Raw genomic sequence first — 72,089 nt, forward strand, 5'->3', positions numbered from 1 at the left:
GAGAAGCAGCATTTAGCTTCTATGCATCACAAATCTAGAACAAACTTCCAGAAAACTGCGAAAGAGTTGAAACACTGAGTTCCTTTAAATAAAGGCTAAAAGCCCACCAGTTTAGAGCTACCTTTCAGTGGTAGGAAATGGAACATGGATCAACATATTTGATTTATATCTGCTCGATCTTGATATGGTTTTTGACAAAATGTACTGTTTATTGCTTGTTTCATAATTGATTACTGTATCTTTGTATGTACTTTCTGAGGCATTGTCTTCATGTTTTCATGCATATTTAATTTAATTTATTTTTGACTCAAAGTCAGTTTACAAATTGTACAATGTAATCAGTTAAGTCAAATTGTCTATTAATAATCTGACAGTCTTGTAAACTCCAGCACATTGTGTCTGCAAGAGTGCCATGGCAGTTACTCAACGCAAGTATCTACACAACGGTTCTGCTCAGAAGACACCAAAAACTCTGAACCTTTCACGCTGCACACCACCCATATCATGAAGCATGGTGGTGCGAGTATCATGCAGTGGAGATGCTCCTACTTTACAGGAAAGCTCTCGCACACCAAAAGACAACAGAACAATAGTATTTTTTTTATTTGCAAGCCCGGCATACTTGTGCTAGAGAAAATGCATGGTACTTTCTGTCTTCTGTATCATTACGTATGTGTGTTTGTGCATGGGCACGCGTGGGTCAACTCGGGTCTTTCTTCACAGTAGACGCTCTTGGTAGGAGAGCTGTCATCTGGTTTACAAGGCGCCCATTAAGGAGCTAGCATGCATAGCGCTGATTGAATGCAGTGCTGCCGGTGTGCGCTTTAGTTAGTCTGTCAGAGAAATGTCTGTATGCGCTTCCCCAGACATCTTTACCTTTGTTTGTGGGCGTGTGCGTGCGTGTGTGTGTGCAAAAATAATCACAGAGAAAGTGAAGAAATTTGCCTGGGAGACTGTGTGTGTGTGTGTGGGTGAGAATTTTAATGCACCGTTGTACAAATGTACATAGTGTGCCACGTGCGTGTCATGGTTAATGTTGATTATGTCGGGGCACAGTGAGGCGCTGACAGTGCCACGTCTGCCGAGTGACGGAGATGATGTTAACAAGCACAGGGAGGCGGTCACCACCCCTCTGTTTACAATATGTGCTAAAGCTGTCGAGACCATAACTACCGCGCACCGATTGTGTGTGCCTGTTTGTGTGCGTGCGTGCGCGCGCGTGTGTGTACTAAAACCTCCTTGTCCTCCACCTCTTTGTTGTCACACTCCTCATCTCCGAGGTGCTGCAGAGCCTGGTACTCTAGCTGAGAGGGACAGAAGCCTTTTTCACTGAAGATGTCTACGAGCCTGCACGCCGGAGCAACAGCCAAACAAGACACGCAACATAATTTAACCTCTAAAAATGTTGATCGCAACCTTATATGGGTATTTTCCACACGTTTTATTTCACCTAGCTTCATTTGGGAAGGCAGGTGAAAGATAAACTCGATATTTGTAAAAATTGATAATAAAAAACCCACATTCAATTCATCACGATAATAGCATAATGGCGGGCAATTCTGGCTTGTCGTCCCTTCTATATTTTGCAATTTGAGTCGTTGTTAATGTGAAACAGCGAGATACGAGGTCTTTAATGGGCCCAAGTTAAAAGCTTGGCTCTTGTAAAGCACCAGAAGTTAAAAGCTTACACAGAGTTATCATAATAGGCCACGCTCAACGTCAGCCAAGTCGTCTTTTTGAAGCAGGCCTAATTTCCCATGATGATGATGATGATCAGCCGGACAACATGCTCAGAAACAATTAACGCTGGTCGCTGAAGTGGACACTTTCCCCAAGTCAGCCATTGAGGGCCAGGGCATAAATAAGTCCCCTTGTCAGCCATTGCCAAGCGACAGCTAATGATTCTCATTAATATGCAAAATAGCAGCCATATTTCTCTGCTGTGTGTGTGTGAGTATGTGTGTGTCCTTTCGCATTTTGCGTGCTTGTTCTGGCCAGTGCAAAGTGACCAGCTCAAGAAAATTTCTAATTGCAAGTCAATTATGTCATTGAGCCCATTTAGATGTTCATTTGTATGCAAATGTGAAGTGAGGAGAGGGACACTAGCATCATACAACATGGAGGGCAGAAATACTGAACACTTACCCTGGCACAGAGCTTTAAGACTCTGTATGGTGTGATTTGTCCCTACTTTAGCAGTAAGGAATCGAGAAACTTCGGGAAAAGTACTATGCATAACGCTAGAGAACTGAAAGTAACATCTTAGTTTCAACAATCTAAAGCAAACCCCAGGATTTTACACCAATCTAATCTAACCAAATAAGTCACTTATTTATAGATTTATTTTAAAGTTACTCAAAAATATTATTACGTTATTGGAGTCTTTGCCGTCAAGCAGATGAACAATAGATGTTTCTGGACAATCGATGTTCTTCCCTCATCACACTGGTGCAGTTTTGATTCTAATCACTAGATGTTGCTAATATGCAGCCAAATACATCTTTGATACATATGGAATATGTGTCAATATCTACCTACTCTGCAATAAGACCAGAAGCAGTTTGAGGCAAATCTGTGACAATAGTCCACCCGGGTGGTCAACCATTTTGCAATGGTGTACTTATGTTGAGGTGCTGTATTAAAAAATGCGTTTCATGTCAACTTCTAAGTAGATAATATTAAAAAGAACTTCTAATTTCATTTTATGATGGAAAAAGTTTTCTTAATACACCAGTATACTGACTTACAGTTGTTTATGCCTGCCGCACTATATTAAAAACGAGCTTCATGGAATGCTTAAAGTAGTTTTATGTCACATGAAACTATGAAAGCTTATTGTTAGATTTATTTTTTTGGAATTTTTTTTAATCAACAGATTTTCTCCAGTTTGGAAAAGGTTTAGGAGGATCAGGAGGCTGAAATTATAGTTCAACATTATTGTAAACCAGAAAAAGTATCGCATCCATTCAAATTAACTTGGATCACAGGGAAAGGATGCGGGTCGGCACTAATGCCATGGATTTTTATCTTGCAATAAAGCAAAATTCAAAAGTTTCTCTGGCTCTTACAGACGCTGTGGGGTCAAGTTGTAAAAACTCAGAGCTCATCATTTCATCAAGCTATCATCCTGAAAATATGTTCCTGTTGTCTGGAGAAGTGGGCCAGGCCCAGTAAATGATTTCCAGATCCATCATCCTGCTGTGATCTCATCCGAGGTGTGAACACATCAATACGAAGAAATGAAAGAGTAAAGGACGACAACAGGAGACATTAGAAGAGTGTTGCGCGGGGGGGGGGAGCAAATAGTTTAACAAAAACAGAACGCAATACATGTCTGCTGCTTTATATTTATTTCTAACTTTGGTAACTTTTTATTTTTTTCTACTATGCTAACATGTCGCGTACAGGCAGCTGCATGTTTGATCCTGTGTGTTCTCGCTGTCGTCAATTCGTCAATGGGAGTAGAGTATCCTGGTGACATTGGGCAGTCATTACCCAAGCCTTCCGCAGTTAATGAACGACTGGTCCGCAGCATTCCAGCTAAATTCATTATCACTGGGTTCGACTTGATGATGCAGATTAATAATCGGTTTGTCACCTAGATATTTTGCATGATTAATGTGTGTATCGATTAAGAAGAGAAGGGCGGCGGTGGTGTGTACCAGCAGCAGAGTACAGGAAGTCAATGATTGGTCCGCGAAAAGACTGATTGGAACAGCAGAGAGAAAATCACTGAGGGCTAACTTAATCAAAGTTGTGGTTTGGGTCTTAGCAAAGATTTCTCTTATGTACTCTCTTTTTTTCCTACATAGATTTTTTAAAAATGTCATCTTCGAAAAGACGTTGATTAATTAAGTCATCTCACAGTGGTTTTATATAAAAAAAAAAGTGTTATCTGCAAAAATGTTGAGATATTCTAATATTAACACTTGTATTGCTAGTTATATACAAATTGGTCCTAATGACGTTGCTCTCAAATCTATTAAAATAAAGCAAAGTGCTTTTAGAGAAGTTTTGTATTTGATTAGGGTCATCAGAAACGTTGTGTCCCTCTCAGCTCAGTGGCAGGTAGCAGCCGTCTCCTCAAAGGAAGGTCTTTCTTGTATAAATATATATCAAGGAAAATCTACTTTCTGTTTCTGTCTCTTTATACACAGAAACAGATGTGTTGTTCTCCATTACCCAAACTTAAGTTCACTGCTAGAAATCAACCATGTACTGCGTTTATAGATAAACCGTTTACAATGGAAGATCTTGCATGTCTATAGACTGACTGAGTGAATGCATAAATTAAGCAGACTTGTTCAGTCCAAAGTGTGGTTTGTGACTAAGTAAGGATTGATGTACTCCCATTTTTCTCCATAGTTACAATAAAGCACAGTACAGTATAGTCTTGTTGAACTTGACCTATGTAGCGGAATTTACTTCAAAGTAGGCGTATTACCTTAGGGTTTAATCACACAAGAAACCACAATATCATTTGCAAAAAGGCTGATCCTTTAAGGGATTAATCACAGCCCTTGTTTTTAATCAATATATTATTTACAGATTGGCCTTAATATTGTGCTAATTTCAAAAGCATTGAGAAGTATTTGTTTAGCTTTGCATCGTCCTATCATGATTTTAAGCCACTCATTTAAAAGAAAAAAAAAAAATCATAGCAGATCAAATTAATAAACTGATATGCAAATGAGAGAAAATCCACTAAAGACATCACTTTTTAAACTGTCTCCTTGTTTTCCTGTTTGGTATTCTGAGCCCTTACAGCTGACTCTTGGTAGACACATGCTGATGCCCATCTACTGAGCTCAGATTCAGTGCTATTGATCAGCCATGTACTGGATATATAGATCCACCAAGTTTATAGACAACTCATTTATTATGGTAGATCTTTATCCATGTCTATAGATTTACTGTGTGAAGGTATAGATTGAGCAAGGACTAGTTTATGGCACATTATCTTTATTTTTTTTTTTTTACCAAGATATAAATAAGCTGCCTAAACAGCAGCTCTGTTTATCTAGTTAGGCCCGAGCAGCAAAGCGCTGCGAAGGCCTATTGTTTCTGTACTGTTTCTTATTATTAGGCCCGAGCAGCAAAGCGCTGCGAAGGCCTATTGTTTTCATACTGTTTATTATTCTTATTATTCTTCCACCCAAATGAATTGCCTTTTTGGGGGCTTTATCATATTCAAAAACTCACCAAACTTGGCGGTCGCATAAAACGAGTTTTAAATTTAAGTACTGTAAGGTCGTCGCAAAAATCGCAAAAAAAATTGCTCAACGGCAGCAACTAGCAATTTTCAAAAGACCCATTGCTATTCACTTACTTCATCGTAGAGACTTGAAATTCGGTACAGTTGTAGGGCTCACTAAGACGCTCAGAATTTACAAGTAATGTCATAGTGCAACTATCACAGAAAGTCGGCCATGTTGGATTGAAGGTCCATTTCGGACCCTATTTTGGCCGTTTACAGCCTTCGTATTTGATCGAACTCCTCCTAGGGATTTCGATTGATCGGCTTCAAACTCGGTCAGTCTGATCATAAGGCATGTCTGATTTAAAGTTATCAAATTGGTGAGTTTTGGAGCATGTTGAAGGGGGGTTAGCAGGGGTCAAAGTTCACCTACACGCCAGGAAACAAAAACCTCTTATATTTCCTATACAAAAACACATAGAGGGACCAAACTTTCAGTGATTGATCGTCATCGGGTGTCCTATAATACCCTGCAGTGAAATTTTTTTTTTACGTAGGCCACGCCCCCTGAGAGCAGGAAGTGTAATGTTTTACTGTGAACGGTCGCTATCTTAGCCCTTTGACCTAATCAACATGAAACTGTGTCCAGAGACAGAAGACATGTTGGTGTGTTGTGGATTCCAACCCCGACCGGCTGCGATGAAGCAGGTGGGCGTGGCGGCGTTGCGAACGCCATCGAATTTCGTTTGGCTCTGAATTCCACAGTTTCGGGGTGAGCTGCTCCAAACTCACTAGGATGGATCCTTATACACCCGCCAACAGGAATCCATAGCGAAATTTGGTGGGCGTGGCCTAATTTCTCTACATCTCCCCCTAGAATATTTAGAAAAATCAGCCCCAAGCCATGCTTAATCCTAGAATTACGAAACTTGGTACACATGTGTATCTTGTCAGGACGTACAAAAAAGTCTCTTGGAGCCATGCTCTAAACCCAACAGGAAGTCGGCCATTTTGGATTGAAGGTCCATTTTGGACCTCGAGTTTGACATTTACAGCCTTTGCATTTGATCGAACTCCTCCTAGGGATTTCGATTGATCGGCTTCAAACTCGGTCAGTCTGATCATAAGGCATGTCTGATTTAAAGTTATCAAATTGGTGACTGTATGAGCTTGCTGAAGGGGGGTTACCAGGGGTCAAAGTTCAGCTACTCGCCATGAAACACGAAACTCTTATATTTCCTATACAAAAACACAGAGAGGGACCAAACTTTCATTGATTGATCGTCATCGGGTGTCCTAAAATACCCTGTGGTGAAATTATTTTTTTAAGTAGGCCACGCCCCCTGAGAACAGGAAGTGTCATGTTTTACTGTGAACGGTCGCTATCTTAGCCCTTTGACCTAATCAACATGAAACTGTGTCCAGAGACAGAAGACATGTTGGTGTGTTGTGGATTAAAGCCTTGACCAGCTGCGATGAAGCAGCTGGGTGTGGCGGCGTGGCGAAGTGACCTGTAACGCCGATGCCATACGTTTGCTTCTAGATTCCACATGTTTCGACCGAGCTGCACCAAACTTGGCCTGACTCATCCTGGTGTGATACCTGACAATGCTATGTCATCATATTATGACGTCATCTAAGCCCCGCCCCCTCAGAATGAATTAGAGAGATCTTCTGTGTAATTACATAATAAACAGTCCATGTTCGTTGTTTGTAGGGCAATGCTGCCCTCTGCTGCCCACTGAAATAGTTTCATTATTTCAGTAATTCGACACCAGAGGGCAGCATTGCCCTACGGAATGACAGTTCACTGTTGTAATGGAGGAAAAAATTAAATAATTTGTAATTCTAACACAAAAACTCACAGAGACACCAAACGTTCAGTGATTGATCATAATCGAGTGTCCAATAATATCCAATGGTCAAATGATGACATCACTTAGGCCACGCCCCCTGAGAACAGGAAGTGTCATGTTTTACTGTGAACGGTCGCTATCTTAGCCCTTTGACATAATCAATATTAAACTGTGTCCAGAGACAGAAGACATGTTGGTGTGTTGAGGATTCAAGCCCTGACTGGCTGCGATGAAGGAGCTGGCTGTGGCGGCGTGGCGAAGTGACCTGTAAGGCCGATGCCATACGTTTGCTTCTAGATTCCACATATTTCGACCGAGCTGCACCAAACTTGGCCTGACTCATCCTGGTGTGATGCCTGACAATGCTATGTCATCATATTATGACGTCATCTAAGCCCCGCCCCCTCAGAATGAATTAGAGAGATCTTCTGTGTAATTACATAATAAACAGTCCATGTTCGTTGTTTGTAGGGCAATGCTGCCCTCTGCTGCCCACTGAAATAGTTTCATTATTTCAGTAATTCGACACCAGAGGGCAGCATTGCCCTACGGAATGAAAGTTCAATGTTGTAATGGAGGAAAAAATTAAATAATTAGTAATTCTAACACAAAAACTCACAGAGACACCAAACGTTCAGTGATTGATCATAATCGAGTGTCCAATAATATCCAATGGTCAAATGATGACATCACTTAGGCCCCGCCCCCTCGGAACAGGAAGTGCTATTTTTTTACTTGGAAAGCTCTGTTTATGGCTCTCTTGACCTAATCAAGATGATTCGGATGATAAACTCTGTCAATGCTCGCTGCTGGCTGAACCGTGTGGGCGTGGCCAAATGGCGAATATCAGTCCCTCGCCATATACATACGTTTGGCTCTTATTCAGGCATAGATCATCCGATTGGCGCCAAACTGGATATGTATGACCTTTGTTCACCTCTAAAGAGCCCGACGGGTTTGAAATGTAATTTGGCTCCACTGCGCCCCCTAAGTTAATACATGGGCTGTATCTCCTCGACGCATCGACCGATCTGCACCAGATTTTTTGACAGTCGTCGGGGAGCGCTGCCGAACGCATTCACGCGTGTCGCCTGGTGGATGGGTGTGGAAAATGCGCGACAGCTTCTGCGGTGGCTAGCGGGCGGCGGTGCTGGAAACTGCGGCGGAGCTTCTGCGGTGGGGAGTTGGCTGCGGCTCTGGAAATCGTGCGAGAGCTTCTGCGGTGGCTGGAACCCCCGCGGTGGCCAATAGGCCGGAGCGGCGCTTGCTGCGAGGGCCGCCCGAGGCTGCTTGCAGCTTTAATTATTATTACGATTCTGCCCCCCCAAAGAGGCGCCTTTTTGGGGGCTTTATCATATTCAAAAACTCACCAAATTTGGCGGTGGCGACTAGAAAATTTAAAAATTTTGAATTTTAAGGTTGTCGCAAAAATCGCAAAAAAAATTGCTGAACGGCGGCAACTAGCAATTTTCTGTTGACACAATGGTATGAACGTACTTCATCGTAGAGACATGAAATTTGGTACACATGTAGAGCTCCCCAAAAGACTCAGAACTTACATTTAATGTTATAAGCCAACTATCACAGGAAGTCGGCCATTTTGTATTGAACGTCCATTTTTTACCTCGATTTTGACGTTTACAGCCTTCGTATTTGATCGAACTCCTCCTAGGGATTTCGATTGATCGACTTCAAACTCGGTCAGTCTGATCATAAGGCATGTTTGATTTAAAGTTATCAAATTGGTGAGTTTTGGAGCATGTTGAAGGGGGGTTAGCAGGGGTCAAAGTTCACCTACTCGCCATGAAACACGAAACTCTTATATTTCCTATACAAAAACACATAGAGGGACCAAACTTTCAGTGATTGATCGTCATCGGGTGCCCTACAATACCCTATGGTCAAATGATGACATCACTTAGGCCACGCCCCCTGAGAACAGGAAGTGTCATGTTTTACTGTGAACGGTCGCTATCTTAGCCCTTTGACCTCATCAATATGAAACTGTGTCCAGAGACAGAAGACATGTTGGTGTGTTGAGGATTCCAACCCTGACCGGCTTTGACATAGCAGCTGGGCGTGGCGGCGTGGCGAAGTGACCTGTAACGCCGTTGCCATACGTTTGGCTCTGAATTCCACAATTTCGGGCCCAGCTGCTCCAAACTCACTAGGTTGGATCCTTATCCACTCACCGACAGGAATTCATAACAAAATTTGGTGGGCGTGGCCTAATTTCTCTATAGCGACCCCTAGAGTATTTTAAATGAACAGCCCCAAGCCATGCTTAAACCTAGAATTACGAAACTTGGTACACATGTGTATCTTGTCGGGACGTACAAAAAAGTCTCTTAGAGCCATGCTCTAAACCCAACAGGAAGTCGGCCATTTTAGATTGAATTTCATTTGACCTCGATTTTGACGTTTACAGCATTCGTATTTGATCGAACTCCTCCTAGGGATTTCGATTGATCGGCTTCAAACTCGGTCAGTCTGATCATAAGGCATGTCTGATTTAAAGTTATCAAATTGGTGACTGTATGAGCTTGCTGAAGGGGGGTTACCAGGGGTCAAAGTTCACCTACTCGCCATGAAACACGAAACTCTTATATATCCTGCACAGAAACTCACAGAGACACCAAATTTTCAGTTATTGATCAACAATAGGTGTCCTAAAATACCCTGTGGTGAAATTATGACATCGCTTAGGCCACGCCCCCTGAGAACAGGAAGTGTCATGTTTTACTGTGAACGGTCGCTATCTTAGCCCTTTGACCTAATCAACATGAAACTGTGTCCAGAGACAGAAGACATGTTGGTGTGTTGTGGATTCAAGCCCTGACCGGCTGCGATGAAGCAGCTGGGTGTGGCGGCGTGGCGAAGTGACCTGTAACGCCGATGCCATACGTTTGCTTCTAGATTCCACATGTTTCGACCGAGCTGCACCAAACTTGGCCTCAGTGATGCTGTTGTGATGCCTGACAATGCTATGTCATCATATTATGACGTCATCTAAGCCCCGCCCCCTCAGAATGAATTAGAGAAATCTTCTGTGTAATTACATAATAAACAGTACATGTTCGTCGTTTGTAGGGCAATGCTGCCCTCTGCTGGCCACTGAAATAGTTTCATTATTTCAGTAATTCGACACCAGAGGGCAGCATTGCCCTGCAGATGAAATTCTTCGATTTTGTAATACACAGGAAAAAATGAAAAATTGGTATTTCTAACACAAAAACTCACAGAGACTCCAAACTTTCAGTGATTGATCGTCATCAGGTGGCCTACAATACCATATGGTCAAATGATGACATCACGTAGGCCACGCCCCCTGAGAACAGGAAGTGTCATGTTTTACTGTGAACGGTCGCTCTCTTAGCCCTTTGACCTAATCAACATGAACCTGTGTCCAGAGACAGAAGACATGTTGGTGTGTTGAGGTTTCCAACCCTGACCGGCTTTGAGATAGCAGCTGGGCGTGGCGGCGTGGCGAAGTGACCTGTAACGCCGATGCCATACTTTTGCTTCTAGATTCCACATGTTTCGACCGAGCTGCACCAAACTTGGCTTGAGTGATGCTGGTGTGATGTCTGAAAATTCTATGTCATCAGATTATGACGTCATCTAAGCCCCGCCCCCTCAGAACAGGAAGTGCTATTTTTTTCCTTGGAAACTTTCATCTATGGCTCTCTTGACCTAATCAAGGTGATTCTGTGTTGGATGACAGATAGGAAGTTGGTCTCGCTTGCTTTAAAGTGCCAAGAGTTTTCAATGGCGGCAACGCCGTTCGTATACGTTTGCCTCTACATTCCACATATTTTGACCGAGCTGCATCAAACTTGGCCTGAGTGATCCTGGAGGCTTGCCCGTCAATCCTACGTCATCACATTATGACGTCATCTAAGCCCCGCCCCCTCGGAACAGGAAGTGCCATTTTTTTCCTTGGAAAGCTCTGTTTATGGCTCTCTTGACCTAATCAAGATGATTCGGATGATAAACTCTGTCAATGCTCGCTGCTGGCTGAACCGTGTGGGCGTGGCCAAATGGCGAACATCAGTCCCTCGCCATATGCATACGTTTGGCTCTGTTATGGATTCCACAATTTCAGGCCGAGCTACTCCAAACTCACTAAGATGGATCCTTATCAACCTTCCGATAGGAATCCATAACAAAATTTGGTGTGTATGTCCTAATTTCTCTACAGCACCCCCTAGAATATTTTAAATGATCAGCCCCAAGCCATGCTTTAACCTAGAATTACCAAACTTAGTACACATGTGTACCTTGTCAGAACGTACAAAAAAGTCTCTTACAGCCATGGTCTAAACCCAACAGGAAGTCGGCCATTTTGGAGGAAATCTGTCATTTTTCTTATAGACATCGCATCTGATCGAACTACTGCTAGAGTTTTGCAAATACAGACTTGAGAATCACTGAGCACAGCCTTGAGGCATAAAAGGTGAAAGGTTATCAAAGGATTTCTTGTACATCAAAACATGTGGGCATGGCTAAGTGTCAAAATTGACTATTTGCCATGAAACGTCAATGTTCAATAGCTAAGTGTCTGTTTACAAAATATTTCATTATTCTGACACCAGAAGGCATCATTGCCCTATAAATGACAGAGATCAATGCTATGCTCCCCTCTGGTGTCGAATTACAGAAATAAAGAAAATATTTCAGTAATTCGACACCAGAGGGCAGCATTGCCTTACGAATGACAGAGATCAATGCAATGCTGCCCTCTGGTGCCGAATTACTGAAATAGTTTCATTATTTCTGTAATGCAATCATGACTGCCGCTTTTCTGCATGTTTCAGGCTTCTACAACAAGAAAACCCACGTCATACAAACTATTGTTTTATTTATGATGATTTATACTTCACCCATTTCATAAGTGATTACAACACTACTACTACTAATACTACTACTACTAATAATAATAATAATGTTAATAGCAAGTTAAACATGACAGAATAAATCCAGAATTGGACACTACATTGCAACTTTGTATGATTTTACATAAAAATCTTGCTCAAATGTTTTTTCAATTAATTCATGTTAAAACTACTAAATTTCTGTGAGAAATATAAATGCTATATCACAGCACTTTCAGTCTGTTATGACTGGCTAAAAGTCATAAGAAAACAGGAGACCATGCAGTGGTAAAAGTACATAAAAAGGAATATTTATTAACAAAAACAACAATGGATTGTGGATGTCAGTATCAGTGATGTAATGCTAATGCTTGGATGTGTTGTATGAGTGCATATGGAACAGTTGAAGTGCAAAAACAAAGACAAACTCAAATGTGCAAAAGTGGAGGAGCTGAGGCCCGGCAACAAAACCCCACAAGCATCAAGAAGGCAGAGTGGATGCCGAAGGCGACCCAGAAGGTGGAGATAGCCAGGTTCAAATACTCTGTGCTCCAAATCAACGGATCAGCAACACCTGCAAAAGGAGAGGAGCACAAAGAGAGAGAAAAGCAAAATCCGTAGCCCAACCCTTAATGCTGGGCTACGGAGCAATCCACATGCAACACACAAGCTCATGCATGTGTGTTGCATGAGCTTGTGTGAGCTCATGCAACAACAAGAATCATAATACTGCTATGCATAGATTGAGTTCATAATCATAGTAACTTTAAAATGTTACCACTACCGGAGGTTTAATGCTTCTAAGCTTTTACCTTTAATTGCCAGCACAATCGGCAGTCCAAGGACTTGAACCTTGCCCAACATGTGGAGTTCCAAAACGACTGCCTTTGCTTTTTTTGTGCTATGCGACTAGGTAAAGCAAAACCTGCATCAAGAACAGCTTCAAAGTTTTAACAGCATACATTTTAATCATTATTCAAATTCAAAAATACTTTATTGATCCCAAAAGGAAACTAGATAATATGAATGCAAATAAATAATATTCCAATTGCTAAAGTGTTACTTTTACATTATTACTTTTGGGTGTGTATTCACCAATTTAACTATCAAACTTTCATAAAAGCTGTCTTAATGCAAGAAACGAAACCCCTAAATACATAACTAAATATCAATGAACTTTAAACAACTAAAAAGGTTTTGTTAACTTTTCACATAAAGCTGAAATAACAGCTGCTAAGATACTTTTGATTAAATTGGAATACTAATGTTCACACTGTAAAGTGATTTTATTCATATTTTATAAAAAAATTAATTGATGTCTTAAAGATTTCAATTAATTTTGATGAAGAAAGCAAAACCTTTTTTTAATGTTCATAATGTCACATGATTGCAACAGCTTAAAACCACACATTACACCCTCATGATTACTAAAATGATTACAAGGTAAAACCACACATTATACCCTCATGATCACTAAAATATGTAGGCACAACTACTGCCTCCACTTTATACGTCTTTGATTTAACATAAACATGATCTATCAAAGTATCTTTTTCAGTGGTTGCTTCTACAACCATTTGGAGGTATCCTTTATCACAAACAAATTTTGTGATAATTGATGACTTCAAAATATCGTCATTAAAATCTCCAATCAGTGCAATAGTGTCACTTTGTTTCTCAAGCCAATCAAGTAACTGACCTAAATTATTTTTAAATAGTGACAGAGGGTATAGTGGCGGTCGGTAAATTACCCCAAGCACCATGTTAAAACTACAAAACCGATACACTAAACACTCCAAATTCAGCTCTGGTTGCTGTAGGATTTCAAATTCTACATCGTCTGCACAATAGATGCCAACACCACCATGTTGTTGGTCTTGCAACGCAATCAGTTCCGGATGCCTATTAGTATATGACAAACATCGTGGACGGTTAGTGAAGCTGTAACCATCTATCTTTACTGTATCCGTGTGGGTTGAAGACACCCATGTTTCTGTTATGGCAATGCATTTTGGTTTCCAATGTTCTGTATAACAGGATAAATCTTTTACATGCCGATTCAAACTTTGCACATTCATTAGGAATACAGTAAAAACAGATGTGTTAAATCGATCCAATTGAATTGATCCACTTAAAAGAGGTGTCATACTCTGAAGTGCAACCAAAATCTCATCCTTACAATATATCTTTTTTTCATTAAAATCTTGAATCGTCAATCCTAAAACACTTCTTACACGACTTATCGCGACATAAGCTTGTCCCGGTGCAAATATTTTACGAAAAGAAACAACAGCTTCGTCAACAGTTAGTCCTTGAACTTTGTGTACTGTGCATGCCCATGCCAACTTGAGTGGAAATTGTCGCCGCATGCCACCTTTAACAGTGGCTCTCTCCTCCTCAGGTCCAATGGGTGTAGATCCAGCCAAATCTGATGATGCATAGTGGCAGCTCTTCCTCTTCTGCATGCCTACACGTTCATTATCAAATTTAACATATACCACGTTAGGAAACTTGTCCTTTTCTGGTATTAATATTTCTGTAACAGTACCACAAACACCATTAACCAAACCGTCGCTAATGTCCACATTTTTACACAACATAACACGCGCTCCTTTACCCAATAACAAGACTTCCGATAAGCAAGTATTTGAAGCTTTCGCATGATTTCCTTCCAACAACCTCAATTTTCCTGTTTTTTTATCATTGACATAGTCCTGTGCCCCAATGCTAACAAATTCAGGACAAGTCTCATATAATCGATGAATATTGTGCTCATTTACTTGTTTATTGGTTGCGAATATATGCAAGGCTGAGCTAACCTCACCTGTTTCACAACGTTTTAAAATCTGTAAATCATCAGCCAATATTGATGTGCTTTTGGAGCGAGTTCTCATCCTGTTTAGCAGTTGAGAAAACACAGCATCTTTTTGTCTAACTATTTCAGTTAACTCTACAATTTTAAATAAATCTAACCATATATTTGTGGCAACACCATCAGAATAAAGTGGTTTGCCTTTCACAGGTGGAAGCTGGTACATATCACCGACTACAATTACACTAATATTCCCATATGATTTTACGGTTTGTTTTATCTGACGCAATCGACCATGAACATATGATAAGAGATTGTGATCAACCATCGATATTTCATCTATAATAAGAAGCTGGAGATCACAATATTTGACACGCAACGAATTTAATTTCTCTTCACTCAAAGGAGTATACGGTAGGCGTACATCCTTTCCAATAGAAAATGTGGTGTGGATTGTTGTTGCTTCTAAATTATATGCAGCAATGCCGGTGGGAGCTGTCAGTAACACGCATGTGTTGTCAGGAGACTGACACACAGTGGACAATAACCGTTTGGATTCATATTCAATTGCCTTGATTAAATGACTTTTTCCTGTGCCAGCACCACCTGTAATAAAAATATGCAGTGGTTCAGGATTTTTTCCATTAACTTTGGCTAGACACCACTGCCTGATTTGATAAAAAACAGAGAACTGTTTTTCATTCAAAGATCTAATTAATGCAAGGCCTTCAGTTCTAGTAATTTTTCTTTTCTCAAATACTGAAAATTCTTTACACTGTAAACTTAAATCAGGGATTTGTTCCTGGTCACTGTTTTCTATTTGTCTTTCTCTTTGTAATTCCACACACTCCAAGCGTTCCAATTCAACCTCAGGACACAATTCAGCCCATGCATCTTCCAGCATGACATCACCGGTAACATTGTCCACAGCCTCAAAATGATCAGATTCCACCTCAAATTCACTCCTATTTAAATCTACAACAGATTTTACTGAATGCCTTGTTCCATCAACAAAACTAATCACACCAGTTTGATAAAAGTCACCAAAGGTTTCACAATGTGCAGGTTTCAGTTCACTATCAAAGCGATAAGGCAGAAATAGCTGCATTATGCTTTGATAAAACCTTTCTGGCTCTTTTGTTTCAGAGAAACGCGCATAACGAACAACTGCTGGTTTTGTCCGAGTTCTTTTCACAACAAATCCAAAATCCTTATTCAATTTTACTGGATTTCTACATTTCTCATTTTTGGACAAAACGCGATACTCTGAAGCAAACTTAGCCAGGCACATATCAGGAAACACATCATCATTCGGCCTGTTCTTATAGCGGTCAACTATACCAGTCATCCACATGTCTTCTGGAGTAAGATCCTGTAATGTAGCTTTTTGTTTCAAAACAGAAATGGGTAAACTCATTTTCACAATATTATCACCTGTTGGAATAAAAACAACTTTCCGAGAACACTCCTTTAAATGCATGTTGGTAAGTCTATACACTGCTTCCTGAGCAGAAACATCACGATTATGCAAATAGACACTACCAAGTCTCTTTAAAGCCTCTTTAGCACTAACATTACCTTCTTTCGCTGCTTCTCTTTGTGCATTTCCTAGAAGAAGACCAATTTCACGTTCACTTTTTGACATATAAGATACAATATAAACACAACATGCATATGCATCAACACAATACTGGATATCAATATTTGCATCCCAAGCTTTTAACAGCGGTCTACTATATTGATTAATCCAGATTTCATTAATCTGCCTTTTCAACACCACATGTGTATTCCTACTAAATCGTTTATATGCCGTTTCAAATATATCTTGATTCATGCACAAGCCTTCAAACATTTCTTCCACAGTATTATATGGACAGTTGTCACCTGAAATGGCATTCTTTATCTTTGTTAAAATATTGCTTGCTACATCACTGTCCATTTGTTCCGGATGCCTCTTATTCTTATCAAGACATTCACAATCTGCACTACCATCAGTTTTATCCAAATTGCATTTACAAGTCTTGACCGGATCTTGATATTTTTCACCACGACATATAAATGTGCGACATGACACAGGCCTAGGGAAATTAAAACGACACACAGTTTTTTTCTTTTTACAAGTTTTTGAATGTCGTTTTGAATGCTGTTGTACAGATGTAACTACTTCAGACAACGCATCTTCTTCGGGTGGAATTTCACATGTCACATACTTATCAATAAATGTAATAACCTCTTCATCTGTGTTCTTGTCCAAAATTGGAGCACCAGAAATCCAAAAAAGGCAATGGCAATGAGGAGAGCCACGCTGCTGAAATTCTACACGATAATAGTAGTCTTCAATTTTTCCAATCGGATGAGCAGGAGACATGAGGACTTCTCTTACAAAAACATGCCATCTAAAATCAAACATTCTAGCAGCAGTAACAGGGTTTCGACGCAACAATTCACACTTCTCTGCCCATTGCAACTGCTCCAAAGTCTGCGTTCGCCCTTCCTGCTTTAAGATGCTATAAAGCAGATTAGTCCATCTCATATCGGCAGACGAAAAAGAAGCAAACCATGTGGGTTTCCCCAACATTCTAACACAAGCTAGCAAGTCGCGTTGAGCCGTCTGCCAGAAAGCTGGTGTGCCTCGAATAGGTTTCAAGAAACGATAGCCATCATCAAACTCCAACAACTTACTTATGGACTGTTCATCCCTTAAAACCTCACTCATATTTTGAGGTGTACGACTTGTACCTTTACGTAAAGCTATTGAAACTTTAGAGACAACCTGCTCCAGTTCTGACATGTACTGTGCAAAGAAAATATATTCCACATTACGTGCAAATCTGCCATCAGCATGAAGAAGTCTGTTATTAAAATAACGACTCAAAGTCAAACGATACTGCCGCTTTTCATGGTATGTGTTAAAACCCGATGGGAACAATACAGGGAAACATTTTGCTTCGTTAGTACAATCAGAAAGCAGTTTTATAGGGTTATTATTTTCCCCCGGTGCAACATTCAACACATTGTCAACATAAAGATCCAACGCTTCTTGTCCTATATCTACCGGCATAAGACAAGTGTCCTGGAACATGCAGTGTTGCTGTCTGTCATGTAAAAGGTCATCATCATTTTCATCTATGGACAGGTCCTCATTTTCTTCATTAACACTATTATTGTTTAAAACAGAATTATTATCTTCCTGACAAAACTCATTGATCCAAGATTCATTGAACTCTACATTTTTATAATGAAAGTTACAATGTTTCAAGTACCAAAGAGCTTCCTGGACATGCATTGAGTCAACATACTGATAATCATAATGACCTTTGTATGTCAATTTTCGCTTCAACTTAACAGGTAACAAAGACCCTTCCATATTACTACGTGGTAGCATACTGCAGGTTTCAGCAACATTTGCAGGGACGCAAGTAACGGGACCATGCACTCCATTTTGTCCACCTTTGGGCAAAGCCAACATTTTCATAAAGGGTATATGTAAAGCTATTAAATGTTGCTCCAAAGTATTCAAGCATGCCAACTGAGGTGGGATGTCATCAACAGTTAAATTATTGCATGAACTTTCTGGGGGCATTTGACCTTTGCTAATTTTATGATGACAACAGTAACAGATATACAACTTATTTCGACAGGTTTTGAGATTGCATGGTGATATGCACGCATTGTTACATATATGCAGATAAGCATCACTTATACATTTATCTGCGATTAAAGACATTTCTTTCGTTTTCCTGTAGGAATCTTTGCGACAATTCAACACCTGATGTTTGAATAACAACCGAAAGCACACGCAACACACAAAATTGGGCCCCTCTTTTACCTTGTTGAAAAATTGCGCAACAACAAAATCAAACTCCTTTGACTTTATTTTAATCTCCCGTCGTTTTAGCTCTACATTTGATATTTTGTGGATCTTATGTTGTGGATCAAGGTATTTCTTTCTACTTAAGTGTTTAACTTTTTCTCTGTGAAATTTGTTTTCTTGATATTTCGCAATGCTCATGCGCTTAAGGTTTTCTCGGTGTGGTTTGTTTTCTTGATATTTCGCAATGCTCATGCGCTTAAGGTTTTCTCGGTGTGGTTTGTTTTCTTGATATTTCGCAATGCTCATGCGCTTAAGGTTTTCTCGGTGTGATTTTTTTTCTTGATATTTCGCAATGCTCATGTGCTTAAGTTTTTCTCGATGAGATTTATTTTCATTATATTTCGCAATGCTCATTTGCCTAAGGTTTTTTTGGTAAGTCTGATCTTCACGATATTTATTTGTCCTCCAATGTTTTTTTTGTTCCTTGTATAGGAAATTTTGCTCATACGCATTTCTTTTATTAGATTTAAATTTTTGCCTATATTCCATTTGAGTTCTATATTTTATGGTTTTTCTCTGATTCTTTTTTTGTCTTAAATACATAGAAGAACTGTAATTTGCTTTATCGCTTAAAACAGTTTGATCTGCATTTTTCTGAACTTGTGGAGATCTTGTACGAATGTGTTGTTTCTTTAACGAAACATTTTCTTCACAAAGTCCAAAGCAAAAGTCTTTATCACCTTGCTTTGCACAAATAACGACATCAAAATGCTCATCACAGTTCTGCAAATATATTGCTTCATTGGTCAAATGACTATTTGAATTATATTTGGTCCACTGTGTGCCGTTAAATACATATATATCCAGTCCTAACATATTGGCGGCAGATTTAAACTCAATTTCTGTAGCACAGTGACCCAAGTACTTCATCTGTGACTGGTTAACATATTCTGTCACAGAAGTAAAATCTTTTTCCAAAAATGTTCCGCATTCTTTTGTATTTTTAGTCATGTGTGAAATAACAGCGAGTCTAATTTTACGGTGATTTTTCTCAGAACCAGTAAGTGCATAGGCTACAGCTCTGAAAAAACTGTTACCGTCATTTATAATATTTTTAGTCTTACACACATGTCCCAAAGGCCCACGCAATATTACTTTTTGAAAATTATGTTCTTCAAAATCTATTTTTAAATTGTTACACAAAGTTTTAGCAGTAACTTCAGAGATGGGAGTAAATAGTGAAGTATTTTGGTTATCTTGTAAAATACCCACGCACTCGTCTTCAATGGAAGTCTCTGTTTTTACTCTCTTTATACGCGCAATGTTTTGTTCTGTTGTAACTTGCCGAGTTTTATATTCCCCAGAAAGATCGCTATTCATGCAATAACCATAACATGTTTGTGACCGAGGCTGCTTCACACAAGTAACCGTCTCATAATGATTACCGCTAATATTTTGCAAATAAAGAGCATGATTGGACAAACTACTCAAAGAACTGTATTCAAGCCATTTATCGTCACAAAATGTGAAAATGTTAACACCAAAATAATCAGCTGAAGCCTTAATTTCTACTTCAGTTGCCCAACTGCCAACATATTGCATTCTTGAAACAGCAATATATTGTGATATGGAGGAATACTCACTTCTTAAAATACTATCATATGTGTGAGAATTCCTTTGTAACTGTTTAACAACAGCAAGCCTAATTTTGCGATGATTTTTCTGGGTGCCACTGATGGCTTGACTAAGTGCTCTGAAAAAGCAGTTTCCATCTCCAACAATTTTTTCCGTCAGACAAGGCACACCCAGTTCCCCAACCACAGAAGATACAGAATTTGCCCGTTGATACTCCACATTCAACTTTCCACACAGTGACCGTGCAATCTCTTCAGAGACAGGGTTAAAATACAATACCTTACTTTGGACACCAGTAACAACTACATCATCATCCATGTCTGACATGTCAAGTTGGGATGAATGTTCTCCACAAGAATCGTCCTGCATGTCAACACCTGTAAAGGTGTGATCAAAAACACCACTGCTGCTCCCTGGAACAGCAGCTACATGTTCAGATGCAATTTTACTTGAGCCTGTCTGAACAATATCAACTCCACTGATCTCAAATAATTTGGGAGTGACATTCAGTTGACCAGAAAACCTTTCAATGTACACAAAAACATCATCAAGAGTGTTGAAGTAAAGGACAACACTCTTTCCAGTTGCATGTACCATGCCGTCGGTGTTACGTGCATGAGAGTCCACAACAGCATAACGTCCATTAGAACTAATAAGGGCACAAGTACTGCCACTTATTGTAATAAAGCTGGTTTCATATTTTGCACACATCTTACTGAGTCCATCCCAAAGACTAGTATGCACACCTGATTCAAGAAGATCTGGATCCAGTGTATCAATAGCTCCAGCAACATAGTCCCCATAAGCATACTCAAAACTTTGCCCATCAACATGCATCTTTTTAGGCAAGTCTGGAACAGAGAGAAGCTGACTTCCACCACTGATTAAATTGTTGTCACGCAAAAATGTATATAGCTGATCACCCAAAACAACTACATCATCCAATATGTCAGCATTCCACGAAAAAACGCTGTCCAGTGTGTGCTTTGTTAAAGCAACAGCACTTATGGCTGTACACTGAACCCCGGCATATTTAAACTGAACATTACCCTGATGAAACGATCCACTGAGTGATGCGACATGGCTACTTGCACTATGGCATGCATCTGTAGCCTGTCTGTCAGCAGTAACTGCTGCACATGTCTCCACATTACTGTACATCTCTTGTACAGAAATAGCAAAGATTCCGTACTCGGTCGCATTTAATGATTCCCTGAGGTTAAGAAGGTGAATCATTAAATCATTTAAACACGTGTTAAACACGACTACCGACGTACCGAACTGAGATGCCAACCCCTGTGAATTCCGTGTTCCAAAGTCCACGACGACAAAGTAGTCTCCATGCTGGATTATCAAGCTAGTTGCACCATGAAGACTAAAGATACACATTCCATCTCTCAACAAGTACTTATTTAATATTTCATACAGTTCCTCTTCCTGCTCAAAACCAAGTGTCCCAAACACAATGTTTCCAGTTACTACTTTCCACTTTCGACCAAAAATAGTCAGATCTTCAACCAGCTTGCACAACTCCGGCTTTGGACCTCTGTTTGGTCTCTCTCGAGCAACATATTCCGCCAACTTCCGACCTTCTACACCGACTTCATCTACATCTGACGTCTTCCAGGTACAGACGGGAGAAATGTGGTGTTTTATTGCTGCTACAACACTACATGACATTATGGTATCAGAGCTAGAGTGATTAGTACCAAAAAATGTCCCTGCAACAAGAGACGGTGGCAGCCCCGTTGAACACCTGCAAGGAACGGGGTTAACAGCCTGACCTTTGGGTGATGTTTGCGTGCGCTGGAAGTCGGCCACGTCCTCAGTCGTCTAGAGTGAAAATATGAAAACCATGACATTTGTACATCCTCATTTGGTAATGACTTTTCCTTAAATATACTATCATTAGCATAATTGCAACTAACAATTATTTCAATCAAATTAAAAAAAGAAAATATCCACATTGTGCTAATGTTTCATTCCAGTCTGTTTTATACAATATATATGTAAACCAAATAAGAAATTATTTAAGACTATTGTAGTGAAATTCCACAATAATATGGATGGGTTTTAGCGCAGTCTAATGGTTACCTACAAATGTTACAGGAAACGTGAAATTGCCCTCAGTCTAACTCTGCTGTAGTAAATCACACAGTCCCATTCTCTTCCCAAAACGTTATTATAAAGTATATTACAAAGCTTACAGAGAAATTATTATTTTAAATGGAAAAAATGTTTTCAATACAATTTCTCCTAAATTACTCTTTTAAATCTTTTGACTTTATAGCAAATGGCCTTTTTTGACCCAAAATAGTCCAGTTCATGATTACTAAATTAGTTAATTACTTCAGAAATTGATTCATTGTGAGCAATCTAATTAATTGCTTGAGCCTCAATTGTTACTTTTAGTCCAATATGTCCCTGAAAAAGACATCCATCCATCCTCTTCCGCTTATCTGGGGTTGGGCATAGCAGCTTCAGAAGGGAGACCTTGAAAAATATCTACATTTAACGTTTCAATCTCTCCTGACTGCAAATTGATTCCTTTTTATGCACAACAGATTTATTACATAAGCCAATGACAATAATTTGGAAGAGAAAATCTGATTTCTGTTATGAAAATTGTAGAATGAAAGGAACAACACTCAGACAACATTTTTTATTAATACACACTGAAGGAGACATTACCCCCTGGCCAGAAGGAACCTCCAAGCGACAGGCAGGTCCCGAAGCAGGAGAGTCAGACGCCACAGGAGGACAAGCAGGACGAGCATCAGACACCAGCAACCTGGGCAGCTTAAGCACAACCTACAAATAAATGACACAAAAACATAACAATAAGCTGATTTTGCACAAGATCAACAAAGATACAATGTCAAATGTTTTCAATAAAACACTTGACACTGTTCAACATTCATTACACTTTTAACTTTAATGTGCAAAACACTTACAGTGTTAGTAGCAGGAGTTACACAAGATACAGGAGAAACCTAAAGGAGAAACGAAGAAAAGAACAGCTAAATAACATAAAATCATCTGAACTAAAAATAATTAATTAGGTTATGCTTTTACAAACTTTCTGTCTCGTGCGCCTAGACTTTGAGACAGCTGGTTTTTTTTGATGTTCCACAGGCTTTGTCTGTAATATCGCAAACAACATTGCAGATTCATGTTATATATAAAAGCAAATAATGACACTGTTAATAGTTGCAGCATTCTGTTAATTACCTCGGTGCCTGTGCGAACATCTGGAACGGCCGATGGAGAGACTGTTTCCATGGCCACCAAGATAGCGGGTGAGAAACGGACAGGATTGGACGGGATGGCACACTCCGATAAAGCCACAGGAGTGTCGTCCCGCTATAAGACCAACATATTAATTATTAAGATACCAGTGACATTGAAAATTACATCTTATACAGAGCTGCAAGCTTCACGCACCTGGTGATGAACCACTCTTTTCTTGGGTGAATCAGACAAACAGTCGGATTCTCCCGAGAGGTTCCTCTGCAAAGGTAGATGACATATAAGATTTTTGGGATGACTAGCAATAGTTAAACAAACATCTTTCTTCCACTGCAAGCAAAAATAAAAAACTCATACCTTCCTGCCGGATCTCACGAGCGTCCATTCGGTAGGGAGAGGAGAAGAAGGACGAGAACGTTCCTGTCCCTTAACTACCACACGGGGTGCAAACCTCGGTTTGTAAGGAGGAGTTGCCGGACTTTGCACCAGTGGCTTTGGTGCTGACAACTCCAGGAACTGATAGGAAAACATCCAAATCAGTTCTTTGAGGATATGCATCCCGTGGTCATCGCTCAAGTGGATCTGCACATATTAACAGTAATCATTAGAGATAAAATTAATATTTCATATAAATTCAAAATTTTTCCTCACTGTGTTTAAAATTAACATTTACTCACGCCATCAGGACACCACAGATGGCGACGGCCCAGAGGAAAGTTGTCAGCGATTGGATAGTACCGAATCCCTAAAAACATCATGATAAAATGAAAAGAAATTTTCAAACATTCACCAAAAAAAGAACATAATGAGAAATATTTTAATACGTACCTAGCTTTGCCGACCTGCGGTGGAATTCCTGCTGGAACCACTCCTGCTTCTCTCTGGACTCAGTCAGGCGGGGGACGAAGCCGGTACAAAAAACCTACAAAAATAACATATTTAGACATTTATATTGCCCATGAACCTATTAAGAAATTGATATTTATGTGTTTCTCCATCCCAGTCCTCAGTGACCATTGCTCTGCATGCTTTAGATGTGTCTCTGAAGGCAAATACCTAAAACATGCAGGGCAGCACTCTGTGAACCAGCATGAAGAACCACTTTAAATCAACCATTGTTATTACCTTAGGCCAACGAGAACAGACAGCCAATAGGTACCGCTCAAATTCCTGTCCGGCTTCTTCTGGGTGACGACTGGCCGTAAGGTTGTTTGATGGAGCCATGACGCAGACAGCGTCAGGCTCTCGAGGTACGACGGCATTCAACACCTCGAGACGCAGGTCGGCTGCGTGAGCACCAGGAGTTGAAATAAATCCAAACTGCAAGCAGCCGCCTGCCATCTCAACAATGCCGTCCACAAAAGAGCGCAAGTGGGACGCACCAATCAGAAGAACAAACTAAAATAGAAAAAACACAGCAAGATAAGATTTATGCCTACATATTCTATTTGAAATCATTGCTCATTTTACTTACTTTCTTATTGGGCAATCCCTCTGGAACGACCAGCTTGTGACAGTGATTAGTCACTTCACTAACTGGCCATTTTCGCACAGCGTGCCGCACGCCTGTGCCACGCTCTAAAAAATAACAAAAATCCAAAAAGAAATACAAATTATTTAAAGAAATATGCACTATGCACTCTGGATATTTCATTTGACATAGAAATATGACATAAAATTTAAAGAAATGTAATTAAATTTAACACTGACGTGGTTCAAAGTCGCTGGAGGCCTTGGGTATCCCAACTCGTTCGAGCCGGACTGCCTCTACTCTCCTTTTTGCAGCTTCCGATCGACGATGGGACTTTCCTCGAGGCATCTACATTTTGACATGAAATAATTCAGTACTATGAATATTGATAATTACAACAATATAAATATTAAACAGTTATATATATACATACATACAATCAAGACTCAATGCACAGCTTCAGTAATTATAACTAAAACCTGCGACCAGGCTTAATCATAAAATATTAATCAGTAATCTGATGTGCAAAATGTAATGTGTTGACTGTGTGTACTATTACATTGCAATTTTGTGTTTTAATGATGCAAAACACTTTCAAATGCCTTGTTGCTAAAAGGCACTTTACAAATAAAATGTGTTATATATATATATATATATATATAATATACAGTGAACCATCGTTTTTCACAGTTGTTGCATTGTGAAAAGAACCCATGATATGCGAAATCCGTGGAGTAGTTACCTTTATTTATTTTAAATTATTATGTAGCATAATTAAAGACCCTACATTGAAACCAACAAACAAAACCTGTTTTCAGGCCCATTTTACAACAAATATAACGCTTTCTTAAAAATAACTACAGTAAAATAATAATTTTAATCATCAATACAAAGTACAGTAATACAAATTGTGACTCGTGTATTTCACTGTGCCTCTGACTGTGACGCTGCGACCTGAATCCGCTCTCTAGTGTCTTTTTCTTCTGAAGTCTGTGGTGCAGGTGTGTTTTTTCGATAGAAGAACATACTTATCAATAGTTGTCGCTCTTTTTTTTCTTCTGGGCAAAAACATTCATAATAATTTGCCAAGCTGTATTACGTATATTTAAATACTGTAACGTTATTGGCGCGCAGGTAGAGAAGAAGCGCGGAGATTGTTTAGCAAATCAGGACACAGTACACAATGAACTGTTAAAAAAAAACTGCTAAAAAAAAACCGCTAAGCAGACACAGCGAGGCACGGCAGGACAAAAAAAAAACACAAAGACGGGGGGAAAAACGATCGGCTCTGGCACTTGCAGAGCACAAGCACAACGACAGGGAGGCGGAGAGACAGCGATATACTGTAGAAAAAAACCCGGCTCCCAAATAGGATCCTAAAACGGCTCCGTTCCAATCGTTCACTTCAAAGAGCCGGCTCTTAGAGCCGGATCGTTCGCGACCGACACATCACTAGCGGGTTCACTGTATAAGCACCAATGAAATCTGTGATTATAAGTGAATAAGCAGCTGTTGTCTTTTAGGTGTGCCTTTTTCTAATTGAGGAAAATAACATTAAACACAACTATATACTCTCCGTCTTCTTTTAATTTAGACATTTTGTAAAAATCAAACAGCCGTAAAACATAGCAGTTAACAGCCTGAACACTGCACGATAGCTACAGCACGAGGTACGAGCACGAGGTACGAGCACGAGGTACGAGCACGAGGTACGAGCACGAGCTACGAGCACGAAGCTAAGTGCTAGGAGCTACGTGCTAACAGCACGAGGACGGAGAGACAGCCTGAATCTCTATGAAGCACTACAGGCCCCACAGAGAGTACAGAAACGATTCAGAATGAGGGAAAAAAGCTATTTATATATATATAAAAAAAACTTAACTCTTGATTAAAATTAGAAACGTGAAATTTTAACGCGCCTCTCTGGCTGCAGCGCGCTGCCGACACAGATCTTGACAAGTAAAAAACTTTGCTCAAGCCCCACGTAACCGACGATTAGCAACGGTTCCAGGCTTATATTTATTAACATCAGTAGCGGATATTACTGAAGTGCATGCAATAGTTTATATTATGGCCGTAGTACAGCGCTGTATTTTAACAAACTGACATTCATAAAATCCTTATTAATATGCAAAATCTTACCTCGACGGAAAAAGCTTCAAAGCAATCAGAAAGACTCCTGGTTGAAACTGGCGAAGATTTTATGAAAATTCTCAAGAGAACTTCATTAAATCGGGGTCTGTAAAAGACTAATTCACATCTCAGCGTGCAGAACGCTAGAGAGGTCAACCAACCAATCAGATTAAAAACAACAAGCCAACCAATAGATTTGCAGCGAATAGTCTTCTTCTACGGGTGAAAATGAAGTGGGCCGCTGCTTGCCTCCGTCTCTTCTTCTACGGGGAAATTGAAGTCGGCGTCTGCTTTCCCCGTCTATTTTTCTTTTTTTCCTTTTATTGAATATACAAAAATAACAATCTCAAACAACACGTCAATAACAGACATTACAAAAAAAACTAATATCACAACTCCTGCTGTTGACAAAACCAATTAGATGCAAGGCTAGAACAAAGTATTAAAATAATGAAAAAAAAGAAAAGAAAATTAGATAAAATAATAATAATAAAAAATAATAATAATAGTAAAAAATAATAATAAAATAAAATAACTTAATCAGAGGGGACTACTAACTGAAATTCTTCCATTAACTCAAACAATTTAATTGCATTTAAATTCTGCATCTTTCTCAGAAATCTTTTAAAAAAGGAAAGATCATTTTTTAGAGCAGAGATTGAGAGGCAGCATTTTGCATAGCGACATTTATGGATATAATATTTGGTTATAATCATTAGAACATTGACTAAAAATTCCAAATTTTTTTCTTTGATAGATAAACCGAATTTAATGTTTTGTAAGGAAATAAAATCCACATTTATTGTTTTAGAAGACAGAAAATTTCGAAGTTGATTCCATAAGTTTAAAACTTCTTTACATTGATAAAGCAAATGTTTAGTTGTTTCCAATTGAGTTTTACAAAAGCCACAATTCTCAACATTAAACATAAATCTCTCTCTTAAGAACTCATTTGAAGGATATCTGTTATTTATTATTTTAAAATGTAATTCTTTATATTTAGGAGGAATTGGGAATTTCAAATGATCATCATTTTGTAAGAAAACTGTCCTATTTGTTCGTCCTCGGTACATAATATTTATAGAATACGGATTGAAAAACTTGTTGCTGCATTTATTATCTCTAATGTCCACATGCTCAATTTGAATCTTATGGAGTCTTGGAATAAAGAAATTAGGTAAATTGTTTTTAACTGACTGAATGAGGACATTAGTGATACTACGTAAAACTTTCTTATAAATTGTTAGTGAACAATCAGCTCCATACTTCCTGTTAAATTCCTCCAAACTTAGAATATCACCATTTCAATCCAGTAAATGAGTAATTGACCAGATTTGTTTATTCCACCAATCTTCTAGAAACATAGATCTTCTACCACATAAAATGGCTCTGTTGTTCCACAGTGGAACATTATGAGGACTGAAGTTATTTAAACATTAAGTTCCTCTGTAACAAAATCGGTGGGTGGAAATTAGAGTTGTAGGGAGTTTAGATAATTCAAAATTACATTTCAATAACAGCTCAATACCTCCAACCTTTTTGAAATAAAAACGACGGTATAACAAACCAAATAAGATCACAGTTTTGTAAAAAGGACTGAAGCCATCTAATTTTGAATGTACCCTTCATAATTTCAAAATCGATTGCCTTGATACCACCTTCCTAAAATTTCTTTTAGGGATCATTTTTGTGATGTAATGGTGCTTCTTTTTCCAAATAAAGTTAAAATTAATTCTGTTAATCTGTTTCAGGATACGTCAGCCTGGTTAAGGATTCAGTTTTTGTTAATAAAGTTCTACCAAACAACGTCAAGTCTCTTTGAAGCCAAATATTTAATGTTTTGCCACATTTATCAATGTTGTCTTGTAAATTTTTTCTAACACTGGTAGCGTTTGCCTCTAGATTCCACATATTTTGACCGAGCTGCATCAAACTTGGCCTGAGTGATCCTGGAGGCTTGCCCGTCAATCCTACGTCATCACATTATGACGTCATCTAAGCCCCGCCCCCTCGGAACCGGAAGTGCCGTTTTTTTCCTTGGAAAGCTCCGTTTATGGCTCTCTTGACCTAATCAAGATGATTCAGATGATAAGCTCTGTCAATGCTCGCTGCTGGCTGAACCGTGTGGGCGTGGCCAAATGGCGAATATCAGTCCCTCGCCATATGCATATGTTTGGCTCTTATTCACGCATAGATCATCCGATTGACGCCAAACTGGATATGTATGACCTTTGTTCACCTCTAAAGAGCCCAACGAGGTTGAGATGTAGTTTGGCTCCACTGCGCCCCCTAAGTTAATACATCGGCCGTATGTCCTCGACGCATCGACCGATCTGCACCAGATTTTTCGACAGTCGTCGGGGAGCGCCGCCGAACGCATTCACGCGTGTCGACCGGTGGACGGGCGGGGAAAATGCGCGACAGCTCCTGCGGCGGCTAGCGGGCGGCGGTGCTGGAAACTGCGGCGGAGCTTCCGCGGTGGGGAGCGGGCTGCGGCTCTGGAAACCGCGCGAGAGCTTCTGCGGTGGCCGGAACCCCCGCGGTGGCCAATAGGCCGGAGCGGCGCTTGCTGCGAGGGCCGCCCGAGGCTGCTTGCAGCTTTAATTTTTTTTGTTTTTGCTCCCAGGTGTTAGACAATGAGAAACATCTGTGGTTTGCCTTGTCCGATAAAGGGAACGAAACGTATGCAATAGCGCAATAAACTACTTTCCTTTTCTAATCTGCCAACAAATAAGCCACGTTGAAAAGAATCAGATCGGTGCCAGATAACATATCAAAGCTGTAATATATTCCTACAATCCCATATGTTTGAATGGATGGATTTACAACTGTAACACCAGAAATGCCTTTATCGTAGACGATCGCTTTCTCACAATTCCGAAATTGTCGGAATTGAATGCATCGGTCACAAATAAATGAGAGCGGAAAGTAATCTTTACATTCCTTTTTTGTTGGGGGTGGGGTGGGGTGACAATGACGTCCGGTGTAAAGTTATCATTACTTTCATAATGCTGTGTGTCCATACTGTTATTTAATCAGCATTTCATCACCCCTTCTTCTTTCTGTTTTTATTTAATTTACGCACCCACACACGCATGCACACACAAAACGGCCTCCATTGATATATCCATCCAGACGTCACCCAGCACCCATCGTCATCGCAGCATCTGTGGAGATGATAAAGTGACGCCGAGCTTCGTTTCAACAGAGGAGACTGAGCTGAGGCCTCCCTCACAGATTAAAGAAAGCCATGGTTTCCGCAGGGACAATGCGGAGGAATTACCATATGAATATGACCAGAGCACCCCGGCCTCTTAAGACCATCAATCTCCCCGCGCGAGTGCCGCGATGCCAGATAACCCCCCGGATATCCCCTCTTAACCTCAATTTCTCAGGATGTATTAAGAGATGGTTGGTGCAGAGCGGCGGGGAGAGGAGAGGGAGTCAGGAGAGGGGCTTTTTTTGTATTGGATCTGTAGACGCTCCCCATTTTCCCTATGCCTCCACCCCGAAACATGTTATAACGCAATTAATCTTGTCCCGGAGGAGAAAATATGGCAGCTAAGTGAATTTTACATGAAGATCCTCCCTCCATTCTTCTTTATAACAACATCCATCAGCGGGAAGATTTGTGCAGCGCAGGAGGAGGGAGATTCATTTGAAAATATGTATTAATGTGTCAAAGTTGTGGTGATCTGTTGAGATGTCAACAATGCTGCTGCAGAGCTTCTGCTACGGGAAAGGGAAATAGTTTCTGAACTTTTGCCCGCCAGTAGAAAGTTCCAGAAGCCCAAATATTACAAACACAGCGAGAGGGAAGGCTTCCAGAAAGTGTCCATGTGCAAGCTAAATAATCTTACTGTGCAATACAGCTTTTAAGAGACCATCAATGAAAATGACAGCATTTTTTAGGGATTTTTGGCATTGTCAGGTGCAGATTTTATACTTAAGATTGTCAAATATCAAAGCTGTATAACTTGGTTACTTAGGTACAACTTGTGTTGTACTCAATTAACTGATTCTTCCTAGTTTCTGCATTTGAACCTGTAGTTGGTCATTACAATTTCTCTGGTTTATTCGGGCTTTTCATGCTCTGTTGTTGCCACCTTTTCTCTGTGGAACAGTGTCCATTGCACCTATGTTTGGGAAAATGCACCACTTTAAATTAGGCGTGTTGGAGCAGAGACACATTGTGCCTGATGGTCCGGTACGCTGGTTCAGTTGCGGGACCAAAATTTCAACAGTTGTTACATTTTCAGCTGGTGTGGTTTGCTTTCACGCTGCACTGTGTGAGACGAACCAAACTCTTTGATAAATCTGTTTACTCCCTCGCCAAGAACCACTGAAGGAAACGACACGAAACTCTCCGAAGAATACGTGACCGCAACTTCCGTCTTCACTAAATGTAAAAAACAAACATGGAGTAGCGTCAGATTTTATAAGTTTGGCAAAAGATTACAAGCCATTTCTCCAGCTAGTGTTAGACTTGAGCATATGTTTTGGTTTTATGTACCCAGAATGCTCTACACTTTAGTTTACTTCCTGATTTTGAAGGGGATCTCTGGTGTGCTTGGCATTCACATACAGTACAGACCAAAAGTTTGGACACACCTTGTAATTCAATGAGTTTCCTTTATTTTCATGACTATTGACATTGTAGATTCACACTGAAGGCATCAAAACTATGAATAACACATGTGGAAATATGCACTAAACAAAAAAGTGTAAAACAACTGAAAATAGCCCTTATATTCTAGTTTCTTCAAAGTAGCAACCTTTTGCTGTGATTACTGCTTTGCACACACTCTGCATTTTCTTGATGAGCTTCAAGAGGTCGTCACCTGAAATGGTTTTCACTTCATAGGTCAACCTGCCCTGTCAGGTTAATAAGTGGGATTTCTTGCCTTATAAATAGTCATGAAAATAAAGAAAACCCATTGAATTAGAAGGTGTGTCCAAACTTTTGGTCTGTACTGTACGCATTCAATCCAACTGAGACCTAAGTTTTTAGGCCTTTGTTTAGGACTCTTTCCCCACTTTCACAACTTTGCAATGAATTGAACTTTCTAGGCAAACAAATGGAAGTGGACCAAAGGTGGCTGATGTGAATAATTGTAATTTTGTGCAGGTATTTCAAAGATGTAAAAAAAAAAAAAAACTGTGCAAAATATGTAAAAATAATCGGACAATTAAAATAGAATTCTCAATTGTTTTTTCAGAGAAAATGTATGTTTGTCCTTGATATCTTGGGGTGTAAATTATTAAAATAGACTAAAATAGTTTAAGATAGTTCAGTACCTTCAGAAGTAAACGCACAAAAGCTGTCTATTTTCCTTCAGAGGGTTGAAATATTACATTTTACAGTCACAGTTGAAAAACACGTTAGGAAAACATTATTTAGTCTGTAAAAAAAAAAAAAAAAGTCTGATGCTGCTGCTGTTTAGTTGCAACAGTCCACTTTTAGTTGCCGCACCGCAGGAAGCCTCACAAATACAACAAAGAGAAAAGGTCAGATAATTATTGAATATGATCGACTTTCCCATTTGTCAAGCAGATGTGCCGGCCGGATAACATAATGTACATGTCAGGGAGAGATAGTGGGAGATCCATGGCCTCTGCAGAGGAGAAGGAGAGTCATGGGGAGAGCAGAGCGGACAGGGATGTAGATGCATCAACCTCTGCGCAAGGAGAGCGACAGAGAGCTGCGGATAACGGGGGGGGATGAAGGGAGAACATAGGTGTAATAGATTTCTGGTGTCTATATTTCATGTTGAAAATTGGCCGGTACATCCAAGTGGTTTGATCTATGAGGGCCGTCGTCTTCAGAAAAAACCTTAGTAAATGTGTAATTTCTCCCTTGATGGAACACAGGCAAAAGGCTATTCTTCTTCTTCCTCCCTCACTCTCTCGCTCTCTTCGCTTTCTTTCTCTTTTTCTGGGTTGTTTCCACACTCCCTCCATCTTCTCCTTTTCATGCCCCTTGATGTCTCCATTTCATTACCTGCCTTCCATCTATCAATTTTTCCTGCTTTTCTTTTTTCTTCTTCCTCTTTGAAGCAGTGAGTTTTCTCACACACACTTTTTGGAGGTGTGGGTACCCGCCCCCCTATGTTCACCGCAATTCCTTACGAACCAGTATAAGCCTTGATATATTTCTACGACTATTCATCCTTTATGCCCCAGCAAATCTATATGTACTCGCTGATATTTGCTTTATCTACAAAGTTTGATTCGCTGTGCGCCGAAACTGAAAGCGTCTGACCTCTGCCGAGGCAGTGGAGAAACCTGGTGGATGTGAACAGCAGTGAATAAAGGAGCGGTATCACAAGTGCAGGTGGAAGACGGAAGAAAGAAAGAAAGAAATTCTGGAAATAAATGAGGCGCGTCAGCCGAACACTGTCGCACTAGTGATGTGTAAAAGATAAAGAAGGTCCCGGCGATGATCTATGAATGTGACAGCTGTTAAAAAAAAAAATTCTCAGAAAAAAACCCCAAAAACGCAGAAAGAAGATCAAAGTCATTTTAAAGCAATATATGCCTAAAAAATAGTTGGAGGGGTTCAACATGTTCAATGTAACATTAATAAATATGATAGAATACTTTCAAATTTCCTTTTAAACGAGAGATTTTTTTTTAAATATTTTTATTTTTGTGACTAAACACATTCTCTCAAAGGGAGAATAGCATGGAAAACAGTACAGAAACGTTTGAGATGGGACATCGTTTCTAGCAGTGAATGATAAATGGAGAAAAGCCATCACTGATAACGGTGAAAGTGCTGCCGCCGCCGCTGGTCGGTGGCCATCGTGCCACTAATAATGTGAGATCAGTTGTCTCTATCAGCGATGGGCAGGGCAGGCCTTTTAATCATGGTCTAAGGGGCGCAGAGCCTCTCTATCATCATTGAACTGTGTCCAGGGCTAATTGTGGCTATATTTCACTGTCCCTGTGGCCTGCACACGGCAATGATCTGCCAGCCTGCAGCACTGCCACACATTACACACACCAGCAACGTGCGCATGTGGACTAGGAGGGGGGTGGGGGAAAGACTTCCATCTGCCTTAGTGGGCTTGTAGACAAAGATTTTGTCGTGAGAAACTGGGTTGTGTTAAGGATGTAGATAGGAAAAAATAAAACACCTGTCCATTTTGAGATGGCTGCAAAGCTTACTTGAGCTTAGCCTTAGCACACACAATCGATGTATGGATATTTCAGATCTTGAACACGAGGCGAGATCTGGTCATGTGTCACATTTCATCCTTTAACGGAAACGATTTCTCTTAAGCAAATCATTTTTGACGAGGTTATTGTGTTGAACACAAGACAATACCTAAAGTCATGTATAAAACTTTAGTCTTTAGTGGCAATGACTTCAGCAAACTCTAGAGTTAACATTTTTAACTTGTTTATTTTGTTGCAGTTTAAGAGGCGCAAAAGTGTGAGATAGTCAAATATAGTTTGTAGTAAAGTACGGACAGGTGTAAGATTCTCACGGTATGATAAAATACCATGGTGTCACTTTATTGTTAAACTTACACAAACATCTAAACACAAAAAAGGTACGACATGACCTAACTGCTTTTCACATATATGTATATATATAAATATTATGTTGTATGCACACCTCATTTGGTAGTACAGACATGGTGCTTGCAGCAGACCAAATTATTTACAGCGTTATCTTACTAAGACAGTCAACAAAACAGAGCAGCTCAAACATTTCCTTTACCTCTAAACTAAAAGTCCCGAACACGTACATGCAGACTGCCAAGCTCAAAGCGCTCACCTTCACACCTTGGACTTGGAACAGCTTAAACTTATTGCACCAGACAAAGTCACCCGCTGACAACTGGATGGTGATGTGTGAGACAGGTTACTCCATAATGGTGAGTATTATCCAGACGTGATGTGGTACTTATCCTGTACAATTCACCTGAAAAACAAGCCAAGGGAAAGGAGGGAATCTGAAAAAGTGGAGTACGCTGGTTGTTTAAGAGTGCACACCCTTAATCTACTGCTTTGTTGTAGCACTTTAGGATTCCGTTTTAACAATCGATAATTTTTTACTAGGAGTTGGCAATATTATACCTTGTGAAAGTTTTCCATAGATACCAGGTTGTATAATATCCTGACTTCTCACAGTTTCCATCAAATGTAGTTTTGGAGGCGGGCTCAGCTATTCCAAAGCTACTCGTCTTCTGGCGATGCCAATCTTTTTTGTCAATTTTTGCTTTTCAAACACTTTTCAGAATGTGATGCTTTGCTTTATTTGGATAAAGCAAAGCATCACATGTCGGAGTGCTTTTTTATTGTTTCCATTCTACAGTACACCTGTGCACTAAACTTGCGGTCTTCATCGTCTAATCAGCCTCTTGATATGCCGGACCTGCGAGGTGGGATGGATTCTCTGCGCTCACTGTCACAGATTGAGTCAGATTTGTGAGCAATGTTTGAGAGAAGTGGTTATTATCTGTGTATGGAAAATGTTTTAGATCTTTGAGTTCTCTCATGAAAAACAGGAGCAAAAACAAAAGTGTTTATATTTTTGTTCAGTGTAGTTTTCGTCATTTATTTGTGTTCATCCTTAAAGTTAGTCTTAAGTTTTGAATTTTATATGAGTTTGTTCTTAGTTATTTTAGTTAGATAATAATTTTTATTACTTATTGTGTTTAGTTAGTCTCTGTCGTGGTCAACAATGTTTTCCCAGCTCTTCTGTCTCTCCCTCAGCCTGCCTTCTTCTCAACTCTCACAGCTGCAGTCAAGTCGGTAATCAGTCCCAGTCCATCGTTCCATTGATCACACTCCCAGTGTTTAACTGGGAGTGTGATCACCTGCTCTGTGTGCCCTGGCTCCCTGTCTTCTCACAGTTTATTCTGTATTTTCTTAGCTAAACTCTTCATCTTTTATCTCCTGGATTCCATGTTATATTTTGGTCCACTTCACATACGCAGCATGACATGAACCTTATTTCTGCTTAACCATATTCAATATGCAGGTCTAGAAAAAAAAAGAAGAGTCCACTGCACTGAACCCCATTGAAAACCTCCTGGTTTTTCCACCAAATATTGATTTCTGAACTCTTCCTGAGTTACAACATTAGTTTTGTTGTCTCTAAATGAATATGAACTTGTTCTCTATTTGAGGTCTGAAAGCGATGCAACCTTCATAGTTTTTTGACCATTTCTCATTTTCTGCAAGTAAATACTAAAGTTTTTCTTGGAATTTTGGAGACGTTGTCAGTAGTTCGTAGAATAAAAGAACAATGTTCATTTTACTCAGACATATGCCTATAAACAGTAAAACCAGAGAAGCTGATCATTTCAAGTGGCGACTTAATTTTTTTCCAGAGCTGTATATAATGGTAGCTGGATGAATAAGACTTAATGCTGAAATTAAATTTCAAGGTGAATCAAACAAAATGTTAAGCCTTAGGGTGTGTACCAATGTTTTACCTGTTTAACTTTTTACAATTCTTTTAGTTAAATTAGAAATACTTTGAATTCTTCTTAGTTTGCATAATGTTTAGACTTTCGAGAGCCACTATATACAGATACATTCTTAATTTGTGCAACTATCCATTTACTTGTTCACCTTCCCTTTCATTTCATGTTCACTCAATCATCCCTCTCTGCCTTTGGCTCACCTCGACACCAACGGGTCACCTCTGCTGCAAAAAGTTTTAATTAAAGTTAGAGCTGTGACAAGTGGACAGCTGAAAGAAGATGGGGGATGGGGAGTGGGAAAGTGGGTTTTGGATGCTACTGTGCATTTACCTCTTGCCCAATCTGTTCCTTTCTCATTCTTTAGTTCCCCACCCTTCAGCTCACTCCCTCCACGGCGGAAGCAATTTCCATGAATTTGACTTAATGGACAAGGTTGTGTCCCTAATATGCAACAATGGATTGACACTCAGCCTAAAAGTGCCTCCTTGTGCCCTGGACCTATTTTATGCATTTTAAGGGAATTTTCACACACACACACACACACCCCACACTCCCCGCCTCCCCCACACAGACACAGAGTCAGGAGTAATATCTCAAAGTCAGGAAAATTTATCTCCAAATGGACAAATAGGGACTTTTGTCGTAGCCACATTTCAGCAAGCGAGATGAGAAATGCTTCTAAGACAAAGAAGACGTCTATGAGACGTCAAAGTGAACAACAAGAAAAAGAAAACATCTTCCAGAAGTGTTTGGGATAACGGCTTTCTATCATCAACGATGCCCCCTTTTTTTTGTGGTTTCCAGAGAAGTTGCGGTTCCTCTGCCTTAGCTGTTATCTCATTTGTGAATGTATGCTTCTGGGCACCCAAAACTCCCTGCTTTGTTTCCCCCGAAGTGGTTCTAGTTTAAAAAGAAAAAAAAAAGGCATCCGCTAACGCATTTAGAAGAACAGCAGCGAAGCCAACGCTTAACACGAGCGACCGATGCCAAAAAACCGGCGAGCCAACATCGGCGGCCAGAGTAAATTACAGGGTTTAAAAAGCAGAGTAACAGTGTTAGCAAATGAGCTGTGCTCTCCTGCCAACATGACATTAGCTTGTTAGAGGAACATATGGGATATACTGTACATGCTCTGCATAGATGTATTATAAACTGTCCATTAGCGTTTTCTATCGCTTTGAAGGAGTTATTGATTGTTAAGCATCACCACTGAGTTCTTGTGTAAAGTGAAAAACACAAGTCGAGCATATGACTTTCCCCGTTTTTATCCAAAACGGGGGACGTAATGCGTCAAATGACGTTAGCACGCTGAGAGTTAAATGAGCAGTTTAATCTTAGTTTAACATGTCGGCATGCTTATGTTTGCTAATTAGCGCCGGGCAGGATTACAGCTGAGCCTGATAGAAATGTTATTAATTTAGCCTGTATTTGCTCATAAATCAGTGTGACAAATTAAAATCTTGACCTGACTCCAGGTTAAAGATTAAGTTGTCATCTAGTCGAGCATGTCTCACATTAAAAGGTGTTTCTCTGACTTGCTACAAGAAAACAAAAGAATTCTGATTGCATTGTTCTTGCAGTTATAATTCCATTCAATCGATTTAATTCAAAAATGTTTCATTGATCCCAAAGGGAAATTAAATTAAGTAACTACTACTTCTCTGATGTTTGTTGGTCATGTTAGCAGTGTTTAATCCAGATGCCATTTGTTGTTGTTTTTTTCATGGAGAACATTTTTCCACCCAAAGACTAATGGAAAACTCAAAAATTTGGAGGATGATTTGAAGAAGAGGCCTACGATTACATCTACTAGCATGTTTAACTGCTTGGTAAACAAAAAACATATTAGTCTAATCTTTTTTTATACTTTCAACTTGCTGAGTGTGTTGTATGTGTTACAGTTTTTAGGTGGTGGTTTTCCTTTGTAGGTTAACAATTAAGTCAAAGAAGAAGAAGAAAAGACTGGGATGTTGTGCAATTATTACTTTATTAGCCGTAAAGCAGAATGGCATGCCATCGTTATCTGTCTTACACTTTAAAATTATACCTGATCTCTAAATAGTGGTGGTGATATTTTTTCAGAAACCAACATTTCTTCTTTGGTGAACGTACACAGACTAATAAAAACAAAAAAACATAATTTCATTTTTAAGCTTAGACATGTGCACTTGAATTCCTTGTCTGCTGTTAACGAGTGGAAAACGATCCTCTTTTTGCATCACTTTGGGTGCATGTTGCACACAGCTACTGAAGCCCCAAGTATGTGAATTGTCTGTGCAATCGTGAACAGTACAACAAGCTACGTTCAGCCCTGTCTGTAGGTCCTGTTTGTTTGTCATTGTGGAAACCCAAAAAGAAAATAAATGGCTAAAATACAAATTTGGTACTTCAAAAATGCAGCTCACTACATGTGACCATCAAGAAAAACAAAGCTTCACTGCAACCTGCACCGTCGTAGCAGAAATTCCACACACGAGCTGTTTCCATTACAAATGCGTGCAATTTTTCTTTGGGATATTCTGCTAATGCTAATGATTAAATTCATAAAATATATGGGCATTTCATTAATATCATAATTTAATGACTGTACGTATGCTCGCATTTCAACTACGATACTAAAGCTAGTCACATCAGCCGTCAGAGGAGACATGAGCGCCTTGTTAAGGTGTCAGAGGGACAAGCGATGTTGGGAGCCGCTCCGTAGGCTGGCGTTTTTGGAAAATTGCTATATGTGATTTTACAGAAGAGCTATGGATTCAACACTTTTCAAATGAAAAAAAAAACAGCTGTACATTGTAAGGATACCAGTTCCTACTAACTGTATGCAAACTAGCATGACTTGTGTGATGCAGTTTTGCAAAATACACCAATTTTTACTATGGGTGACAAACAACCCTATCTTAGAGGAAAAACTTGTCAAAAAATGTGTGTGTGTTTTTTTTTTTTAAACTATTATGTTTCCATTAAGTGAATTTATATTTGCAATTCCAAATGTTTGCTAATCTAAGGCCAATGGAAATATTACAGAACTCCATCCCCCCCCTTTTAAAATAGTAAAAATAGGTGGCTAAAGTAGTCTGGTAATCTTCCATGAAGACTGTGGTCGGTCTTAGTTTGTCTCCAAAATGTATTGAGCGTATTTAGTCTGAAGTAAGCCTGTGTGAAAACCTATAAAATAAGATTCACTAAAACCGCTACAACATTTGTGATTTCTATTATGTCTGTTTCCAGGATATGGTCATTCTGCCTGGACACACATGAGGCATTCTGCCCCCCAAAATGTAAATGCTTCACAACAGCCAATGGCACTGTGTCACGTTGCTGTTGGTTTATTTATTTATTTATTTTTTGTTTAGAGGGGGGGGGGAAAAGATGACAGTTATAGTCCTGTAAAGCATTTACAAAAGGCACTCAGTGGATCAGCCTCTCAATCCCTCACAGGAAGTATTCAGTGGAGAGATAGATGGAGGCAATCCTTCCTTCCCATCAACCACCTCATTAGTCCCCCTCAGCCGTAAAGCTGTCCCATCAGGCCACGCTGTCATAACTCACTTTGGAGCATTGATTTTAATCACGGCAAATGTAAACATATGTATTATCAATATCAATGCACAAAATAACTCTGTAATATGCAATTACCAAATGCCATCGATTTTCTTTTTCTTTTTTTTCCCCCCCCTCCTTCTGCTGTTTTATTTCTCTCCCTTGGTCTTTTCCTCAATTCAATATAATCACGGGATCACTTTGAATTGATTTAATAAGGTCTGTATATATAAATATATGTGACATGCTGGCATTGGGTGAATATTACAGGGGATTATTTTCATAAATTTCAATACAGGGTTTCAGAGTGTTGCCTAGAGGGAGGTGAAACCGGGACACAGCAGGAAGTCATTATGTAGAAGACAGGACACCACTGCCGATGTAAACATTTCGTATTTTCCTGCGGTTTATTGTTTGGGGGAACTTAGAAACATTAGAACTTTTCTGTTTCTTTTTGACTTAACCAAATAAATATAAAAAAAGGGAACAGAAGTACAAGTCCATGTATCAATTACCAAAAAGCTGTTTCTCTAGCATGACCAGAAGTGATTAGCACCCTTTGTTATTTTTCTAAATTTAGTTAAGTTATTGAATTAGACAGGTTTCTTCGGAAGAAATCTTCACAAATCGGCACATGATGACCAAAGTGAAGACATGTTTTTAGAACATTTCCAACTCGCAGACTACTTGCTGATTAATTCAACAAATAATTTTTTCCAACCACCAGCGCTCAGGTTACGTCAACACAGCAGGGAAATATAGGCCATATCCCACGTTTTTTTTTCTTTTTTTGCCAAAGTGTGAGCCTTAATCAGCACAAATATGTTTTTTCTTTCAAGTCGAACTCGCTCCACTTTTATATGTGGTCATAAATCCGACACATGTTTCAACGTAACCTTAATATTGATGAAATCATGTAATATTTCATTTGACTTTTACCTAAAGGAAGTTGCCACTGATTTGCAATTTTTTCCCCCAAGATGATCATATTAAAACAATGCATGAAATAAACATTTTAAATACACCCTTGTTAGAGATAGTCATATTGCTGTCCACCAAACACAGTGACGTGTAGATACTTGTATAGTGCTATTTGTAAAATTTTCTTCTCCACAGGTGGGTCACTTCTGGGCCAAAACCTGGTGTTTATTGTGAGTAAAAAAAAAAAAAGTTTCAACAAACAAAGTTAATTTATAGCAGGGTCATTTTGGATCTGAAAATGAACTCCCCTGCTCCCCAATGAATATATCGCATTAGCTTTCAAATAAATGGCGAGAAAACAATAACTTCACAGCAGAGTAACATACCCGGTTCTGACATGGCAGAACGCTGAGAATTTCACAGCTTTTCTTCAAAAATATACACACAATACAAAAATTGTTGCCTCACGAGCAAAACAAACACTTTAGGTGAGATATTTTTATTTTATTTTATTTTTTCCCCTCCTTGGGGGTCTTTTGTAGGCTCTAGTGTCCCTTATATAAAAGTAGGCTGACAGGAAAAGGGGAAGACATGCGGCAAGGATCGCCGGGTCCGGGAGTCGAACACGTGATGTCCGCGTCGAGGACTCGAGGCCTCCAAATATGGGTCGCGCTCTCCCCTACGCTACCACAACACGCCCCCAGGTGAGATATTTTAAAAGAAATCCATTCATCTACTTCCTGTTTAGACTCGAGAAAAAACAAGTTTAAGATGAACCAAAAGTCACAAGTAAATTTGAGGACCACATTTGTTATACTTAAACACAATACCAGAGTTAGTAGTAACATAAAATATGTTGATCAGCAAATGTTTCCGTATGCCACATGGCAACTATACAGCTTAAAATCCACATAACTTTCATTTCCCTATCCAAAATAGACAGTTTCTATAGAGTTATTTTCCTCTAACAGAGCTGTACAGTAGACGTGCTTTCTGCAAAACAACCCTCGAGCACACGCTTGCTTGCTTCACCTCACGCATAGTTTCAGGTGACACAGCCCGGACCCCGACTGGATCAATCTGTCTCCATTTGTCACTGACCTCTTCCACGTTGCGAGTCTGTCACAGCGAGTGCATGGGCGCATCTTTATCTCCAGAACTGTAAAAATAACCTTTGACAGGTGTATCGAGGATGCGCTCCCCGTTCTTACATGAGTGCTTCCAGTGAAAGCCTGATTGTTACCTGTCTTTACATGAAACAGCTCGGAAAAAATGGAGGCACAAAAGGGACTGACAGCAAAAGCGGCGCGGGGGAGGGCAGAGTGGGGAAGAGAAGCAGAGGGGACAATGGCGGGGCGAAAAACAATTGAGTAAAATCAAATCGAACAACAAAGATGAGAAAACCAAAGTGATAAAGGTGGAAAGGAGATGGGTGGAGGAAAAGAAGAAGGGGGAAAAAAAGAAGATGGTGCACACAGATAGTGAAATGAAATCGGTTTGGAATTATTCTGCCTGGAAAAATATGGTCCTGCATAGGTGCTTGGTGTTAAAGGAATGAGGAAGCTAGCAGAATAAATGATTTACTGCTTCACATAGACTGTTTTAATGTTGCCGATGCATCTCTGCCTTGAACAGAGCAGGATCCCGCACTTATGCCATATGCCTAATCCATAACCATAACGGCAGAGTGGCGGCGTGGACATACATATCAAGACATTTGCTCCGTATGATAATGTTCATCGAGGCGCTCGTATAACCGTGTGTACCGATCCCGTACATATAAACAGATGTGCGTGTCAAACCTTTAGCACTTCAGAAAGTGAAAATGGCACCGAGTAAAGTCGTATGATTCCTTTATTGGCATCCTCTCCCTCTCGTCGTAAATCACAGCCTTGTTTTTCTCTTAGATTCTGCATGTGACGTGCGTATTAAACCCACCAAACAGTGAATATAATTATTCCCTGTCAAAACTTTCCTTTTCTTCTCCCCTAAAACAGCTCCGTCTGAATTTATACCTGCCACCCGTTTGTTCCCTGCGTTCATTTGGAGCGGTTCTAATGAGGACAAACTGCTCCCCGGTTGAGCCGCAATGGCTCTGCTGACTCCAAGAAGAACTAAAATGGCTGAATGGAAATGAGCGGGGGCAGAGGAGGTCAGGCCTCCGCATCAATCCTCATATTGCACGCTGGCGCCGCGCGCGCTTTCACAAACGACCGCTGCGCACTGAGGTGTCTGAGGTGCATAATGGTGACGGCAGCCCCTCTCCAACCGTACCTCTGCTCTAATATCATCATTTGAATCGCCTTTCTCCTCCACCTTTCTTTCCGGCTCTGTCTCTCATCTCTTAATATTGTCATGTGAATAGCCAGCAGGTGATGAGATGTTACACCAGGGTTCAAATAGAGGAAAATGAATTGGGGCGGAATTGTGTCAGAGCCATACTAGTGTACCCATTCGCCCCCTTAAACCCACTTTATTTTATCGCAGAATAAAATAGAAAAGTGTACAATATATTGAATCTCTGTCATAACCAATATCTACAGTATGTGTACAATATCGCAGTAATAAAGTAATACTGTGTTGTTGGGGATTTATGTGTGTGTATATGGGTGGGGCTTTCCCTTTAAGAGGTGCGGCCCAGCTGCATGTCATGTGACTTCGGCCAGGAAGCCAAGCTGCGTTAGATTCATGTCACCCATGTGTTTAATCAATCCAGTTTAATCTGTATCTATCTTTGCCCGGATGAAGCATTGTGGGTAGGTTATGTTTAATATATTATTATATATCATTATTTCTTACATCATTTTTTGGTTGTTGCGGTGGATGTTAAATATTTTTGAATATGTTGTAAGTCTTGTATCCCCTTTTGTGTGTTTCAGTTTCACACTTCCTTGAAATCATTAAACCTGTGGACAAAAGGTCAACTTGCCTCAGAGTCTTTGGATCAGGGAAGAGTTTAGCTGTACTGTCTAGTGCTTTTCATATGGCGAAGGCAGTATAGTGAAACCACACTTCTCAGCGGGCTAGACATCGCAGTTTAAGCTGGAAGACTCAAAATACGCATCAACGTACCCAGCCAGTGAATTATTATTACAACATTCACCTCTCTAAATCACAACAAGAAAACAAGTAATTATGACAGAGGAGGCTGCAACGTGGGAGACACGATCTCAAGCTTCATGTTCTTCTGTACAGTCAAGAGCATCTACTACAGAGTCTGCTGCTGCTAAAGCAAGAGCAAAAGCGGAAGCAGCAAAAGCACGCCTCGCATTTGCTGAAGAGGAGGCTAACTTAAAACTGCAAAAGGCTAAATTGGAAGCATCAATGGACATTCTGAGCATAAAAAAGGAAACGGCTGCAGCTGTCGCTGAAGCTGAAGCACTGGAAGCAGCTGCCGATATGAAAAAAAATCCATCCAATCAGCTTAACTGGGAAATACCTTCCTTAGAAGCCACCAAACGAACTAAAGAGTACGTTCTCAACCACGGTCAACAGTTGGATGTGGATAAACAACTCACGCTTCCTTCAAAGCCGCAGCCAGATGCTGAGGCTTCACCTCTGCATCTTATGCCAGACGTTAAGCCTTTCATTCCAAAGAAAGATGATTCTGGAGCCCAGTTATTTTGCCAGACTCCACAGCAGCAGCTCACTCGTGAGAAAAACACAGTTCGACTCGAACATGATCACTTTACTCCAACACGACCCTTCACGCCACAAGTGAACGTCAGTGATCATCCCCCACATTCATCGTTTTCAAATCCTAAATTTGACGATTTGAACGTGAATGACTTCGTTCGCTATCTGGCTCGACGGGAACTGGTGTCTACGGGTTTACTCAAGTTTAATGATAAACCTCAGAACTACAGGGCTTGGAAACGATCATTTCAGTCTGCCATCCATGGTTTACATTTGACATCCAGTGAGGAGATGGATCTTCTGCTGAAGTGGCTAGGCAAAGATTCAGCCGAACATGTGGAGCAAATTAGAGCGATCCACATAAACCGCCCAGACGCAGGACTGACTATGATTTGGAACCGGCTTGACCAAACATATGGTTCTGCAGAAATTATAGAAGACGCCCTCTTCAAACGAATTGAGACGTTTCCCAAAATAACGAACCAAGATTCTTCAAAGTTACTCAAGTTGAGTGATTTATTAAGCGAACTCTTGGCAGCTAAGGACGAAGGAGACTTACCTGGACTTACCTTCCTTGACACGGCAAGAGGCATCAATCCCATCCTGCGAAAGCTACCCTTTAACCTACAGGAAAAATGGGCATCAGTAGGTTCGTTATACAAGCAAAGATATCAGGTCTCATATCCACCATTTGGTTACTTCGTGGATTTCATCAGTCAAGAAGCAAGCGTTAGGAACGACCCAAGTTTTAATCTCAACACTCAAGAGGAGAATGCTCCAAAGGCTGAGCGGACAGCTTGGAAGGCGAACAGACACAGAGAGGTTTCTACGCACAAAACTGAAGTTACCTCAAACACAAACGAGCTCTTCTCAAAATCTGACGATTGCAAGAAAATGTGTCCTCTGCATAAAAAGCCACATCCTCTGCGTAAATGTCGAGCATTTAGAGAGAAGTCCATTGAAGATCGTAAGAACTTCTTGAAGGAGAATCATATTTGCTTTAAATGTTGCTCCTCCACACTGCATGTCGCAAAAAACTGCACAGCTACCATTCTGTGCGCAGAATGCAACAGCGAAAGGCACCCCACAGTACTTCACCCTGGGCCAGCACCTTGGACAGCAGAAGTAGATCCTGCATCAAGGCACGGCGGGGAGCTTGAAATCCCTGTTCAATCTCAGGTCAATGCCCAGTGCACTCAAGTTTGTGGTGGAGATCTCGCTGAGAAATCATGTTCTAAAATAAGCCTCGTAAAGGTTTATCCATCTGGGTCTAAGGACAAGGCTATGAGAGTCTACGCCATCTTAGACGAACAAAGCAACCGTTCGTTAGTTACATCACAGTTCTTTGAGGTTTTCAGTGACACAAGTTCAAGTTCTCCTTACACCTTGAGAACATGTGCTGGAGTGAAGCAAGTATCAGGAAGAAGAGCTACCGGCTATGAAGTGGAATCTCTGGATGGAACTGTCCACCTCCCACTACCAAGTCTTATAGAGTGTAATGACATCCCAAACAACAGAGATGAGATTCCAACTCCCGATGTAGCACTCCACCATCCTCATCTGAAGTCACTGGCGCACTTGATCCCAGAGGTTGATCCAAAAGCACCAATCATGCTTCTTCTGGGCCGTGATATTCTCCGTGTTCACAAAGTCCGCAAACAGGTGAACGGCACACACAACCTGCCCTATGCACAGAAGCTGGACTTGGGGTGGGTGATAGTAGGCAACGTATGCCTGGGCAACGTGCACAAACCACCAACAGTGTGTACCTTCTTCACCACTGCTTCAGATATTGGACGTCCAACACTTTTCCAATCATGTCCAAATGTGTTTCATGTTAAGGAAACATATGGTGGAATTTCAGTCAACGAACGCATTCCAGGATGTTCAGAGGAGTCATCAGTTTGTGAAGCTGCCCATCTAGGATGCTCAGTGTTTCAGAGAACCAAAGATGACAACCAAGTAGCACCTTCGATTCAGGATGGGTACTTCATGAAGATAATGCAGGAAGGACTTTGCAAAGACTCAAACAATAGTTGGATAGCACCATTGCCTTTTAAACATCCACGCCCCCGGCTTCCCAATAATAGGTCTCATGCACTGAAGCGTCTCACATCTCTCAGACGCAACCTTGAGAAGAAGCCTGAAATGAGAGAGCACTTCCTGAACTTCATGGACAAAATGTTCAAGAATAACCATGCTGAGTTGGCTCCTCCACTCAGTGAAGATGAAGAAAGGTGGTACTTGCCCACATTCGGTGTTTACCACCCAAGAAAGCCAAAACAAATTCGGGTTGTCTTTGATTCGAGTTCTCAGTTCAATGGTATATCACTCAATGATGTGCTGTTAACTGGACCTGACTTGAACAATGCACTCCTCGGAGTTCTGATTCGCTTCAGAGAAGAAGCAATTGCCTTCACAGCAGACATCGAGCAGATGTTCTACTGTTTTCTAGTTAAAGAAGAGGACAGAAACTTTTTACGTTTCCTTTGGTTCGAAGACAATGACCTCTCCAAAGACATCGTCGAGTATCGGATGAGAGTCCATGTCTTTGGAAATAGACCATCTCCTGCAGTGGCCATCAATGGTCTGCACCAGTCTGTTCAAGGTGGTGAGTTCCATGTCGACAGTGATGTTCAGCATTTCGTGATGAATGACTTCTATGTGGATGACGGGCTGAAGTCTCTACCCACAACTGAAGCTGCCATCAGCTTGCTCAAAAGAACACAGGATGTTCTCTCCAAGTCAAACCTGAGACTGCACAAGATCGCAGCTAACAGCAAGGAAGTCATGGAGGCTTTTCCACCATCTGATCGGGCAAGTGATTTGAAAGAGCTAGATCTTGATGTCGATCAGCTTCCTATGCAACGTAGTCTTGGACTCTGCTGGAACCTCCAGACAGACTGTTTTCACTTTAGTGTCTCAAAGGAGATAAAGCCATACACTCGACGTGGTGTCTTATCTACAATCAACAGTCTGTACGACCCTCTTGGTTTCGCAGCACCAATCACTATCCAAGGCAAGGCAATCTTAAGAGAGCTCACAACAGGTAGTGGAGATTGGGACACCCCTCTACCAAAGGAAGGAGAGGAAGCCTGGATTGCATGGAGGGCTTCTTTGACCGAACTATCTCAACTTCCAATTCCCAGATTGTACACCAAAATGTCCCCTTCAGCCGCTGACAAGAAAGAGTTGTGTGTATTCTGTGATGCATCAACTAAAGCTATTGCTGCGGTTGCATATTTGAAAGTCACAGATGGTGATGGTAACAATCAGATTGGGTTTGTCATGGGAAAAGCCAAACTAGCCCCACGTCCAGAGCATACAATTCCCAGATTAGAGCTCTGTGCAGCGGTGCTGGCTGTTGAGCTAGCTGGCCTAGTGTCTACAGAACTAAACTTTCAGCTTAGTGATGTATCTTACTATACAGATAGTAAGGTCGTTTTGGGCTATATTCACAACGAAACCAGGCGGTTCTACGTATACGTCAGTAATCGTATACTACGGATCAGAAGATCATCTAACTCAAATCAATGGCACTTTGTACCCACAGATCAGAACCCAGCAGATCATGCAACCCGGTTTGTTGTTGCTGGTCGACTCATATATACCAACTGGTTGGCTGGACCTAAGTTTCTCTACTTGCCTGAGGCAGTGGTCTCCAAGAGAAGCTGCGATCTGGTTGAGCCAGATACAGATCCTGATGTGCGACCTTTGGCATCTACTTTGAGCACAACAACATCCCCTGATCATCTAGGTTCTCAACGATTTGCTAGATTTTCTTCCTGGAAGTCACTCACCTGTGCAGTGGCCCGCCTTGTGCACATAGCACATCTTTTTCATGTCAAGGCAGCACAAAGCAACTCCTGTAGAGGCTGGCATTACTGCAAGTCACATGTCAGTGTTGAGGAGAGAAATCAAGCTTCAGCCATCATCATCAAATCAGTACAAGAGGAGACATATTCCCAGGAGATTAAGTGTATTCAGGAACAGAAAAAAATGCCACAAAGCAGCCCTCTAAAGAACTTGGATCCTTTCATTGCCATGGACGGTCTGCTAAAGGTTGGTGGTCGCCTTCAGTATTCCAACCTTGGTCAAAGTGAGAAAACCCCAGTGATTATTCCAGCACAGCATCATATTGCGACATTGATCATTCGACACCACCACGAGCAGGTACATCACCAGGGCCGTCTCTTTACTGAAGGTGCCATTCGGTCTGCCGGCTTCTGGATTATTGGTGGGAAGAGGAAGACAAGCAGCGTTATCCATCACTGTGTGGTCTGTCGACGACTTAGAGCTCCCGTTAGTGTTCAGAAAATGGCTGACCTCCCAGCAGCTCGCCTGTCTACAGATCCTCCTTTTACACATATTGGACTTGATGTTTTTGGTCCTTGGATCATCTGCTCGCGACGGACAAGAGGTGGTCTTTCACATAGTAAGCGCTGGGCTGTAATATTCACTTGTATGAGTGTGAGAGCCATTCACATTGAAGTCATTGAATCCCTTGAATCATCTAGCTTTATCAATGCCTTCAGGCGATTCATTGCAGTTCGTGGACCAGTCAAACACATCTACTCGGATCGTGGCACAAACTTCATCGGTGCTTGTAAAGAGCTGAACATACCTTCCAACATGGACAATACCACAGTGCAAACATACCTGTCAGATCAAGGTTGTGTGTGGACATTCAATCCTCCACATGCCTCTCATTTTGGCGGGACTTGGGAGAGGATGATCGGACTTGCAAGACGGATTCTTGACTCTATGTTCCTCCAGATGAAAGACAAACTTTCTCATGAAGTTCTGACAACTTTCATGGCAGAGGTTGCAGCAATCATTAATGCTAGACCTCTAGTTCCTGTGACCACTGACCCTGATGATTCATTTATCCTAACACCTGCTGCTTTACTCACTCAGAAAATAAACATTGTTTCAGCACCTGCAGGAGAGTTTGGAGCTTCTGACCTTTACAAGCGGCAGTGGCGCCAGGTCCAACATTTATCTAACACCTTCTGGGACCGCTGGCGGAAACAGTTTCTCCCAACCTTGCAGCCACGCAGAAAGTGGCTGGTAACTCAACCAAACATTACACAAGGAAGTGTCGTACTCCTCAAGACCGTTCAGTTGGCAAGGAACGAATGGCCTCTTGGACTTGTGACACAGACTTTCCCAAGCACGGATGGCAAGGTCAGGAAGGTGGAGGTCAAGATCTGCAAAGCAGAAGGTTCTTCACTCTTCCTCAGGCCTGTCACAGAGATAGTGCTTCTCTTCTCTCCGAACGACTAAGGACTGTTGTAGTCTACTGTGTGGCATGGGGGCATGCCAGGCGGGGAGTGTGTTGTTGGGGATTTATGTGTGTGTATATGGGTGGGGCTTTCCCTTTAAGAGGTGCGGCCCAGCTGCATGTCATGTGACTTCGGCCAGGAAGCCAAGCTGCGTTAGATTCATGTCACCCATGTGTTTAATCAATCCAGTTTAATCTGTATCTATCTTTGCCCGGATGAAGCATTGTGGGTAGGTTATGTTTAATATATTATTATATATCATTATTTCTTACATCATTTTTTGGTTGTTGCGGTGGATGTTAAATATTTTTGAATATGTTGTAAGTCTTGTATCCCCTTTTGTGTGTTTCAGTTTCACACTTCCTTGAAATCATTAAACCTGTGGACAAAAGGTCAACTTGCCTCAGAGTCTTTGGATCAGGGAAGAGTTTAGCTGTACTGTCTAGTGCTTTTCATATGGCGAAGGCAGTATAAATACTTTGATGCAATTTCTCTTTGGCTATACAATTTCAAGAATCCATGCGCTCACAGTTTGCTGACCATTAATATTTTTGGCCACTGAGTCTAAAACTGATGCCCAGACAGGTACCTGGAGCAGCAAGAAAATCCAATAACCAACAATAATATTGCAATAGCAAGTTATTCTAATATTGAGCAGCACTATTAAACTGTAATTTTCAATCTTGTCAGCCGTCCCAACTTCCCAGCAGGTCTATAGTACACATATTCGAATTGTACTCATGAGGAAAATATGACACTGTAATCGTGCTAATCACCACCTTTTAAATCGATTTTGAGCAGCTCTCTGAGATTAGAAGCTCATGACATTGTTTTATAACCTAACCCTGACATGTACCTTAGCTAGAATCTGTGCTTTTGAATGGTTATTTATTTGTTTGAAAAGGGGAAAAAAAAAAGAAAAGTCTTTGGAATTAGTCAAAAACGCTGTAATCCTATATCACACCAGTAGGTGGCCACAACATCAACAATAATGACAGAAATTCTAAAGGACAATCTGAGAACGCAGTACAGGGCTAAAAGATTCTCCCAAAACAGTTTTACATTTTTATGTTTCTACATTTATGATTACACTTCATAGAAGCAAAGTTAGGAAAAGGTGAGATGGATTAGGATTATCCAGGGTTGTTTTGTTTTCAGTCACAGAACTCAATGCATGTGCAAAGCAGGTGTGTCCATTTTTATTTCCGCTTATGTCTTGATGCCCAATCCATGCACATACATAACAAAAACCTCTCTAAATTGCCCTTCGGGTTGATTGAGTACATATGTGGTCGTTTGTCTTGTGCTAGCAAGCTTTGCAGAGTGTACACTCCCTCCCACCCATTGATTTGGTTGGATGTCTTTTTCACCCTGAATTGCTTGCATGTGTACAAGAGCTCTGAATATCTTGGAAGTATCGTGATAGTGAAGCTAGGGCCTTGACTCAAACTTACACGCCATATTCTGTTGTCGTCATGATCCTGTTTAATGTTCTTTAACAAACCACTGAGATCCTCACATAGCAGCTAAGTTTACAGTGAGATTGAATCCGTGTTTCATTTCATGGTAGCACAAGGAATACACGTCGTCATTTTGCTTCTGCGTCCAAAACAATGACACGTTTTGTGTTGTCATCAATGTATGCAACGCATTTTTCTAAAACAACCCTGATCTCACAAACGGTCATCGTTACTTAAGGGTAATCACAAAGTGGGATTACCCTTTTACATTTACAGATGATTTAGGCAAAACAAATATCTTGGCGCAAAATGACTTCGGCCATTATTTTAGGAAGGTGGGGATATTGACCAATACACTTGCCAGCTAACCCCTCCCGGCCTCCATGACGCCTTGGTCATTGCACAAATCCCTCCTTGGTGGGTGGAAAACATTTTAGGGCCAGCTTTTAGTGTTTTGGTGAAAGGGAGTATAGTTCCTATGCGGCTTACCTGCTACCTGCTCTCCTCATTGGCCCTCGTTTCTCTCTCCGTTTGTGTTACTCTCATCTGTTTTCTCCTGTTAGGAGTGTTAGCAGGAGGCAGAGAAATCATAGAGCCATCAAAGGTTGCCAGCTGTAGGAAATGTCTTCATTTGCAATGTACTAGCCTCACACCTGAGCTCCAGGCCTCTGTATTACTGTGTGCGCCTGCTGGTGTGTGTGTGTGTACGCGGGTGTGTGTGTGACTGATCGTCAGCCATCCCAGCTTCCCAGCAGGTCTGTCTTTAAATTGTCTCTGTGTGCTTTATGGCTCAGTCTGTGTGATAGCACTGCGTGTGTGTGAGTGTGTGGCGGCAGCTCTGCGCCCCATCCATCAGTGTTAAGATGGCACATTACTGTTAATGAATGATATTTGTGTTCACCGTGTATGTCAGGGGGGTGGACTGGGAAAGCAAAACAAGCTCTCCCAATCACCTCACTTGTAGCCTTCACATTTTCTATGTCAGGTTCCCCCGGCTGCTTTGCATTTTAAAAAACGGATTCGGCTGAACCATTAGCTTAGTTACGTTAGCTATTCCACAGAGCTCCAACAACACAGTTTTTTCCACATGTAAAAAAAAAAAAGTAAATAATGTTCTGCTAACTCTGCATGTATGTGTAACCAGGTGAGAAATGGATACCTGTAAATACTTATTTTGTAAACCCTGTTTTGCTTTTATTTCACTTAGTGGTTGTAATTCTTGTTTTTGTCAGCATGTGGTGCTGTTGTTGCAGAGAGCTCTAAAAGAACCGGAAGTTGATACAAAAAAAATACAACCCAAAAAACAATCTTGTTTACGTTCTCTGGCATTCTTACTGGTGAAACGGAAGAGAAGGACATTTTTGAGCCGAGATCTGACGAAGAAGACGACATTATGGCCACATGAGTGAAGAATCCAGATGTTTGGTAATTAATGTCTGAACTGAATTATTTTCCATTTAAGAAACTGAAGCGACGTTGCTGTCTTCATGTTTGTCTTTTTGTCCTCTTTTAGAGGTGCCACTGCCATTTGTTATGAATTTTTTTTTCTATTTCAGTTTTCTATGGAGCTGCGTTGATAATCTGTGTTTAGTGTCAATAGTGCTGCTAACGCGCCATTTTGCTGAAGCCCTTGCTAATTGGGATCTTTATACTAGTGTTACATGGACCATTCACGTAACACTATTTTTGCTCCATATCTTGAACTTTATACTTTTTATTTTTGCAACTCAGAATCAAATATTCCTTTTGAGAATAAAGAACCCCTGGAAGTTCTGCGTGCTCTATTAATCCCGGCTTCATATGTTTTTGATGCTTCATGATGCGTAAAAATGATCCGTTGCCTTTTAATTGGGCAAATTTCTGCAAAATGTGCAACAATTCATTGTGTGTGACACTGTTCATTATTATTACAAGTGAAAAGCAGTGATTTTAAAAAGCGGATTATGAAACCACCATTAGTCGCTATTGAGCTGATGATTGATTGCACAGTGATTTTGGCCTCTTATAGCTTATTAGTAATTGTTGAAATTCATGGAGATTTGTGGACAACTTTCTTGTTGTTCTATCAGAACATTTAGTCTGGAGTTCTGAATAACAGTGTATTTTTTAATGTTCTCATCAATTATTATTGTTACATGGTCCATTTCTGGCCATGTAGATTATCTAGTTAAGTTAGTGATTTATGAAGCCCCTAAAGATGCAGAACTAGCCCATATCATCATCCCTCCTCCTCCATGCTTGACAGTATAATGGGTTTTTGACTTGATGTAGTGTTCGGTTTTCACCCTGCATGGGTCACGTCTCTTGCAAAATTGAGTCTAAACAAAAGATGGTGCAATGTAAGGGGGTTTGTTCAAACAAACTGTTACCTGGAGAGACGTGTGTGGTAGCAGCAGGACCAAGGCATGGAGGGCGACTTAAAAAAAAAGGGATTTTGGAAGACTTAATGAAAGTCTTATAGGACACTTATAGGACTTGCTCAATAAGTCCTATAAGTTAGAACTTGTAGGGCTTATAAGTCTCCTGTTGGCTCAAAGTAAATAGGAGAATGAGCATAAAACGACCAGCCTTTGCTCATGCAGCGATGTAAATCACGGACCATTCAGTGAATGCAGTCTGCTGTCAATCAAATCGCAATACACCACACAGGATATGAGTTGTAGCCTTTCCAAAGAGTCTTGTTTGAAAGGAAAATAAGCAATTTAGAGTGTGAGATGTACCGTGTCGATCACCGATCATTTCTTAATTTTTTATTTTCTCAAAGTGCCTAAAAACTGTCTTGAGGAGTTACTCAAGGCTTTTTTTTTGGGGGGGGGGGGGGGGGGGGGGGTTGTAAAGGTAGTATTTTTATTTTCCTCACTTATTATAATGCAATCCTTGTACAGTAAACACTGACTCATGCTTGTACTGAAAATGGTCCAACCTCACGGTTAGAATTGCAGGACAGGATGTTTGGCAACTGTTTTTAAAGCTTTTCTAATTTAAATCATGTGCTGTAAATTGCTCGAACACAGTTCACAACGTGAATTACTTATTTTGCCCTCAGAACATGAAGGAGAGCCAAATAAAAAGTAAATGTTATTTGGGAACCTAATTTATAGCTCAGATACACAAATTGTTTGGATAATTGCAAAATGTTATATATATATATATATATATTTATGCCTTCAAAATAAAGGAGTCAATCAACTGAGAATAATAATAAATTTAGCTGAACAGGGTTGAATTTTCCACTTGGAATTTCTCAAAGTCTTTTTACCTTTTTTCCCAAATATATATAAACAAATCCAACAGACTGAAAAAAGCCTGGTTCTTGACAGTCTTAGATCAGAGAGAATTTCGATGAATCTATCTGTTATTAATGAAAGTAAATGTGCCACTAAAGTTATACAATAATGACATGCATCACATTTGTACCCCTTGAAACGGCCGCCGTATCGGTGGAAAAATATTTGTAACATTTCACAGCAAATTTTCAAATCCTTTCTGCCAAGAGGAGACAATTCGCCCATTAGCCGTTGAGGAAATGGGTGAAAGTGGAGATATCAAGTGTCAGGATACCAGTGGGAGTATTACTGTGCGAAAGAAGCTCATAATCCACTGCTCACAAATTGTTATGAGGTTGTGTGCTGATGCAAGCAGGAGCATGGGGACTTTATGAGCGAAATGGGTGAGAAAGATGTCTCCAGCCAGGTGTCAGTAATATGTAGAGCAGCTTTCACCTCACCCAATAGGACCCAAGAAAAATAGGACTATTTTTCTTCTCGTCTTCCAATACATGGAGGTGTTTGACTTTCTTCCAGAATAGAGATTGTATGATGTTTCATATTAATATGCTTGGGTAGAGAATTGAGAGAGGGAGGGATAAACTGACAGATGGATAGACTGTGTCAGACTGGGTGACTCTGCTTTGTCACACAAGCCCCCAGCAGATGTCACTCACTCATTAGTGAATCATGTGAGAGAGCAGTCGGGAGAACCGTCTCCCACCACCTGCCTCCGACTGTAGTGAGGCTCGTGGCTGTTAATATGCTACCTTTTTACAGACACAGTCGCTGCAAATTTTAGGAAGCCTTTTTTTTTTCCGCTTTTGTTTTACAATACTTTCCATCTACTCTACAAGTTCCAATATGTGTAATGTACATGTATTTTTTTTAAGCCCGGAGGAATTCAGCCGCTCTCATGGCGCTTAGCCAACATTAACACCCCGACTGGGTTATTTGGTCTCCAAAAGACAATGAAATTGTCAGTTAACCTCTGACATCTGCATCCTGCTTTGAGCGCCCAGGCTTACGAGTGGCGGGTTTTACGCCGACGAGTGCCAAACGCCACCGATGTGTGGAACGGGACGCTAACTTTAACCACTCACGCCACCCCACACAAGCTGAAGGAAGTAATCGGGCGGGGGTTGCAAGAACGGGCAACGCGTGGGCGAGGGGGGGGGGGGCGGGGGGGAGGAAGAAATCAGAGGGACGACTGGAAGCAAAGCACAGGATGGCTGAGTCGAGGAGGCTAAACGAGGAGCTCGGGTAATGAGTGACGCGGCGGCGGTGGTCGAGGGAAACACAGATGCTGTAAACATCCTGTGGAAACCTCGCTCTCTGTTAGTCTTTGTCAGCACTAAGCGTCAGAACAGCTGATCATCAACAAGCAAACAATGCATATTCACGGTGTTGTGACATCTGCCTGGTAAAAAGTATTTAAGCTTTTTAGTGTTTAATCACGTAACATTTGTAAAATTTTACATTTGTAAACTATTAACATTGTTATTTCATGTTGGAGAAATAATAATGACAAAAGAGTCCCTCCTCAAATTTAAAACCAAGTATGTGAATTAAAATAACACACTAGTCAGTGTTATTGTTTCTGTAGCTTAGCCTATTCAACTGCAATGCAGCTTAACTCAGTTTAGAAAGCTAATAAGATATTAGCTTATTAGCTGTGTCACCTGAAGAAAACTCAGCTTTTTAATTGTTTCCAAAGACATATTTGAAGGAAATAAACAGAGACAAATACTACATTCTGGTGCAATCAATGCGTTTTTGTCCGTGTAACATCCCAGTCGGGTTGTTTTTTTTAAGTCTGAGGTCATGTGGCTCCATCTGCAGGAAGTAACAGAATTGGAAACAGGAAAGAGGAAGTTATTAGCTGGGATGATCTGAGCACGCTGGTTTGCAGAGTACATCAAGAGAACAACATGCACGCCCATCATGTGCAGTGCAGTTTGTGTGTGTGTGTGTGTGTGTGTGTGTGTGCCACATGAGGAAGAGGAAGGCATTACGTAGATATGGACAGAGGTCTGAGTACAGACTGAGCTGTCCCGACACCTGTGTGTGTGTTTGTGTCTCTCTTTGGGAAACCTCGCTGAACCGCCTTGTCTAAGCTTGACAGCTGCACGATCTGAGTCACAATAAAACAGCACTTCCTGAAAACACCATGACGTTCAGGTAAACCTAAAAAATAAAGGAAGCACCTGAATAGATGACATAATGTTTCCCTGTTGACAGCGTGGGGCTCGCGCTCCTGTCATCACTGGACTGGAAGTCAGAAAATGACTCATTTGATCAATTTTAGCAGTTTATTTAAGAAATAAGAATGCTGTTATATTATTATTATTATGTAAAGTTAGAGCAAACACTTATTCGTCAAGATAGTATTAATACGCCTATAAAAATCATGTCTGTTTGGTGCTGAAAACAAAGTGCTAATGTGTTCTTGTCCAGAGCAGAAAGTAAACTGATTGAAAACTTAAATGTTCAACTGTTACACCTCTTCCTCGAAAGCCTCACTGATACTGTTCTTAAGTAGACCCAAATAATACAAATTTGAGAGACGCAAAGTAAAGTTCTCCGCAGATACAGAGACAAAAACCCTTTGCAGCACACTGACTCAACAGGCTCCTGAATATTCCCACCTTCCTTAAATAGAGTTCTATCATCCAGGTGCTTCCCTTTTACACAACCAGAAAGAAAGGTCAGAGTGAAGTGTCAGGGATGTGTGTGTGGGCGTGTGTGTCCCAAGCAGGGCCAGCAGCCAACTACCAGTGTTCTAACTCTGAAGTTGTATTTATACGTGCAATCTCTTCTAGTTGGCTCCGCTTTCCTGTAGGCTCGTGTCTGACTTGATGACCTTAGAAGAGGAAACAGGGGAATTCCTGATCTTACTCTAAAAAAATAAACCAAGTTCACTTGAGGTGAAAGATGCATGCTATGGTAGAAGCTACGGTGTCAGGAATTATATGAATCATTAATCCCCCTCCCACTAAGGCTAGGTTTACACGAGGCTGCTGCTTGAAAACCGCTGGTAGACTTTCAGAGGTTGATTGGGGAAACGTTCCCTGTTTAGATGGCGCCAACAATGGCGCTGACTCCAGTGCGCCTGGAGTCAGCTGTAATTGTCATGCCAGGCCACTATATGGTGCTGTGATTTTAGCATGTCATCAAACATGCATGCGCTTTTGACCCTTAGCTTCCACCTCGTTGTAAACAGTAACCCATCTCCATTTCCCATGAAAGAAGGGCTCATGTAACACATACAGCTCTGGAAAAAGTGAAGAGACCACTGAAAATGATCAGTTTCTCTGATTTTACTTTTTATAGGTATATGTTTGAGTGCAACGAACATTAGTCTTCCATTCTATGAGCTATTGAAGTAAGCAAGTTCATATTCCATGAGGAATAACTATGAGGTTTACAATGGGGTTCAGTGCAGTGGGCTCCAGAGATGTACATTCCTGAAATTCATAAATTGTGTTGAGTCGATCAGGTTAAAAGGCATGTTTGATTTCGTTGTACAATGTATCCAAGCTTTACCTGCTCGGCTAATGCCTTCTCTCCTTACAACGTCATCTGTTTTGTGAGGCGCACCAGTCCCTCCTGCTGCGAAACTCTCACCTTCTATTACATGAAATAAGCATTTGATCACCAAGTGAGAATCATAGAATGCAAGAAGTGATGAATGCTGCCAGTGAAAGGTCCAGACAGCTCTCATTCAAGCCCTTTGCTCCATCCTCAACGCCAGCTAGCCTAAGAACAATCTCAGAGACATGACTTGTGGAGAAGCAGCCAGAGGTTCGATATACGATGTGGAGAAAACAAAGTGATGCAGGATAGATGGCCGACGCAGCCTGACGTTTCCAGAGGAGACTATTGAAACTGAAACCGAAGCAGGGCTGAACATTTTAAAACCTTCTTACTTTTAATGAAACAACAGCAACATCAAAAAAGAAATGCTGAAAGGGCATCTGAACAGTCCCGCATCTAGACCTTGAGAAAAGCTCTTGAACGGTCTCTCCTCCTCCTCCTCTGTCTGCCTCCTCTCTCTGCCATCTCTCCATCTTAATCCTGATGGTGTTAATTGAAAGTCAGGAGAGGGCACTCCAGCGGTTTCATTATTAATTTAACACTCGGGGTAACTTAAAGTGCAATTTTCAACCGCAAGTGTAACAGAAAAATCAATGGTCACAACAGCGACGAGTATCAAGGTTGTTTACCGATGAACCGGGTACGACAGGCGAGACGGCCGTTACTTGAAGGAGTGCCTGAGCGGTTATTGTTGTGCACGCCGTGTTTTGACACCGTCTCTGTATCACAAGGCAGCGGGTAAACAACAACAAAAAAGGGCGATCTTCTGATTAAAATGACAGCCTGTGTGATTAATCTTCTCGTACAAAATGGGCATAACCTTAAACGATACCTCGGTGTGTGTTTTTCCCCCCCAAAGTTAAATTGTGCACATACATGACTTTATGTCTTATTACCCCCAGCGCTGCACAGCTCTCCCCTGTGCTGCGGATTAAATGGGGGGAAATAAAGGTATATTGCTCAGTAATGCAATCTGTCCAGTGGCTTGAGAGATGAGCAGCCTGCCCTTTGCGCTGAGCGGACTCACGGATGATTTAGAGCGAGCAGATGGGAAATTCTAATATGTTAGCCTAACCCTGAATGGCTAGAAGGTAATTTATTTCAAACCCTGCGCGAATATTTTTTTCCCCCCTCTCTTCTTCCGCTTAAATACGACGTCGCTCATCTCAGGCTCTACGTTTTGAAACACGAACCAGAATAAGAGGAAGGAAAAGTAACCGTGAAATCCTAGGGAAGAAGCTTCAGCTTTAAAAAAACAAAAACAAACAAAAACACAGAAACTGCCCTCCAGTTTTAAAGTTTTATGAGCCTAAACCATACTTGCAGTACTTCTTAATCAACTGACTTTAATATTCAATTATTTGCCAATGTGAAAAATTGCAATTTCTAGGTCAGTATTGATTCGTCCATGCTCCTCCACGAAGAGACAGTGCGCGTCCCAGGCTACAGGACCAACGGGTCACAAATTAACCATGTGCAATGTGCCATGGTTAATGTTTTTTGGGATTATACTGGAACCAATAAAACGTTGGAACTGTGCAGACTCGGCTGCAAGCGTTGTTGCCAGTGAACATGCTTAAATAAGTTCAGGAGGTTTTCAATTTTATGTAGAGAACTCGGCGTGAACGGTGCTTCATTTCACGTGTGTACGGCTCATTCTGGTGCTGCTGAACACCAGAATTCACTTCTAGTCAGAAGTGAATGAAACTCTTAAACTCACGTTTTTGTTAGGGAAACTTTATCCACTTTATCATACAGGAAGAGAGGCAACTTTTACTCAGAAAACGCAAAAAGGTGGTGACCATTATGCACAAATCTGATCAAATATTCTCCTTCTGTCAGTTTCAACATGCCTTTTTCTTTGCTTTAAATAAAATACTGCAATCTGAAGTGGTCAAAACTGATACTCTGGTTTTATTGTCACTGCACATCATACTGCTTCTGCTGGGTTTGTATGCAGACAAGCAGAGTAATGAAGCTAATGATGCTTGTTGTATTCTGACACTGACTTCTCTCTTGATCCATTCTGCAGGTGTGTTTGGATAAAAAGAAGCACAGACATTTGTAATTAGCTTCATACCAAAAACAAATTGATGATTTAAACCCTTCACTTCTGTTAAGATCATTTTCTGCTCGCAACTAATGAAAACATTAGACATTACCAGACAAATAAAAAAACACATTTAGGACAGAAATATAAGCTTAATGAAAGGTATGTTTAATACCTGCACAAAAATTATACATTTTCCTGCCTCATAGTGTTGTTTTTATACAATCAAGTAACAATCTTACCCACAGTTGTTATAAAAACACCATCTATATCAAATATGACCTAAAAGAAATTTGACTCCGTAATCTGACGGTTTAAAATTGGGCCACTGTCTCTTTAAGAGCGTTGGATTGAGAAGTGGATCATATGATGAGCACAGCAGATTGTGCAGTTCCTCCAAGTGTTTGGTAATTGCTGCTGCTGCTGCTAGTCTGTAGGAGTTGCGTGGGTAAGAGGTGGGAGTCTTTTCGTGGGTAAAGGCTCTGTGAGGCGGAAGCTCGGCTCAAGCGTTTAGGCACCCCTGAATGGTTGCCAGGGGCGACTCAAGGTTTCCTCAACAATGCAGGAAATAATCGAAGCTGTGCTTTTACTGTACTCAGACAATGCAGGCCTGTGTTTCAAGTGCTTAGGACATTAATCTAGTTGTTTCTGTTTATGACTAGGTTGTTATGGAATTTAAATGTGGCTTAAAGAGGCTTAAAGAGTTTTGACTTTCTTTGTTTGGCATCATGGCTCCAAATCAGTGTGTTGGAGTATGAATAGTTGCATTCATATTTTACGCAGCTATTGTTTACTGTAGGTAAATGTCGGTGCATTGATGATGTCTTTTTTGTTTGTTGCACTAGAACTCAAACATATCAATAACACGTTGAAACACCTGATTCTCTCCTGAATTATGACAACACATCCTTTTATAGAAACATGTGGCTCCCCCTTTTGCTTCATAAGATCATTTATAGGAAGCATGATGCATGTTTTTATTTATATTTCTTTGAACGCGTCTACTCCGAAGTGGACAAATCCGTCTTGATAAACACTTTATGCAGATGAGCTTCCACTTGTTTTTCCCTTTCTTGAGAGATGGAGTGGGAAGGCGAAATAATACCTCTCAAATTGACCCATTTGGATGCTTCTCTGCCCTCAGGATGGGGGTGGGGGGCATCGGCTTTTAATGTTTGATTGGCCTAATTTCCCCAACACATCATTAGTAGCCATCTTCAGCCCCCGATTCTTAATAACCTCTTTACGAGGCGAATGGATGCCGTTAAAAGTCTTTGTCTCTTCCGTCCCTCTCCCCGGGTCCCGGAACCCTCCTCGTCCTCTTAATTAAGTCAGATGTTTCAAAATATGGTAATGGGCCCTGAACTTGTTTGAATTAAACAAGCGAGCGTCCATTGGACTTCCTCGGCCATTTACATAATTTCATTATCGGGGCAAAAAACACACTAATTGTTGAGTGTGCGTGTTTGTGCGCGGGAGAGCGCGTTCCGGGGCGAGCCAGTGATTCCTTGGCAGAAAAACAGCACTAATTACGACGCGAGTGGCAGGACTCCAGAGCCATTTACAGGGAGGCTAATAGATTCCTGATCACCGCCGTGCCCATTCCGACAGTGTAGGGCAACATTTTCATTGTAAAGCGGATTTCTTTTATTACGCATTGTATCCTAATAATAGGTCAGGGCTCTTGCAGGCTAATGCTCAAATCGCCCCGGCCACAAATTCCCATTTGTGCAGGATTAACAGCAACCTGTCGTACGCTAAGTATCCGGAGCAAGGAACACTAAAACTACAAAATCAGTCAAGAAAGAGCAAAAAAATAAATAAAAAATCCCAAAACAAATATTAATATGTTGGGCAATGTGCTTCTAATAAGCATTTGAGTTGAGAGTCTATTGACTGTGTATGCTGAACAAAAACTTGTGTTGAGCATATCTAAAGAACAGCTCCAAACAATATTTACATACTGAGCTGTTATGGGTAGGAAAGGAGTTGAAAAAGTGAGCTCATAAAACAGGGCTTTCCAGAGTTGGTCCTGAAGGGCCCGCATCCTCAGGGCCCGCATCCTCAGGGCCCGCATCCTCAGGGCCCGCATCCTCAGGGCCCGCATCCTCAGGGCCCGCGTCCTCAGGGCCGTTGCTAGCCATCTGGGCGTCTCCCTGGCTAAAGGGAATGGTCAGTAATTCAGTGGTTTTTCACTGCAGTTCTTCATATTTGGTGGTGGAAAATTTAGACTCACAATGACCAAGTGGAATTGAAATGAGGACTAACAAAAAGGCTTACAAAACAGACTGAGGGTCCCCAATTGGATTGCTTGTGTGGGCTCTATTTTTTTTTTAACTTTTGTTTTAAGAATATGTGATTTTTAACTATGACATTTCCTTCTTGAGCTGACTAGAAGAAGTGAAAAAAGAGAAGGTTTTACTTGGCCCAATGCCAAAAATAATTGAAAAAGTTCTCCTTTTGTGTCTTCTGGGATTGAATAAACCCCAATCTGTGTCTTATCAAGTCTCCGCTCAATGTAGAATGATCTGTTTTACGTTTTTATTATCGGTGCATATGTATTCCAGTTAAAAATTACACAACATGTTCCAGACCCGTAAGAAAAGAAGAGGAAATTCTCCTTTTGGTTAAAGACTCCAAAAGGACAATGTTGCCTTTTGCGTTATTAGTGGCTAACAGCTGGCCAGATGCTTTCAGTCACAACACAACCCCTACAAACACGGGTTCGAATTGGCAATTGGCCAAAAGTGGAAAAATTCATTATGACTTGATGGGTAAATTTTGTCAACCCACAATTCGAAGCAGCAGGTTTGCATTTGGAGTTTGTGTCTATTGATGGTCAAATGCTTTTCAGCATTCAAAGCTTACATTTTTGTTGGCCTCTGTTGTCCAAAAGTACGTCAGAACAAGTAGATTTAGATCATACATCAAGTTACATGTTAGTGGAATACAGCTAGAATTTTAATGTCACGTCCTTCTACTTGGTCTTACTTTCAGATGGCTTAGACTGGCTCACTTGCTCTTATCAGTGTTACAATAAGTCAGATGGCACTTTTCAAGACAACTTCACTGTGGAAAGAAATTTTGCAATATCTTAATATCAAAGGATATTATGACGCCTGCTTACACCTACATCAACTGAGGACAGAAACCCCCTCCTGCCCCAACTAATCTAAGTGATTGTAGGAAGCACTAATGCAGCACTTCTAATAATACTTTCAATGCGCTGCATGGCTGGTCGCCAAATAATGACAGCATGTTGACATCCTGCTCGCTTGTTGCCTTTTGCGTGTGTGAACCATGTGCTTCCTCGGCCGGGCCTCCCGCGGTGTTTTTGTCCATGTCACACACAGCTGCGGCCGCCTCTCGCCCCATCACGCCACCGAGCTTCCCTCATAAAGCAAAAAACAATGCAGTCGCACTTTAAACGCTCCGTCTGCGATTACCGACACAGACCCAGCGGGACGCAGGCGCGGAGCGGAAGAAGAGATGACTTCAGAAGCAACTTTTCAGACAAAGCAAAGATACCGGTTCGTGCTCTACTGTCGCAGAACACGAGGAAATCGGGTTTTCTTCCAGCAGAGCGGCAAGGCAGAATGAAAGAGCCAATGCATCGTCACATTGAGGGCGATTTAGGCCCACCGTTTTCACAAAATTATAAACAGACTATTATAAAAGTTGCCGTTGCTAAACAATTTGAAAATAAGTTGAAGAAAAGTGACAGAATCACTGTAGTTAGTTGTTAAAAGTGCTCATCTTTACCATTTTTCATGTGGTAGTATTTATTTTTATCCACGTCATTAAAGTTGGGACAAGACCAATGGGTTCAAGAGGAAAAGAATCAACAATGTTTTGTATTTAACACCGATTAACTGTTTTTATATGTCTTCATGTGAACTTTATGTGCTGCATGCAGGGATGGGTAAATATAGTCTTGGCATTTGCAAACTAAGTTTGCTTGAAATGTAAAAAAAAAATATGCATAGATTTTCAATACTGTATATTTCAAACAAAAGATGTGATTTTGATGTAACTTTTCTGAAGCTAAGAAAGCCGTTTGTATCTTGAATAACTACTCATGTCTTTTTCAAAGACCAAACATTGCACTGTATTTTATAGAATTTATTACATAAATAGATAAACAAATTTTCTAACAGTGTGGGATGCAGTAAACATGGAAGGCACTCTGGTTAGAGGAGAACATGATTCAGGCGTTTCGCCTGCACGCAAAATGCTAGTGTGGCGACACTAGCTGAAACTCAGGAATATTGCACAATTTAAGTTTCTGGACCCAAATAAGTTGCTCAAGTAAGTTTCTCTACACTAGGCGTAGAGAAACCTGAACACAACTGGGGGCGATTTTCTCCAGAAGAAACAGAAAAGTTCCTCATAGTAAACGGGAGAATGGATGGAACTAAATGCAAGCAAACGCAACTCTTTTTTTAATTTTTTAATTTTTTTGGACTTTGGTTCAAGTTCCTGCAGGACAAAGGCCTTGAATGTAGGTTCAAGAAATGTTTAAACTGAAGCTCATTGTGCTACCACGATCTAATTGGATGCATCTTAGGTTATTTGTCAATGGAAAAAAGAGAAAAGATTTCTACATCTAGATTTACAGAGTTCCAGACGGAACTTTAGCTAAAACTGATTCTTGAGTCAGAAGAACTAAAACAACAACAACAGCAAAAAATCCAAGTCAGATTGTCTTGGTTAAAAAGTTTACAAACTGTATTTTTTTCAAACACCGCAATATAATTTTTGTTGGTCTATCAGTTAAAATCCCAAAAATATTCTGTCAGGTTCTTGGGTTGTTTGAGTTGTTCTTGGGTTTGTTTATTATTTCTCCTTAATTTCTATTCTTTGACTAAATCATCAGTATTTATGTTTTACTTTGATGCAGTAATTAGTTCCTCTATTGTTTAATTATGTTTCTTATGGTTAGTTATGCTTTAGTGTTAGATTCATTTCCTATAGTTCCCAGTGTAGAGAACCTCTGTTTCTGTTTGACCTGAGCTCAGTCCTTAACTTACTTTGGTTTTATCATGTTTCTTAAGTCTACTTATTTGTCAGTGTTAGATTAATTGTTCCTAGTTACACAGTTTGTGTTCTGTCCTTCGCCCCCTGTGCCATTTCTCTCTCTCTCTTCACACCTGCAACCCATTTCTTATCAGCCATCGGTTCCTTCTTCAGTAATCAACTTCCCCTCTTTCTCTATATACACGACTCATTCTCCTTGTTTGTTCCTCCTGGTTATTCTCCTTGTGAACCTGTTTTTTTTCCTGCTCTTTGTGTTCATCTGGCTATTCGTAAGTTTTGTTTCATAATTAATTTTTTTTATTAAACCTCCTTCATCCACTCGACCTCTCTCCCTGTGAGTCCACTTCAACTCCCATGCAACGTGACGCGTACGCTGAACTTTGTGGTTATGAGTGTCTTGGAGAATCAGACCAACTTCTCAGAAAAGGCACAACGTAAAAGCCGACATTTAAGTAAAAGTACGTTCTACTGTCTTTTCTGTATATTCTCAGTCTTATTTTGGGATTTTCAAGCCTTGATGCAAACACTTAACAACTTCAAGCATTGTTGTAGGAGATCAAGAAGTCTTAAAACTTGCCACAAAAGTCATTTGTCGACATTTATGCTCTCTTGCTCTCCGTCTCCCAAGAAATTCTGTGTTTTCATAGTTTCTTAACATCCTCACTAGTTTTTAAAGCATATAGTCTGGGCGGCCATCCTCTTCCTCTGTTGCTTGCTTTTCTATTCCCCGTCTTTACACAATAGTCAGACACCGCATAGCTCTTCATCATCAGGTGTGGACCGACAGGGCCTCTTGCACATGAAGACGATTACCTTGTCCCCTGATTACCATCACGCTGGGAGGGGGCAGTTTTTTTCTACCAAATTAGTGGATAAATATATAGCCCGCACCACTTCCACTGTTCACCCCATCCCCTCCGCTAAATCCACCCATCCACCCTATGCCTAATGACAGGGGCAGGGAAGCGGTAATGAAAAACTATACATCACAATCAGCTGGACAGTCCTATTCATGGCTATGCATTATGCTCACTAGTCATAATCATTGCTGCTGTGACAGAAGGGATGTGGAGAGGGAAGAAGACGGGGCAGCGGGTGGGGAGGAGGGAGAGAGAAAAAAAGTGGGACGGTGAGAGGCGCGGTATGACAGAGGCGAGCGGTTTGGTGATAGAAGGGCAGATGATGTAAAATGGCCTGGAGAAGAGTGGAGATGAGGAAGTTGTCACTTTAAAGAACAGAAAGTAAAACAAAAACAAGTCTTCGTGTACTTCCTGTAATTTTTTAAGCATCCTTACCACTGCTGTTACAATCATGTAACCTTGATCTTGATATTAATCTGGTAGTGTTGAGGTTGGGTTGAATCCCTTTTCTGACACAGAATAAATCGCGTTGCATCGTATATCGCTGCCTGACCAGAACGCTCGACATGTCGTGTGTTGCTACCTACAACTTTAGACGACCAAAGGACTTCAAATGAAAACTTTGACAATCTAAGAGCAGCCATCGGCCTTTTCAGAGCTGAGCATGGATCCGTTTTGAAGAGCGTCTGTAGCACGCAGTGAGGCAAACCTGCCAAAGGAGGGCCGACGTTTTGAGTCCCAGGCTGTGCAATATGCTGTGAGCTCTGCTTTAGTTCATTTTTCCGTGGTGTAACCTGGGTTTCAGCTAGCTCAGCTCCTCTTCAGACTCATTTCTGGTGACCACTAAATGGTCCTGAAAGTTGCCATGAGGATATATGCAAGATGGGATACTTTGTTTCGACTGAAGCAAAGTATCCCATATTTTTCCCATATATCCCATATATTTCCCTTATTTTTCTGACAAGCAAAAATAAATGAATTTAATAAAAAGGGTTTTCCGTCAGTTCTGAACAGCTTAAGCAAGTGATGATGCCACATCAGGACAGGAGGGCTATTGGTGCAACAGTGTTTTAAACTCTACGCACAATATAGACCCTTTCTTAAGGGTCTATATTGGGAGTTGTCCCCAACAACAGATACTCCATAGAGAAGTAAAGGAATGGCAGAATTTGTACAGGTTATCCTGTTTTTCAGTTGCATTTATTTACATTCTGTACAGCTGCAGGGGAAAAACAAACAAACAAAAAAAATCCTGAACCATTAGTTTGAGAATCACATTTATTGCAGCCTATTTGGCAACAAAAAGGATGCATGAAAACATGAAGGGAAGTCTGAAATGGACAGATTTTGCTTTTCAAGTACCGACGATGTATTCTGCAAACAAACTGGATCCTCCAACGCTGACTGCTTGCCAAGACTTACGACGGTCCATTTAAACCAGCGAGCACCACACATCAAACATGATCCAAGGTACAGGTTGTAACAATTACAAAGAGCGAGCTCCGTTGTTGGGGAAAAAAAAAAAAGGACGACCCGATTCAGCTATTCACAAGGCCTGCGAAAAGTGTTTAACGATTGTAACAGCGCATGTTTTTGTCATGCTGCTATGTCGCACAATTAATGCAATAGCAGCAGAATAAGTAAATGCAATGAAAAACATAAAATATTGAATGTAAATGGTTAAATTCTGGCTTAATTTTTGAAGACGATTATTATCCTTGTCACTACGTTTGTTTGCTTTTAAGTAACAGAGTCGATGTATGGCTGATCTGGTTTAATGCGTCTTCTGTCTGAGCTTCATACCTCAGGGTATCGGGCCTCAGAGTCATTGTCGAAATCTGTTAAAAGCAGCAAATTCGGCATCAAGTAAAGTTAACAAATCCACCTAAAAGTCTTTATATCCGCTTTTGTCTTTTACATTAAATTTGGTTGTCTACCGTCTGTTCTTACGACCCACCATGACATCGGGTGACCTAGAATTTCACAGCACAGAAACGGAAAGGTTTTTTTTTTTTGTGGGTTTTCTAAAAATTTCTTTGGGTGAAATATTGCTTTGAAAGGCATTATTCTACAGTTATTGAAAAGGAGATTTATTTCAGTTAAATCATTAATGACTGTCCACATGTGGTAGTTTCTTTTCTTAAGGACAACAGTCATTTTATCCCTCAGTTTAACCCCTGAAACGGCTTTATCATCTTTTGAACATATATTAGGCTTTTCACAAAGCTGCAGTCTTCAATAAACTCATTTGTCTTCTTTCCGGATGTTGATCATTTCCCAGTGTCACAATTTCACACCGTTGCCACATTGGTAATTTTGTCCGCTACCGTTTTTAGGGTATGGAAAAGAGATTATTCGCCACGCGTTACTGTTTGACAATTCTTAGCTACTAAAAGGTCAACCTGAGCTGGATTCAGGATTTACTGACATGCTAGGCTAACATCATATTGCGTGTGTCTGTTTTGATGTCATTACATGCACCGTGGTTCCAGGTAATCTGGTGAGGACAAAACTTGCTGAAATTTGCTTAGTAAATCAAATTCTTTGCTCAGAAAGCAATCACTTTAGCGACACCCGTCATATCTGGAAGCATCTGATCAACATAGCTCAAAAAATATATAAATTCGAAAGACAAAAGTAGCCATTTGTTTTTAAACCACTGGTACATTTGTGAATATGGCTAAATCCACTCTTAGTGTTTTTTTCTTTTTAATTTGTCTCTTAAACTAAGTACTTCAGTTTTAGAGAAACAAGTGTGTTTTTTCATTTAGATGTTGGCACTCTTTTCAATATAATTCTACTGAAACCACATGTTAATAATCAAACTTTAAGAGAGTGCAATTAAAAACAAAACAGGACTTAAGGATGAGGAAATTTGTGCTCTGATCCACTGACTAGCACATGCTGACTGTGCTGGGCCAAAGAGCCAATGGCAAAAAAAAGTTCACATACCTCATCTTTGGCTGTTTTTAATCGCATCAATCCAAATTGAAGTTGATTTCCAAAATCTTAAAAACCTTTTTTTTTCTTTCTTTTTTTTCTCAGGACCATTTGGCTGACTTGCTGGAATAATTTGCTAAGACAACAGATGATGTTTTCCCCTCTGACACCTCTCTCTGAAAACCCACCCAGGAGAAAGCGTTCAGTTTCAGAGCCACATGTTGCAGGTAAGCAGCAGCTCAGCTTCGAACCGGCTAGGAATCCTTCCTCACTCAGTAAAATTACGTCCAATTCAGGTTTTATAACTGAAGCGTAGTTGGGTGACAGAAAGTGGACGAGAAGAATCGAGGAGGACACCAGGTTGCGATTTGAAGTTACATGACAACAGTCGTTACTAGGGATGCACAATCTTGGATTTTTGGTCAGTATCTGATATGCCGATACACTAAAACTCATTTGGTCGATAACCAATATTTTTTTCCGATACCTACTAATTGAAACTATATGGCTTTCTCTACTGTGGAATTAAAATACTGCATTATTCTTGTCAATTTAGCTGCTACCAAACGCAAATGCTAAAGAGGAGGCTGAAAATGATGTAACACTTTCAACTTGCATTATGTTTAATGCAAAATTTATTTGTGACGTTTGCTCTCTTTACGACAATGACAACACTCAAACAGTGCAAATTTGACGTTGTGCTGTGCTGCATGCATCATTGTCACTGGTTTGTTATATAAAAACAATACTTTTTATATCAATGAGTTATTTTGACGGAAAGGCCGATGTCAGATATTAAATTTTACAGCTAATATCGTCCGATAAGCACTTAAAACAACGAAAATCTTATCTAAAGTACTCCACACCTAATTGGTGCAACAATAGCCATTAGCCATGATGAGACTGAACACTTTCCAGCTTGCGTGAGCAAAGATGAAAAAAAGATTTGGGATTTCAGGCTAAACTGCAGAGATGAATAAAGAGAGGTACAGCCAGCTAATTGCATTCAGAGCTTCCAATTATTTTCATTTTTTAAAATTTTTTTGCAGGAAAAAACATTTGACTTAGTTGACTGGTTGTTTTTGAAGAAGTACCAGTCTCGATATTGACAAAAAAAAACAAAAAACTTTCTTCCTACCTTTGGGTATAGAGTAGTTTCATTCGCTTCATAGCGGTCAGCAGAAACATCCTCTGTTAGATTTTTACAAGACAATTTAGTAGATTAAAATGGACCGAACCGTTCGAACAGGACATCCACAGAGCTAATGATGGGCATAATATAAAATACTAAATTGACAGGGTTTTCTACAAAAATCCACTATTTCCTCGTTGCATGCATTCCCACACAGACGCCTGGTGAAAGATGGACCTCTGCAGCTCGTTAACCAGAATATCTGGAGCACGCTGGCGTATTTGTTAGCCACCACATGCTGAGTCTCTCCTGCTTTCCGCCATTCTCAGGACAGTAAATGTAGACGGTGTGCATTAGAATATGTAGCCAGAGTGTGTAGGTGTACTTGGGTTGCTTTGCAACCTGCAAGGTAGCAAGCGAGAATTGGTACAGCACATAGGGTATTGGGCCCTGGGAAAAAAGAAAAATAAAGAAGGAAAAAAGAAAAAGTAGACACACAAAATGCGGAAATGACAAAGGTTTATTAGGCACACATACACATGTTCTCCCAGAATCCTTTGAGGCAGCTTTGTTCGAGGACAAAGCTGTGCAATATAAGTCGGATCACATATTCACTTTGGATACAGCAAGGAGAGAGAGAGGGAAAAAAAAAAAAAAGCTCGACTAGCTAAAATACCCAGGGGACAAATAATAATGTTCTCCCATCAAACATCTTGGGACAATTTGTTGCCAGGTGAACAACGCAGTGAGAGAAAAAGAGAGAGAGGGAAAAAAATTGAGACGTAGAAACATTTATATGTTACACACACACACGCCCACACACAGGAGCACTCATCAGCACATGCACACACTTCCTTCTCCAGTCTGTTTTTATAGACTGGTCGCTTACAAGACACCAAATGTCACTGCTGTTGTTAATCCCTTAGCGCATGGCTAATGAGACCATACTTCACACAGTTGCCTTTGAGGGTCTGTGTGTGAGTGCGTGTTTGTGAGTGTGTACGCTCAGTATGTAGGCCATTTATTCACATGCGTATGAGTGGTTACACGTGCACGAGTGAGGTGTGTGCGCGCGCGCGCGTGTATGTGTGTGCGTGACCTTTGCTCTCGCCTTCACCATCATCTCATTCTATCTCATTAAAAATGTATATCTTATCACACAACCTTCACACAAATGCCTCCCTTCACACATTTGCATTCAGTAAATTCTAGGTAGCGACAAGGACAAGCTTTGTAGAGAAATGTTACGTATTACAGAACGAGGCCCGCTGTTGGTTGCGGCGTCAAAGAAAGAAATTACGCTTTAAAAGGCTGTGGAATATATTATTCTGCAAAAGAAATATCTCTCTGTCTCTCTCTCTCTCTCTTTTTTTTTGTGTGTGTGAATTATGGTGAAATAAATAACTTTCCTCAATCCGTTTCCAGCTTTCTTGATTGTGATAAAGCAGAACCGCGGCCTCTTAAAAACATCGAGCATGCGTGACATTAATTATTGACAGGGCCGGGGTGCCACTGGAGAGGTTTACAAGGGGAGAAAACATTACTCTGACCACTGGCATAATTAATCACAAGTGGATGCTGGATCGCATTCAAAATAGATGACGTTTCCAAAGCACACACCGTGTTTTGATTGTTGTGCTAAAAGAATAATTCTCGGGTCCTTGGGAGTTTTATACCAACATTTCCTTTTTATTTTGCTGCCTATGAAAAGATATCTATGCACATATTTTTTAAATGGCTTTTTTTCAGGTGGGGCAGTTTTCCAGTTTTGGCAAAGAACCCCAACAAGCCCAATTCAAATTTAGCCTTCATGCATTAAGGCTATAACTAACCTGTTTGTACATTTTTAAAACTGCTATTATCGCTTACTTTTTAAAA

General features: G+C 40.6%; 1 protein-coding gene across 1 annotated transcript; it reads right to left on the reverse strand.

The window, feature by feature from the left end:
* Window positions 1-1,030: 1,030 nt before the first annotated feature.
* Window positions 1,031-25,452, reverse strand: LOC111608842. Its single transcript, XM_023335219.1, has 15 exons — window positions 25,148-25,452; window positions 24,912-25,015; window positions 24,563-24,835; window positions 24,266-24,359; window positions 24,115-24,182; window positions 23,795-24,019; window positions 23,633-23,698; window positions 23,420-23,551; window positions 23,268-23,330; window positions 23,143-23,181; window positions 22,880-22,999; window positions 21,973-22,021; window positions 12,399-12,501; window positions 1,230-1,347; window positions 1,031-1,078 (listed from the first exon to the last, which is right to left on the reverse strand). Exons 1-15 carry the CDS (start codon window positions 25,254-25,256, stop codon window positions 1,031-1,033), a joined length of 1,611 nt encoding a protein of 536 aa, XP_023190987.1. The 5' UTR covers window positions 25,257-25,452.
* Window positions 25,453-72,089: the final 46,637 nt, after the last annotated feature.

The sequence above is a fragment of the Xiphophorus maculatus genome, chromosome 6, assembly GCF_002775205.1.
Source record: "Xiphophorus maculatus strain JP 163 A chromosome 6, X_maculatus-5.0-male, whole genome shotgun sequence".
Lineage (NCBI taxonomy): Eukaryota > Metazoa > Chordata > Actinopteri > Cyprinodontiformes > Poeciliidae > Xiphophorus > Xiphophorus maculatus.

Excerpts from the sequence above, each read along its gene's own strand:
- LOC111608842 (XM_023335219.1), bottom strand. The coding sequence starts at position 25,256 with ATGCCTCGAGGAAAGTCCCATCGTCGATCGGAAGCTGCAAAAAGGAGA. Across the intron at positions 24,020-24,114 it reads ATCTGTGGTGTCCTGATGGC|ATCCACTTGAGCGATGACCA; the intron begins GTGAGTAAATGT and ends TAATATGTGCAG. Across the intron at positions 23,182-23,267 it reads CTAGGCGCACGAGACAGAAA|GTTTCTCCTGTATCTTGTGT; the intron begins GTTTGTAAAAGC and ends TTTCTCCTTTAG.